Here is a 72,089-nt window from a genome sequence, read left to right on the forward strand (position 1 = left end):
AGAGAGCCAGGCATTGTTGACAAACACCTGTAATTTAAGAGGCTGAGGTAGGAGGATCACTAGTTTGAGGCTAGCCAGGGTTACACAATGAGGTAGTCTCAAAAAAAAAAAGAGAGAGAGAGAGGAAGAAATAACTTAGAGATAATCCCTTTATATTTCTTCATATATATATATGAACATTAATATAAATACATATATATTCATTCTAGTTTAAACTTGTGATACATTAAGTTTGTAACCAAAGAATAGTTATAAAGCTTCTAACTCCTACTTTAATGCTTTGGCAGTAGTACTTGAATTTCAACATTCGCTTCTATGGTATGATTGTAATGCAGTTCTTAAAATAGGAGTACAATTTCATATGTTTAGTATAGTGTAATATCTATTCAGTCAGCAAAGCCTTGAGTGACTGGAGTATGTATTGGGCTAGTTGCCATGGGAGATAAACAATAAAAGAATGATATAGTTCCTACTGAACATCTCTAGTTTACATCAGAACTTGAGTACTTCAGGGTTAAGCAGCTCTCTGGATGGAAAGAGGGACTGTTTTAAAATGATAATTCTTTATATCACTGAAGTGCCTTAATGTGGGTAGAATCCCATTGTAAAGACTATCATTAAGAATCCTCTCTCCCCGCCCACCCCCTCCCCCCCCCCCCCCCCGCCCCATACCTCTTTTGTGTATGCATATGTGTGTCAATTCTGGGCCTAGAACTCAGAGCCTTATGCTACTGCTTAGCTTTTTGCTCAAGGTTGGTGTTCTATTACTCGAGCCACACCTCCACTCCTGTCTTTCTACTGGTTAATTGTAGATACGAATCTCAGGGTTTTGTCTGGCCAGGCTGGCTTCTAACGGTGATCCTCGGATCTCAGCCTCCTAAATAGTTACAAGCTTAAGCCACCAGCTTGAGACAGGTCATAGTCCTTAGTTTGGCCTTCAAAGTATTTGTCTACTATGATTCCTTTTCCTTCATGTGTTTATCATTTCTTGCCTATGATTTCTGGCATTCCTTCCTACTGGCAAGTTCTTTCCTCTCATTTCAAAGGCAATAGAGTGTAATTGTTGAGAGTGGGCCCTGACTCTTATTTTCTGGGTTCAGATCCTACTAGGTAGCCCCTGACAAGCCCCTGACACTGAGTTCCTCAATTTGCTTGCCTGGAATAGAGGGAAAATATTAGTGCAGCCTTTAGGACGGCTGCTGAAATTTGGATGTTCATTGTCTCCCAAAGCCCCATGATAGGCGCTTAGTTCTCAAAGGGCCTTATTGGGAGGTAGTAGAACTTTTAGAAGGTGAAGCTTGGTGGGAGGACATTAGATCATTGTGGACATGCCCTTGAGGTGGACTGTAGGACCCTGGCCCCCTCCTCTTGCTTTTTAGAGTCCTGGCAATGAGGTGAGCAATTTGTTCTCACATGCAGTACTTGCCATTGTCACCTTGCATCCCCACTGGTGACATAGAAGAAATGGTTCCCCCCAATCATGGACTGGAACATTTAATGATAGAAGCCCAAACAACCCTTTTCTCTTTATAAGTTAATGATCTCAGTTGTATAGCCAACACAAATGTGCATGTTAAATAATTTATTATATACAAGCTTCAATACATTTTATTACAACTTCTGCATCTCTAGTTCTCACTCATCTTTGAACAAGCACCATCTCCCAACACTTCCTCAGAGCCCCAAGGAAGTTTTCTTTCCTTTCTCAGTGTTGTCTATTGTGTAACATTCTGTATGCTGTTTTTAAGCATCCACGTCTTTGCTATGTAATTCTGACAGTAAGTGCCCACAGCTAGAACAGATTCTACATGTTAAACTTAAGATCATTAACAGAACCTCCGCTTCAGATTCAGATACCAGCTTCAGAACATCCTCAGGCCCCTGAGTTCTGATCTATTGCTTACCAACGCAGGAGTTCCCACACTTCCATAGACTGATATAATTCACTAGACTAATCACAGATCTCAGGAAAGTGCTATACTTATGAGTATACTTTTTATGCCAAAGGAAGGCATATGGGGCCAGCTCTCAAACACAGAGCTTCAATGTCCTCTCAGCGTGAGCATTTGTTCTCTGGGCACATTATATTCACCAATAGAGACCCTCATCTGAGTTTTGGCTGTTCAGAATTATTACTGGGATTTTATTACATAGGCATGATTGGGCAAATCATTGGTTATATGACTGAATGCAATCTCTAACCTTTCCCTGAGATTGGATTGATAACATCTAATTCAAAACCTCAACTTCCAATCACATGGTTTGTCATTCCATCATCACCAGATCCTATTCTTAATCATCTCATTATCCTAAATTCAGGTCTGGTTCAAGGGCCCACCATGAACAATAAAAATACTCCTATTATCGGAAACCCATGACAATGACCTCTCTCTTTCCTTCCTTCCTTCCTTCCTTCCTTCCTTCCTTCCTTCCTTCCTTCCTTCCTTCCTTCCTTCCTTCCTTCCTTTCTTTCTTCCTTTCTTTCTTTCTTTCTTTCTTTCTTTCTTTCTTTCTTTCTTTCTTTCTTTCTTTCTTTCTTTCTTTCTTTCTTTCTTTCTTTCTGGGTCTGGCCATGGGGCCTGAATTCTGGGCCTGGGCGCTGTCCCTCAGCTCTTCAGCTCAAGGCTAGCGCTCTACCAGCTCAGCCACAGCACCACTTCCGGCTTTTTTATTTTTTCTTATGTGGTGCTGAGGAATCAAACCCAGGGCCTCATGCATGCAAGGCGAGCGCTCTACCACTGAGCCACCTTCCCAGCCCCTGACCAATTTCTTTATTGCAGTACTGAAGCCATATCTTTAAACCTTTTCTAGTGTTTACTACAATATTTACAATGCTTACAACAAATACTTAAGCTTATTTTTTCTATTTCTATTTTTATTGTAAAGGTTACAGTTGCATAAGTCAAGTAATGAGTACATTTCTTTTTAAACAATGTCACCTTTTCCCTTATTTCTCCCAGTTTTTTTCCCTCCCAACCCCTTTCCCCCCAAGTTGTATAGTTCATTTTTCAACAGTGTCCAGTGAGTATCACTGCTGAATTAGTTCATCCTTTGTTTCATGATTTCTGTGCCTCCCCTTACCCTGCCAACCAGATAAACCCACATATAAGACAAAAATACAGAAATAAAAACAGCAACAAATGGGAAAAAACATAAAAAGTAAAATAAAAAATCTCGTTTTCATTTTTGGAGTTCATTTTGGTAAGTATCATTTTATATGATCATATGCACATACCTATTGGACCTTTGTGATCTCCTACGAATATCCTTCTTTGGTCTCACAGTGTGAATATTTAGAATCCTGTACAATTTATCATGTCCAAGTATATATTTTGTCTTTTACTATCTAGTGTGTTTACTTATAAATTTATAGGCACATTCTAATTACTACAAATGAGGGAAAACATGCAACCTATGTTTCTTTGGGTCTGGCTTACTTCACACAATATAATTTTTTTCCAAGTCTTTCCATTTCCTTATGAATGGGGAACTATCATTCTTTCTGTTGGAAGCATAGACTTCCATATATATATATATATATATATATATATATATATATATATATATATATATTACATTTTCTTGATCCATTCACCCACTGAAGAGCATCTGGGTTGATATTGTATCTTGACTATTGTAAACAATGTTGCAATGAACATGGTTGTCTTGGTAGCTTTAGTGGGATCTGGTTCATGGTCAATTGGATAAATGCTCAAGAGTGGAATTGCTGGGTTACAGGGAAGCCCTATGTTTAATTTTTTGAGGAGCCTCTGTACTGCTTTCCAGAGTGGTTGAACAAGTTTTCAGGTTTATTTTTTTAAAGGTGAAAATGGACTTTAAGGAATTAATGCTAGTAATTTAAGTAGGATAAATTATAGAAACCAGTTAAAACTATTACAATAGAATGAATGTTATTTTACTGACAGTGAGAATGAAGAAATAAAAATTTTAAAAAGTTAAATTACTGGGCACTGGTGACTCTTGTCTGTAATCCTAGCTTCTCAGGAGGCTGAGATCTGAGGAGCATGGTTCAAAGCCAGCCTGGGCAGAGAAATGCCCAAGACTCTTATATCTTCAATTAAAAGCCAGAAGTGGACTGTAGCTCACATTATAGAGAGCCAGACTTGGATGAACAAAAGTCAAATGAATCTTGGCCCTAACCTCAAGTCCCAGTACCAACACAGTATTTGCGTACACACACACACACACACACACACACACACACACACACACACACACACACACCAAAAAGTTAAATTGCCCTATTGCTCTCTTTCTCCCAACTACAAAGTCCTTCAGCAATTTTCCCTATGCCAAACTTGTCCTAAAAAGCCATACACAGAGAAATTAAAGGTTATCTCAAGTGGGAAAAATTTGAGTCTTCTTATATGTTTAATTGATTACATAGCTCAGGCCTATGATTTAATAGTATCCATACTGTTATTGAGAATACTCTCCTGGAGTAGAATCCATAATATGGAGGATTTGGAAATAATTCTGGAAGTTAGTAGAAGAGGAACAAATGAAGCAAGATAGACTATGAGCTAATATTTATTGAAACTGGTGATAGGTGTTAGATTTCTTCATACTCTTGCCTAATTTTGTATAGAATATACTTACACTATGCTTGGTTTCTCTTATGGGTTTAGGCAATATTTTTCATGACTAAAAGCTTTTCAAAGTTAAAAAAATATTCTATGCCCTCTAAATCAAAGATCGCCTGCAAAATATCTTATAATAGATTGTGGGGCATTCCATCTTAATTAATGAGTCTGAAAAGCTAGTACTGTCCACGCAACCCACACATGTGTCTCTAGCATCCAGCATCCACAGGTAAGTGGTTGTACCTGGGTGCTAGGAATTGCTTTTACCCTGAGATCATCCACCTCCCTCTTCCCACAGATGCAACTCATGAAGCATAATGCAACAAATGCCTATGAGCTGAAGTGTTATGCCCAATTTTAAAACTAGAATGTTACTTTGGGCTCCCTCCTCACCCCACCTGTACTTCCCTTCCTAGCAGTAGCCACTGTTTTAAATTTTCTCTTAATCACTTCTCTGCTTTTTAATAGCTTATGAATCCTTACAATATATTGTTTTTTGATTTCTAGATGTTAGAATTTGTTCCTCTATCAGTATTTTTAAGCTTCATTCATGACATTGTAAGGAGCTGTTGTTCATTCATTTTCCACTGCTGTATTTTTGTATATTTCTCGGTGTTGTATTCATACTCCATTGTCTGAGTAGATGCAATTACCATTGACTCGAATCATCAGCTTCTATTTATGTTGTCAGATATTGCCAACCTAATGAGTGTAAAATATTTTATTGAAGTCTTAAACCTGTTTATGAGCTTGTCATTTGGTTTTCCTTTTTTGCAGTGCTGTGTTTGCTGTTGAGCTTTTTTTCTTTACACCTTTGTCATAGGTCTTTTTTCTTATTGACTGTAGGAATTCTTTATATACAAAGTAGGATGCTTTCTCATTTATCTATTTATTGCTCTGTAGCTTTTTAGATGCATAGCATGTAGAACTGGAAAGGTCTTTCAACATGTATCATCTCCCTCACATTGTCCGTGAAGGAAACAGAGGTACAGAGTGGAATGCCTACTGCATACCACTGAGCTAGTTAACCCTTAATAAAAACTATTTTCCTATTCTTCTATTATAACCTCCTTATTGCTTTGTCTTATTTTCATTTAAAGGTTTTAAGTGCCCAACTAAACATTTGTGAAATGAAGAAAATAAAAAAAAAATCAGTTTTAATCCCAACCACCAGATACAACTATAGTTTCAATTCTGTGCTCCCTTGACTTGTAATACTATAACAGATACTCATTATAGAATGCTCACTATGTGTTCATTACTATGGAGTGTTTAGTATGTGCCTGTCAGTCATTATCCAAAATACTTTACACACATTTATACTTCTAATTTTTCCCACAATTCCACAATGTAGAGTATTACCATCATCCTGAAGGTAGGCAGAGCACTAGCTTCTCAAAGATGTTCATACCCTAGTCTCAGGAACCTGTGACTATACTGTTACATGGCAAATGAGAAATAAAGTAGCAGATAGAATTAAGGTTGCAAACGAACTGACTTTAAAATAGGGAGAGGATCCTGTATTACCTAGCTGGGTTCAATATAATCACAAGGGTTCTGAAATATGCAAGAAGAAGTGATGTGAGAAAAACTCAGCCAGACATTGCCACCTTTGGAGATGGAGGGAGGAAGCCATAGGCCAAGGAATACAGTCAGCCTCTATAAACTGAAAAGGCAAGGACATAGATTTTCCTCTAGAGCTCTCAGAAAGGAATGTAACCGTGATGCTATCTAGGTGCTATTTAGCCATTATCAGGGGAGATGATCCTGTAATACCTAGGGGGTCCAGTGTAATTACAAAGACCTTCTTGTGAAGGGGTGGGGGTGTTGTCAAAGTTGGGAAGCTAGACAACAAAAGCCGAGACTGGAGTACTGTGCTTTGCAGGTTGAGGACAGGCTGAGGAACAGGAATGCAAGAGCTTGTCGTTGGAGCTTCGAGAGATAGTATGGCCGGATACCTTGATTTTGGCCCAGTGAAACCCATTTTGGACTTCTGGCCACTAGAATTTGTAAAACAAAACAAAACAAAACAAAAACACCCCAAAAAACTTGCGTTGCTTTGAGCCACTAAGTTTATAGTGATATGTTGCAACAGCAACAGAAAATGAATATACATAGTCTATCACTGACCAAAGCCACATAACTAGCTAGTGATAGACACAGGATTTAAATCCAATTCATCCTGGATTTAGAGTCCATATCCCTAACCTATGAGATAAACCTGTATGGACAGGTACATACATCAGAATAAATGCAAGCCTTCCACATTATTTTAATAGACAGCACCACTACATAAAATAGTTGTATTCTGGGGCTGGGAAGATGGCTCAGTGGTAGAGTGCTTGCCTTGCATGCATGAGACCCTGGGTTCAATTCCTCAGCACCACATAAACAGAAAAAGCCAGAAGTGGTGCTGTGGCTCAAGTGGTAGAATGCTAGCCTTGAGCTGAAGAGCTGAGGGACAGTGCCCAGGCCCAGAGTTCAGGCCCCACGACTGACCAAAAAAAAAAAAAAAAGTTGAATTCCACTAAATAAATATACCATCACCATCAATAAATTCTCTATTATTAGGTACTTGAGCTGGTTCTAATATTTCAGTACTATAAACTTGGCAGCAGTGAAAAGCTTTCTAGTGATGTATCTTTAGGAAATACTCTTAAAATGCTAGTTCAAAATAAATACGTTTTAAAAAGAGCTACACAAAAAGCAAAACAAAATACACAAATAGAGTAGGAAACGTATCTGTTCTGTAACATTTCGGGCAGGTCAGCTATTTTTCTTATCCATGATATATACTTGAAATAACTGTGTCTTTGTGTGTTTAGCTATATTATTATTTTTTTCTCCAGAACCATGAGGAGTTAGAATGAAAAGGATTTTAGAGGTCATTTCCCTCAGTTCTTTAAGCAAGATGCACATGGAGGTTGGAATCCATCACAACAGACTCACCGAGGCGCTTCTAGTGAAGTGGCTAGAGAGACTCCCCTAAGCCTGGTTCCTAGTTTTCTGCTGCAAATGTCCAGATCATTTCCCCCAGATTGGTACCATTGTAGATTATTTTCCCTTTCAAAGCATGTGAGAAATCTGTTATTATGGGGTCAGAAGACAATAAACTTTCACACTAAAATCCAGGTCTAAAGATAAACTAGTCCTTTCCTAGAACAAGCCTACTATATTCATTGTGAAATTTGGTAGGCTTGATACAGATAACTCCCCCTCCTCTATCATTTTATGTAAGAGTTCTTAGGTCATTTGCCATGGTTTCTGCCACCCAGTAACATTAAGGTTACTCGTCCTAGCATCTCGTGGACACAATAGCATGCAAACTCCTTCCCTCCCTCTGAAGCAAACAATGAAATAGGAAAGCACAGTACCATTTTCTGACTGACCTCAATCACAGAGGGTGGACCCTGCACGTTACATCAGCAAGCCGGCTCCATTACACTGCCCTGCGCTGTGCTCAAGCTACTGAAATATTGATTTTTACAGAGCCGGCGCACACACACTGAAAAATCAATATTCCAGTGCACACAACAGAAGAAGCGGCAGAGCCGGGACCAACTCTGAGGCCCACGGAGCACTAGCGGTGTCGGCCACTGAGCAAGGGGTGGAGGGGCTGGAGGAGACAATGCCTGGGGAGAGGCCCCTGCAGTCCGGGAAGGGTCAGATAAACCAGCAAGTGGAGAGGGAAGAGAAAGAGAGTGGAGAGAAAAATCCTTGAGGATAAAACAGTTGGAAGGAGCAATGGTTTATCTTTCCATAGGGGGAATTGGGGAGAAGGAAAGAGTAAATTAAGAAGAGAGGATGGGAAGAATTTTCCAGGTAAGAATCTTCCCATGAAAATGTATCTTTTGTTTGTCTGTATCATCAGCCAGACTAAAGATGGAAAAAAATTTTTTTTAATGATACAGATACTTATATGAGGGAAAAAATAACTAGGCCAGTTGTGAATAATATATATATATATAATATGTATATATGTGTGTATATATTTCAAATCAGCCCTTTCCTTTTCTTGGGGGACAAGAGGCAGAGCAGTTAGCATTTACAAACTGGGAGCTCTGCTTTTGCAATGGCCTTACTTTTCTTCTGGGGAGGGGAGAGAAACGGAAGGGAGAGAAGGAAGACGTCCTGGTCATGTGGCTACTCATTGATTTCTTCCTTTTTTTTTTTTTTCCACTTTCAAATTTACCTTCCCTGTGACTTCTTAGGGAATTTGGAGCTCCCCTGAGTCCCACTTCCTTCCAGATGTGGGCAGGAGACCCTGGTTCCACACTCCAGTGCCCAGGACCTAGCAGAGGTCAGAATGGACAATGACCTTTCAATGGGTCCTTGTGGATGCTTAAAAGGCAAAAATTGAGAACTGGATTTTTTTTGTTGTTGTTACGATTTTTAGGTAGCTTTTTGCCTATTTTCATTTGAGGATGGGGGTAGACAATTAAAAGAACTGACTTTTAACTTCTATCAATTGTTCATTTTGCTTTGTTCTAGAATTCCCCCTCCCCGCCCAGTATCTCACTATTACTTCTTTTAACTCCCAGCTGAGTGGGGGGATGGGAGGGTGAGGCTGGCATGGTGGTGGGGGGGGACGGTCTTCTCCGAGGTTTCCATTTGCCACTCTGCCCAGTCTAGGAGAAACCCGGGCTGCACAAACGAGCTTTGGTCGGGTGTCGTGGAAGGAGCTCCGGAGAGGAAGAGGGCATTCAGGGGCACCTTGCAAAACGTGGGGCTCTCTGGGCCCAGCGGGGGCGGCTGGTGAGAGCCTCGGGCCTGGCGGCCGCTGGAGCCCGAACGCGCGAGGTGGCAGCCGGGGTGGGTGGGAGGGCGGAGCAGGACCTGGAGCCAGGTGGCCACCTGGAGAGTTCCGCCCCGCCCTTCCCCTCCCGGCTCCGCCCCTCCCGGCCCCGCCCCCGCCGGCAGCCGCGCCCGCCCTCGCCCCCGCCCCCTGGCCGACCCCCGCCCCCTCTCCCGCCCCCGGCCCGGGGGCGGCCGGCCTATTTGCATAAGGAGGTGTCTACGGGACCCGCCCGGGGCGCACGTGACCCCGGGGAGGCGGAGGGAACCTGCTGACTTGACACGAGCCGCTGTGCGGCTCCCCTTGGCGCGGACTAGCTAGAGCAGCCGTGACCTCCGACCCCGCCCGCCGGCAGCCAATAAGAGCGCAGGTCGTCTCCAAACCCAAAATTTCCACGTCGGCAAAAGTCAAGATGGAAGGGAGCGGAGCGGAGCGCTGGGGGGAGCCGGCCCGGAACGCCTGGCGGCCGGCGCCGGAGGAGCAGGCTGGGCGCGCGGGGGGCCGCACGCGAGGGCGTCCCGGCCGGGGCAGGCCGGAGGACCCCCGCCGCCGCGGCCCCGGAGCCGCCCGACGCCGAGCCTTTCGCCCGCCGCCGGCGCTCCCCGGCCGGGGGACGCAGCCCGTGCGCGCCGGGCGCGGGCTCCCCGGGGGTCGCAGGGGCCGGCACCGTGGCCGGGGGGCGGCGGGAGGAAAGATGGAGAAGGCACTTTCCGGACCTGTTGCTCGGGCGCAACAGCTGTCGCGGCGGTCGGTGGGGGAGGGCTCCGTGGGCGCCGAGGGAGGGTGGCGGGAGACGGCGCGGGCCGGGCGCGGGGGTCTCTCCGCCGGGGTGGGGCGCGCGTGCCGAGGGGGTCTGCGGGGCGCCTTGCGCCGCGGGGGGGGGGATCTCCAAGGGCGAGTGGGTGGAACGGAGGGGACCGGACCGGGCTGCATACGCGCGATTTCCCGTGGCTGGGCGCAGGCTGCGGGCAGACCGGGATTCGGGTGCTGGGAACGGCTGCGGGTCGGGGAGCTCCCCCTGGCCTCCCCCCAAAGCCTGGCTTTTCAGGGCCATCCCCCCGGCGGGGCATTTCCTAGGCCTGTGTGAACTCCCAGCTCCAGGAATTCGTGCTCGTGCAGCCCCCATCCCCCACCAGCTCCCCAGATCGGAAGGTAAAAAAAAAAAAAAGTTGCCGTAAGTTGGATGGAGTGAGTTCGCTGCTTGCGAAAGTTTAAAGAACCGGACTTGAAGAGATGGGGGCTCGAGTTGGGTAGGAAGGAGGGGAGGGGAGGGGATGCCAGCCACCCGCTTGCTGTGACATTGCAACCAGAATTTGTCATGGGGGGGTGGTTCGTACACCGTTTGTATTTACTACCGCCGACTGCGGTAGTAACTTTCCATAATTAATGATCCGTTCCATTATCGGTCGCATTCTGGGCTAAATGGGCTTCTAACGAGTTATTCTTTGTCTTTGCTGGAGTTGGGGTGAACACACCTGCAGGAGGACGCTTCTGGAGGAAGAAAGCCCGTTTGGTCTTTTGAGGCAAAGTTCTGAGACACTCCGACTCTGAGTATGATAGAAGTCAGTGCACTACAGAACTTTGTCTCTAGAGGCTGCGGTCGCCGCCTCCGCAGGGGCTCCGGACGCCAGGCTGGGTGGCCCTGGTGGCCACGTCGTTGCGCCTTTCCTTTGGGGGAGGAGCGAAGCAAGAGGGGTCCAAGTGCTGGGAAATGTTAACCAACTCCTTTGAAGCCAGTAGATTAAACCACACATAGGAGAGACCCTCCCCCCATCAATCTCTTCATCTATCTTGGACTCCTGACTGCAGAGATGTCCTTTTCTTCGTATTTAAAAGAGAAAAGGGGGTTTCAAGGTTATTTTAAAAATTACCCAACAGACTGGCTTCACTTAATGTGTAAGGACAAGAGAGTTTTATCAATGGGCATGTTGATCTTTCACGCCTCACCTCACCTCACAGGAGTTTAAACCCTGAACCTTTAAAGAAGGAAATGGATTTATCCCAAAGCCATGGATAATACTCCTTTAAGCAAGTGACCTGCCCAGGTAAATGAGAGCCTGAGAGGTCGGAGTTTCTTCACAATTCAGTTTCTGATTTGGGTCCAGTTCACTTTTCTCTTTCAGGTGAGTTTTATTAATGGAGAAGAAGCACTTTTTTCAAGAAAGCATTTTGCCAGTCATCTAGCCAATGGTGTTTAAACTTTACGTGGTGCAACTGCTCTTTTGGACTAATGGAGTGTGGGGTGTGGTTGATATGTTCTTGTCAATACCCCACTCTGCAGTGGCCATTGACTGGTACCTAACTCTAGTACTGCTCCATGAACATTGCTCTATTTTGGTTTTCTAAGCTTTTGACAGGATGTTGATTGCTCCAAGGAATTACAAGAGCCTCTTACTAACAGGCACTTACTTACTGACAGGGTGCAGTGCCTGCTGGGTACCATTCTTAGGCACAGGGTAATAAGCTAATGACATCTGTTCCCAAGTTCTTGACTGGTGCAGGGAGGACCTGCTGGTATCATTGGTGACATGTGTGGAAGCATTGGGATCACCTGGTTGTGTTTCTGGAAGTAATTGTTTTAAAGCAAACGAACAAAACTCTTTTTACTTAAGGGTACTCCAGCCGCTGTATCTATGAATGAAAAGTGGTGGAGGTGGAAGGATCAGTGGGGAAAGGTATTGAACTGTTTGAGAAGATTGCCCAATGGGAAGACTTCCTGGATGCTTTTCACAGGCTGCTGTGTTGACCTTCAAGTAGCTAGTGTGGTCTTTGTGTGGTTACCATCCATTCTTCTACCTTTCCATCAGTGACAGTGGCTTCATTTCCTCAAACCTTTACCTAAAAGGTAGGTGAATCGTGCCTGTACAGTAAAATAAAGTGTTTTGAATTTAGGGATTTCTCGTGTTCACTTGGGATATAAGATATGCTTACTGGTGAGGAGGATTTACTTTCCTAATTTTTGTGTATGAATGTGTGCACAGGATGTTCTGCAGAAACTGTACTATGAAACTTAAACCAACTACACCAAAGAGAATGCATATGTCTCTTTGAGGGCACAAGATTGCAAAGGATTAGGTCAGGATTTTACTTCTGTGGAAGGGTAATGCTTAGAATCCCTGACATGGTTCCTTCTGGTTTGACTTTATGCTTAAATGATTTGTTCAGAAAACTTTTTGCTTTGACTTCTGCCTGGGGCCATGAGTGAGCTAAAAGGACTAAGCAGCCAGGAAGGCTGTGCTTTCCTCTGGTGCTATGAATGCCAGGAGTAGGATCGAGGAAAGTGGACAGTCTAGGGGTACTGCAGTGAAGCTGGCATTGTCTCAGGGACTTCAGCCATTGAACACAGTATATTTTCATTTTCTGGACATCAGCTGTTATTCTGGATGCTAAGCATGTAGTGGAAAACAGATGGGTTCAAATCCCAGTCCGGGAGGTTATTCTACTAGAGATAATCAATACAAATGTAAACCACACAGTCAGAAAAGGTAGTAAGCATGGCCTGGTGGAGAAGGGAGAGCAGAGAATTGTGTTTCCATCCACATCACGGAACTAAAACCCTCTCACTAGCAGCATACCTTTCCTGTCATTATTTTAGACATTTGGCTGGAATAAACTGACAACTGAAGCCCGACTATGTGTCACTAAGCATTGGCAATCATTTCACTTCTTTGAGAAAACATTTTTATTTTCAAATGCAAAGGTTGGGAGACGTGAGGAGGCAGGGTAGTAGGAGATCGTGGGTGAAGAGGCGGGATCTGGGCCACTATGTCATGGGGCCGCTGCTTCCTCATCTATATATAATGCCCAGCCATGGCTTCTAGCAGTACAGATCTAGGATTTTAAGACATCTTGTATTTCAAAGAATAAATGCTCTAAAGAAAACTTCAAATGCTCTAAAAGATTCTCTACGTAGTGGGGAATAGGGTGGATAGTGTGTTTCTTAGGAGCCCAGGATTCCAGTAAGTCCACATGAGATGGACTTTGTAGCACTTGTTTCCTCCTAAGCTTCTCTCTAGTTACATGAATGGAAATGTCCTTATTCATGTGGGCAGTACATACAGGAAGCTTTCACAGGATAATCACTACAGACACAGGAAACCTTACTAACACTGAGTAGGGAGAGAGAAAAGGCAGAACCAGTGGCTCATGCCTGTAATCCTAGCTATTCAGAAGGCTGAGATCTGAGGATTGCAAGCCAGCCTGGGAAGGAGGGTGCATGAGACTCTTCCCTCCAATTAACCACCAAAAAGCCAGAAGCGGAGTTGTCACTCAAGTGGTAGAGTACTGCCTTGATTGGAAAAACTCAGGAACAGCACCTAGACCTTAGGTTCAAGTCCCAGTACCAGCACAGAAAACCCAAACCCCTAGAAGTCAGCGGAGGGAAGACTGTCCTTAGCAGACCCCTGGCAATGTTACGCAATGTGAGACTTGTGATTTTGATCTGTGAATTCATTAAGTGATCCAGCAGAGACTTTATGAAAGGAAAAAAGGCATACTTAGTCCTGAGATGGCTTCTTTGCCTTGTTTTTTAGCTATGCCCTTTTCTCATGTTCATAGGGGTTGGAAGAAACTAGTAAAAACTAACTGTTTTTGCTCAGAATGTTCTAAGTATCATACATTATGACATTCTAGGAGTTTAGTACTGTGAAGATTCCTATTTTACAGGTAAGGAAACTGAGGCTCAAAGAAATTAACTTGCTTAAGGCCTTCATCAATGGCTGAAGCAACGTACAAACCAGACAGTTCAGGTCAGGGTCTTGTTTTCTGAGAAGCCATACCATGCTTTAGGTGCCTAATGATAGCAATATAAAGCCTGGAAGTCTAGGCTCAAAATCAAAAGTACTCAGTGTGCAAGGGCTTGGCTCAATACAAATCTTGTCTGTCTGTAGCATGGTAGGTTGGTGTCCAGCACTACTGGGGATTATTTGAATTGATAGGCCACTTTTGCCAGTAAGAGGAATTGAATACTAAGAAAAAGAATAGTTTCTTTAAAAAGTATCCGAACAGCTAAAATACAAGAGAAGCTATAGAAGAAGAAAAATAAGTTTTACTAATACATTCCAACACCCTAAGTTCCTACTATGTGAGATCCTAGCTACTAGTTGTTTTAGTGTGATGCTATTGGATCAACCTGGGATATCCAGGAAGGCTTCTCAGAGGAGGTGATAATGGAGCAAATCTTGAAGTCTCAATAGGAGGAACCTGAATTAAGGGAGGGAAGAGCATTCTAGTTCAAAGGAACAACAGGCAGATTCATGGAAAAAAAGCAATACTATACTTGTAATTAATAAGTGTACATGAGGCATGAAAGATGTGTATTGGATGAGCTGCAGGAAATGAAGCTCTGGAGTTGAGCGGGAGAAAACAAGGCAGGCCTTATGTGTTATATTTTTATCCTGAAAGCCATGGGAATACCACATGTGAGGAAAGGGGAGCGTCAATACTGGGCTTTGAACTTGAGACTTCATGCTTGTTACTTGGGTGCTCTTACCACTTGAACCAGCCCACAAAGGAAGGTCTTAAGTAGGGAAATTGGATAATCAGTACTGTTGTTGCAGAAAACATTCTAGCAGCAGAGGAGATAAAGTTGTCTGCAAACAGAATAACCAGTTAGTAAACTGTTAGGGAAGCACCAGGGAGACAGGATGGAACTCATAGGGGGGTTTAGAGTGGAGGGCGGGAAGACCCATTGGCATGGAGCTGTCTGTTCTGAGGCCCTTACATTTTGCTGTCAGTACTAACCCTGGAAAAAGGATTGGTGCACAGCTGTACTGTGTATCATATTTCCAAATATTAAACTTGTTCGACTACAATCCCAAGTTAGTTCCAGAAATGTAATAGCAGAAATATCTCTAACCCTTTATGAAGGATTGAAAATTAGATCTTGTTCATCTAATCTAACAGATCAGCTATTGCCAGAGTATACTCAAGCTTGTATGGCACATGGGGTTGAAAACAGTTTGGTGGAAGAAATAGTACAAAAAAGACAGAAGGGGTTAATAAGATTGACACCAAGAAGGAAGATTTGAAGCATTTTGGTGCTAGCATGCATGGGATGCTGTTACCACTGTGTCCTCTTGAGGGGAAAAGAGAAAGGCCCCAGGAGCCCAAGCTATATGGGATAGCTGCCCAAGTTCCCACAGGGAGCAGTGGCCACCCACAGCTGGGCAGGGAGGCAGCCAGGGGAGTAAATGCCTTATATCTTCTCTCCTCTGGCCCTCCACTTTCCTGCCATTGCTTGCAGGCCAGAAGCCCGCCCAGCTGCTATAGCCAAAGTCAGGGATCAAACTAGGAATAGCTAGATTTGTTGTTTTGATGACCTGTCACTCCTGTGTCTATACCAAAAGGAGACCTGTATGAGTTCATATATGAGTTAATCTCAGAATCCCCATTTCCCATGGTAGCATTTTTACCCCGATATACATCAGGACACACATTGAGGGCAAGTCCACTGTTGTCTCACATCCAAGCCTCTGATACCCCTGCAAAGTTTGACACTGGGCCCTCCTCCCCCTCCCGCCTCTTAATTGTGGTAAAATATACATACCATAAAACTTAACTGAAATGTACACATTACAGTGGCATGTAAACAGGAAATACACACTGCTTCTTGTGCAGTGATCCCTACCCTTCATCTCCAGAAATTCTCCAGAATTTGTCTAACAATAACTGCCTTTTCAGCAACAACTGACTGAGGGGGAGGGGAGGAGAGATTTGTGACCTAACCAGAAGGGGCTAACAAAAGATATGGGACTAGATGTCTTCATCGGTGGGAAGCATCAAATGATATCATGCTCCCTGGATGACATTTCATCCACGGTTGTAAGATCTGCCATAATATCAAAATATAATATCAAAAATACTCAAATGTGAGGAAAATTTGTTTCGAGTCAATGACAAGAGAAACCATTTTATAGCAAGTAGTATCACAAACAGTATTCCATTAGTGGGTTTCATGAGGGACCCAAAATCTGATCTTCATTCTCAAGAGAGATCAAGGCAGGAGCTAAGGTAACTAGAGGCCTTGAGTAGCTTTGATCATTTACTGCAAATGCCCTAAAATGTTATCACTTTCTATGTGCAATGTGATATGAAAAAGGTTAGGAAGCATAGCTCTGGCAGATCTCCATTTTTAGTCCAGCTAGTCCTCTTGGTTTATATTTAATTCAGTATCATCTGTGTGCATCAGCAGGCAGGGAACACCGATAGGAGAGCTGTGCAAAATATACTTCGCCTAACATAGCAGTAAAGCTTCCAGTTAAGAGCACAGAAGACATACTCAAGTCCTCAAGAGCCCCCTTCTGCAGTATGCTAGGAGAAAGGCAAATGGAAGTAGCTTTAGGGTATACCTGCCAGATTAAAATGTGTGCATACTCTTCAAACCAGGAATCTCATTTTTACTGCTTAGGGTACTCTTGGCTCTGACTCATATAATCCTAATATCAGATAGCTGGAAGAAAAACCAGCATTCCAAGAAACCTAGAGTTGAGAAGGCTCCAGGGTTAACCCAATCACTCAGTAGTGTATTAAGGATTGGAGCTCATTCCATCACCCCCTTTTGGTCATCCTCAGTTTTTTGCCTCTTTCTCATACTGAGATCTTCAATAGCATGATGTCCTCACAGAATGTCCTTGTGCCTCCTGTTGCTTCAAGCCCTGCAGCCTTTTTTTTTTTTTTTTTTTTTTTTTTTTTTGCTAATTCTCATTGCACAGAATTGAGTTGGATGTCCATATTTTAACCAATCACTGCCAGGGGGGAACAAGAAGATCTAGACCAATCAAGACTGGAATCTGAGTCCTAAGAAGGTGGTTGGACACTATACTAAGTAAATGCTATCTATTAGCAAAGAAGAGATGGGGCAGATTTCTCTTGTGTGGCTAGCAACTGCTTCTGCTCAACCACTCATAGGGACCAGCTTTGCAAGCCTGCAAGACTTCAGTGGTGATGGGACAATAATTGTAGTAGTATCTCATGCATGATAGGCAAGCACTCTACCACTAAGGCACATTCCTTGTCCTACAGTATTGTCTTTAAAGGTCAAAGTTTAGAACCAATCTAGATGTCTATCAGTAGCAGATCAGTTAAATAAAATTAAGAGACAGCCATACACGGAAATAAGCAGCAAGAGTGATAGAGATTCTTGAACAATCAACCTGGAAGGTGAATGAGATGTAGTTTACGGTAAAGATAAAACTAGAAAAATAATGAGATTTGATCCCTCTGTGTACAGTGATGTACTCAGGAAACAGAAGGTGTGAGTTAGGGTTTGAAGGGGATAAAGTAGGAGTAGCAGGGTAGAGAGAGGAACTTTCACTTAAAAATATATTTTTGGTTATGTTTGAAAGAAGTATGCCACACTGGCACCCGTAGCTCATGCCTGTAATTCTAGCAACATAGGTGGCTGAAATCTGAGGATCATGGTTGGAAGCCAGCCTAGGCAGGCAGGTGAGCCAGATATGGAGCTGTGGTTCAAGTGGTAGAGCATTAGCTTTGAGCATAAAAGTTCAAGGACAATACCCAGGCCCTGGATTCAAGCCCCAGGACTGATTACCCCCCCCCCCTCAAAAAAAACACTTTGTTACCTAGGTGAAAGTCAATTAGAAAATAACATTACATTTTCCACATTAAAATCATATGGATAAATAAGTCACTCAACTTTATTACTTTATTATTATCTCTTATCATCTCTTATCAAGTTGGGTGCCTTAATCTTTGTGTGTGTGTGTGTGTGTGTGATACTGTATTGAACTCAGGGCCTGGGCCCTATCTCTTAGCTTTTATCTTGAAGGGTAGCACAGAACCACAGTTTCTGCTGGTTAATTAGAGATCATAGTCTCATACATTTTTCTGTCCAGACTATCTTTGAACTCTGAACCTCAAATCTTAGCCTTCTGAGTAGCTAGGAACCACTGGCACCCAGATAGTTGCCCTACTCTTTTTTTTTTTTTTTTTTTTTTGTCATGAGGCTTGAACTCTGGGCCTGAACGCTGTCCCTCAGCTCTTCAGCTCAAGGCTAGTGCTCTACCACTGAGCCACTTTCAGTTTTCTGAGTGGTTTATTGGAGAAAAGAGTCTCACGGACTTTCCTGTCCAGGCTGGCTTTGAACCATGATCCTCAGATCTCAGCCTCCTGAGTAGCTAGGAGCCACTAGCGCCCAACCTAGATGCCTTACTCTTTAGTGGTTAACAATGTAATCTCCTAAGATGGGTTGTGTGAAATCATAGCAAATGAACCATATGTGACCTTTGAAACTGAGTTCTTTAAATGAAAATTAAAAATGCACTTCCTTTGTTGCACCATTCAATCTAGTGTTCAGTAAAGCCTGGTGTGGTGTCACTCAGCAGTGTGGGCACTTGGAAGGCTGGAGCAGAAAGATTGTTTGAGCACAGGAGTTCAAGGCCAGCACACATGGCGAATGGCCACATGTTGCACAGCATGAATTTAGAACTTTTCCAATATTACTTCTGGGTGGCACTGCTTAAAGCCAGGTAGTTTGGGTTCAAGAATAGACTTAGTATCTTGATAATTAGGCAGCTGTTTTCCTTAGCCTGCTAGTCCTAGGAGCAAAGTGATAGTATGCAGCTTCTAGAATTGTTATGCAGATTAAAATGCTTGCTTAGTGCCTTGAACATGGTAAATTGTCAATATAGTTACCTGCTATTGCATTGTTGTTAGAAGCTGCTGTGGTTTGGATATGGTTTGCACCTCCATGGTTTGAGCTCTAGAAGCTTGCTTCTCCTCAGTGTAATGGTATTTAGTGGTGACTAGATCTTTAGGAGGTAAGGCCTGGTGATAGCGATTAGGTCACTGGGCACTAGACTTCATGAATGGATTAATGTCTGTCTCCAAAGATTGGGTTAATTACCTTGAGACTGGAATAAGTCTTGAGGGAGTGAATTAGGTCCCTCAGACCTGGGTTTATTACTGTGAGAGTAGGTGGTTATAAGGCAGGCCAGCCCCAACTCTCTCTTGCACATGCATTTCTCTTGCACAAACCTTTTTCCCTTGCACTTTTCTGCCATGTCATGTAGCTCAGGCCCCTCACCAGAAGCTGGGCTGAGCCAGGGGCCATATTCTTGGACTTTCCACCTCCAGAACGGAGTCCAAATTAGCTTCTTTTGTTTATAGTCTACCTAGTCTCAGGGAGTTTGTTATAGCAATAGAAAATGGGCTCAGGCAAGACCCTATCCATCAGTATTGCATTTTAGCATTTACTAAATGCAACATATTGTCCTCATACCACCATTTTATGATTAAAACTGAGGAATGACAAGTAAAATGTCCCTGTCACATGAGAAGAGGCAAAGCAGGGAGTCAGAGCCAGGTCTGGTTCCAGTGGTTCCAAGGCTTACATTTCCTGGTGTTTAATCTGTAAATTACCTTTTTTTTTTTTTTGGCTTGGGGAAGGGATGAGTAATTAACCTTCCTTCTGGTGCTATTGCTTCCTGTCCTTCTCCTCCCCCTTTGAACAAGAGCTGACTGGTTCAAAAGAGTTGTAAGATTTCAGATTTCAGATTCTTTCTCTCTGACTTTTTGATGGTGGAGAGGATGGAGGAGAGAACAATGACATTTACTAGGATCTTTGTACCCAATTTTCTGTGGTGTGTGAAATTTCCCAGTTTGTTCTTGTGGGTTTTCTGAAAGTTGAATAGACCTTTTAAAGGAAACCACTTGTGATCAAATTAAGGAAGGGGAGCTCTTGCCAGAGGACAAAACAGGAAGAGGAGATTATTTTTGAAAAGCTGCTAATCAAAGTTAAAAGTCACCCTGTGTCTTTGCTTCAAGGTTCAGTTCATTTGCACACGCCCCAAGCTTGGGGCTGGAAAGAGATAGTACCTGGAGATACTATGAGTGTACCTTGGAGGAAGAGGTAGGAGAGTTGTGCAGGTGTCTGTCACAGACTTTTCTGGACCTCAGTTGGTCTTCACTGGTCGAAGTTGTACCTTAATTAGAGCCTCTGTAGAATCCTTTTCCTGTTTGGGCTGCAGGCTGTCAAATAGATTCACCCTGAGGACAAGGCTGTGCCACAGCACAGCACCAAAGGTGAGCTGCTGTCTATAGATAGGATCTTTCATTGTCCCTCCCTCCCTCCCTTCCTCCCTCCTTTCCTTTCCTTTCCCTTCCTTCCTTCCTTCCTTCCTTCCTTCCTTCCTTCCTTCCTTCCTTCCTTCCTTCCTTCCTTCCTTCCTTCCTTCTCTCCTTCCCTCCTTCCCTCTTTCCCTCCCCTTTTCCTTCCCTCCCTTCCTCCCTGGCTTTATGAAGATACTAGGCTTGAACTCAGGGCTTCATGCTCTTGTTTGGCTTTTTTGTTCAAGGCTAGTGTTCTAGTACCTGAACTATAGCTCTACTTCCAGAATAGAAGTAGTGATTGTGGTTAATTCAAGATGCTGTAAGAGTCTTACAGACTTTTCTTCCCTAACTAGCTTCTAACAGTGATCCTCAAATCTCTGCCCCCTGAGTAGCTAGGATTATAGATATGAGCCACCAGTGCCTGGCTTATGCTTTATTTCTGAATCTATACTTCCAGATGGCTACTGTTTTCTAATGAGTCAATATTTATATTGAAGTGACTATCATGGACTGAAGTATTATGGAAAATAAGCCTTCAGTTTTTTCAGTCTTCTGAGTGTGTGTGTGTGTGTGTGTGTGTGTGTGTGTGTGTGTGTGTGATGTTGAGGAAGAGGAAAGACAACCGATACAGCTTTCCAAAGGCCATTCAGAACTGGTTTGTTAGGTGCCGCCACCTCATAGCTGGGGATCCAAGAATAGCGCAACCGGCTTGGGCTGTGAAGCCATGATGGGAACAGCTAAGCAGGATTTAATGCACCCCCACAAAAGCTGAAAAATTGAATTCTACTTGAGTTTAAAATAATTTGAAGCACTTCACCATATAATGGATTATGAGTAATTTATCCTGCAATGTTTGTTTGACTAGAAAACCAGAATGCTGTAGGAGAATGCTGCCCCAATCCTAATCAAGAGACTTTAGTTTCAGAGGTAGAATGTATTAGAAATATACTATAGCACAATGCTTGGAACACTGGCCACATTGGCTTCAATTCTAAGCTCAAGGAGGGTGGGTCAGTCCATTTGTGGGTAATCTGTTGCTATAATCTAACACCCCAGCCAGGCATGTAGTGGCTATTAAAGGAATATTTGAATGCATGGGTCAGTTTGTGGGTCCTAATATGTGTACATATGCACATGCATGTGTGCCTGTGTGTAAGTATCTTAACTTTGAGAGTTAATTTCGATTTTTTGCAATGATATTGGCTCCTTTGATGTCTGATATGAAGTTGAGATAACCACACCCTTCCATATAGGTGCTTTCCAAAATTTTCCTCTGTGGGATTGAGTTAAAGCACGCATTTCTCTCCCAACATTTCTTTTTTAGGTTGATCCTTGTTTGGAAAGCTTCCAGCCTGCAACGACAGCAGTCAAAAGAAGAAGACTTTCCTTTGGCTTCTCCTGATGTCAGCATTCCTCTCTGTTGAAACAATAGTGTGGTGGCGTGGACTAGTGTCGTGAAGGTCAAGGTCTGAAGACTGAAGCATGCCCACATAGAAGGCAGAGGAAGACTTTGTATGGGGTTCAAATATGTTTCCTCAACTTTTCTGTCAACAGTTCTTAAAGCTAGAATTTTACATATCTATCAGGAAGAATTATATTGCATCATTTGCAGGGAAATTAAGTGAAGTAAGTCAGGGTCAGAAAGACAAAGGATGCATGTTCTCATATGTGGAAGTTCAGTCTAAATTATAAATATATATGTAAATATATACAGGACCATATGCATATATGCACAATGTATTAACTATATGCAAGGGAGAATTTCCAGTGGCGTAACTCCTTTGAACAATGAAATTACAATTTAATAAAATGAATACCAGAAAGCTGGAACTTGTGTTCAGTGGGTGAGGAGGTGGGGGCAAGTAAGGGCAGAAGGAGAGGGATAGACAAATGGAGAGAGGAAAGATGGGAAAAGAGGTCGTAATATTCAATGTAAACATGTAAAACTAAAACTAGGGAAATGAGGGATTGGATGGGGTTGGGGGAGGTGGGAGAGAATTATGAAAGAGGTGACATTGATCAATATGTATTGTGTTCATAAACTGACATGTTGAATTAAAACCTCTTTGTACAGTTAAAGACAATAAATAAAAGCCCTTAAACATAGACAACCAAATCATGATAAAAATTGGGTAGAAACTGGGAGAGAGCAAGGGAAGAGGTGACATGGCTCAAAAAGAAATGTACTCATTTCCTGACATATAGCTGTAACCTCTCTGTACATCACCTCTACAGTAACCATAAAATATATCTTACAAAATTGGGTAAGGAGCCAGGCATGGAGGCACACACCTGTAATCACAGATGCTCTGGACCTAAAAACAAAAGGATTAGAAATGTGAGGCCAGTCCAGCTCAACAAAATACAAAACAAAATGATTGGGGGAATGGCTGAAGTGATAGAGCATATGAGAAGCCCTGAGTTCAATCCCCAATACTGCAAAAAAACAAACATACAACCCCCCCAAACTCAGAACAATACCAACAACAAAAATAATACAGGAAAAGGAGTATGACTCAAAGATTTGAGGAAAAAATTGACTAAAAAATTTGTAATGGCTAAAAGCTTGTTCAGGTATGTTTAAATGGATAATTGTTGATTTCAAATTACTGTGATAGTATTACAGGATAGATATTTAGAATTTTTGTATTTTAAAATTTTAGCATTTTTATTCATCCATCATATCCTTTGAAACAAACATATGAAAAACTGTTTAATATCAACTTGTAAATGTGCTTGGAGTAAAGCTCAAAGTTATTTTTTTTTTTTTTTTTTTGGTCGGTAGTGGGACTTGAACTCTGGGCCTGGGCGCTGTCCCTCAGCTCTTCAGCTCAAGGCGAGCGCTCTACCACTTGAGCTACAGCGCCACTTCCGGTTTTCTTGTGGTTTATTGGAGATAGGAGTCTCACAGTCTCTCCTGCCCGGGCTGGCTTTGAACCGTGATCCTCAGATCTCAGCCTCCTGAGTAGCTAGGATTACAGGCGTGAGCCACCAGCGCCCGGCAAAGCTCAAAGTTATTTTATGGGAGGAAGTCAACTATATAAATATATATTTGAAGACTAAAAGACATGGTTTTTAGAAAAGTAGCTGGTAGGTGGGGGTTGTACAATAAATATGTGACAATATTGTCAGACTCCAGCTGATATTTGGCAGAATTATACCAAAGGTACTCCTGGAGAGATAGAAAAAATGTCTGAAGATCTCATGGAAAATACAGACTTAATAATCTCTGGTTTTCTGACTTTTTTTTTAGGTTGGTCGTGGGGCTTGAACTCTGGGCCTGGATGCTGTCCCTGAGCTCTTCAGCTCAAGGCTAGTGCTCTACCACTTGAGCCACAGCGCCACTTTCTCTGGTTTTCTGTAGCTAGCAATCCTTCTCCTGGCTATCCACTCAAAGGGAATGAAATCGATCTGTTAAAGAGACAGACACTAATAGAGGCAGATGTGGTGCCTTCTTCGTAGGGAGATTTAGCTCAGCTAAAGTTAGGGAGAATGTTATTCTAGGAGCAGCATGTGCATTATATACAATCCCTTAGGTCATACATCACGGAAGCCTTGTTATACTTTATGTCTGCAACAAGTATTTATTAAGTGTGCCAGGCAGTAAAGCAAAAGGACATGATTTGACCTTGGCTAGGTTCAGTGTCAGTCTGTTGGGGAGAACTAGGAGAGCTTTTGGGGAGGCAGGGAGAGATAAGAGGTAAGTAAGAAAAAAGCTTCCACTCAAGTTTATATGCCAGCACAAAGTAAATACACAGTATATTGTAAGCTATTAACTCCTGAAAAGTAATAGTGCTATTGCTTTCTAACACAGCCATTATTAACTCTAATCCTAACTACAGCTATACTATCACTACCCAGATCTCTTGTATACTATTCAAAGGCACCATTGGAAAGAGCACCAATTAGAAGACTGTATTATATACTGTATTTGCTGAATTATTGCTTTATCAAGTTTGTCACATACCTTGCCTTGTTTATTCCTCACACTAACCTAGTATTTCCTCTGTCTTATAGATGCAATAACTGAGACACAGAGAAGTAACTTTCTCAAGAACATATAGCTATGAAATGGTGGAGCCAGGGGTCAAGCCAAGGTGATCTGGTTTCGTGATACTGATTCCATTCTTAGTTATAATAAAATTAATAATGAACATTTGTGCAACACTTAATCAGGATCAGTCTTCATGCTATTTTACTTAGATTATCTCATTTAATTTTCACAATCAAGTCACTCTGGTATAGTAGCCCTCAATTTATAAAGAAATGGGGACATAAAACAGTTAAGTAATTTGCCCAGTATTGCAAAGCTAGAAAAGGGCAAAGCCAGGATGTGGATCTGGATCTCTACTACAGAATCCAGAGAAAATTATTTGTATCACTTAGTAGCCAGGCCCTAGGAGGAGAGGTAGATCTGATGGTCTTAACGTTTTAACATACCATATAAGTAACTTCAGTCTACTTACCCTAAAAATTCTAGGGATTAGGTGTGTAGCTCAATTTTAGAGCATTTGCTTATCACAATCAACGCCCAGGGTTCAATATCTAACACCAAAAATAAATAAACTATAGTGTCACTGACACTGTATGATTGGAAAACATGTGAAACTAGGTTACTGATGGGGTAGAATGTGTTGATTTTTTTTATTTATTTATTTTTGACCAGTCCTGGGGTTTGAACTCTTTCCCTGAGCTTTGATGCTCAAGGTTAGCACTCTGCCACTTGAACCATAGTGCCACTTCTGGCTTTTTCTGAGTAGTTTATTAAAGATAAGAGCTTCTGGCTTTTTCTGAGTAGTTTATTAAAGATAAGAGTCTCATGGCCTTTCCTTCCCAGGCTGGCTTCAGACAGCAATCCTCAGATCTCAGCCTCCTAAGATTACAGGCCTGAGCCACGGGCGCCAGGCTAGAATTGGAATCTTATCAGCAAATAGCGCAAATTTTGGTGAGAAGGTGTCTTCACAATGATACCTTCTAGGATAGAGTCACCATCCAGCTACACTGCAAAAAGTAAGACTTATTATTTCATCCACAGGGTCATAATTTGACCTAGCACTATTTGGTTGAAACTGGCTTCTGACCTGCTTATTTTACAAAAAGCACTTGCAAGCACATGAATATGCATTCAAATAGCTGTCTCTAGGGCCAGACTACTGGCCAAGTAGTGCATAGCCCAGTTCACAGTTGTCATTGTAGCCAGTAACATCTGCCAACTGCTACTTAAGGGCAAAGAGACAGAGGGTAGGCATGTTGATGTGCTGTGGGAGTGCCAGGTTCAGAGGCACTGGGGGAAATTTTTGTTTATATAGTAGATACTTATTGAGGACCTGTTATTTGGCAAATATAGTTAGTACTAGTTCTGCAAAGAAATAACCAGAACCCCACATAATGGATAAGTGTATAAACCCATCACTTCACCATACGGGAGCAGATGGTACACCCAAGTCTGGCTTAGCACCAAAGAAACAGTGCCCATCTAGTACCAGAAGTGAAGTGGGGTGGGGGTCAAGAAATATTTCCCAAAGGTGGATGGTCTTCAAAGGTGACAGGAGCTAGAAAAGTTCTGGGAAGGCCAGAAAGGAGCATTCCAAATAATACAGTATGCACATATATGTCTCCACACCGTGGGTTTATGGGAACGGGGAGAAGGGTTTATAGGAGATAGGAGAAAAAGAGCCAAGGGCTGTATATCATGGAGGACCTCCTATGCCTTTCCAGCACCTTTGGACTATACTACAGGCCATGGGGAACCACTGCAGAGCTCTAGGCAGGAGGAGACATGGTGAGATGAACACTTTGGGAAGTGGCTTCTGCTATGGGGAAGGGGATGATCTGGAATGGAGGGTTGGATTGGGGGGGATGAAGAGCAGTAAGACTGGAAGATGGTAGACCAGGTAGCAGGTTCCACTTAACCACTTAGTAAATAATTTGAGATTGAGGTGGGAGACTTAGTTTTGGCCTGAATTTGGGTAGTAAAAGCAAATGTTATGGATGATACATTTCTGGCTTGAAAAGTGTCTGGCTTACTACTTTTGCTGCTGCTGATGGCATAAGAGAACCCGATATAGAAGAGAACAGAATATAGAAACTCAAAGCAGAATGTTATTAATTGTCTCCTAAATCTTTAATTTTTAGTTGAGCTAAATAGCAGCTACATTTTTTTCAGGCTATTTTGCATCTATATAATTAATGTGGCTATGTTCGGGCCAATAGGATAAGAATAGAGTATCATGATAATTCTGCCCAGTCTTTAAAGACAGCTGGCATGTACCCTTCTCTCCCTCTCCTCCTCCTTTTCCTTCTCCTCCTCCTCCTCCTTCCTCCTCCTCCTCCTCCACTTCCTCCTCCTTCTCCTCCTTCTTCTTGTAATTTCTTGTTTCCTTTTCCATCCTACCACCAGGAACATGTTTGCTTCCATTTTGGATTATGAGAACCAAAGGGGAATGTTGAGATGATCAGCCTGAGCTCAAAGGAGCTGGGAATATCTAAAGAATGGCTAGAGCATAGCTTCATACCTGTCCTGCACTGCCTGCTTTCAGATTTCATATGAAAAAAGACAAAGATTTGTATTATTAATTTACTGTCAATTTCATTTTCAGACTCATAGCTGAACTTAAGGTTCACTACTTAACACATTAATTAGGAACTTTTCAGTATTATCAAAGGGATGGTTTTATGGTTATTCATTAAAAAGACTTAGATAGTGAAATTTTATTCCCATAACTTCAGTTTCCATGGCTGCCAAAATCTTAGGATATTACTGAGAAAATTCAGGGTCAGGTGAAGTAAGGGGTGTGGGGAAGTGTTTGGGTCCAATCCATGACTTCCATGGGCATATTGACTAATCAAGTCTTTTCATTCTGTATTTCTGATGCTTTGGCATCTTGGAACCTTACTGGTTTTAGAAAGTGCCCTTCCCAGAGTTAGGAAATTTAGCTGTTTCTAATTTGAGTTTACCTTTCATGTACAAACCAACCAATTAGAGGCCTTTAGCCCCAATTACCTCCTCTAATGCACTTTATTGAGCCCAATGTGACACAGTTCTGCATAATTAACACATGGCAAATACCACACACCCTGGGACCGCAGGACCCACTAGAGATTTTTAACTAGACAGCCATGACTCTTCTTACACTGCTTTGTCCCATTTTTACTGTGGAAACAACTATCAAGGTTCTTGATCATGTTTTGCCCCCTCTGCCTGCTGATCATCCCTGATGCTTTTCATGTGGCCCTGTATGTTATTCCATGCCTCTTGTTATTAAAAATTTGTAAGACATTAGAAACAAAAACCAAATGGTCATTTCCAGGTCTTCCCATACCTGAATGAAACAAATTGCAAGTACTCTTAGAACAGTATGTGTCTTAGTTTTCCAAGCTGAAAGATCAGGGGACAACTCTCTAGCGAGAAGGCTAACAAACTGGGAGTGGTGGTACAAGTCTACAATCCCAGAGTTCCAGAGACTAGGTCAAGGCCAGCCTGGACTATATAGCAACACCTTATTTAAAAAAGAAAAGGGGAAAATCCTGCTAAGTTATTTTGGAAGAGAGGAAGATACAGAGGAGAGAGAGGACCCAATACAAAGATACTCATGTATATTCATGGAGTTTGATTTACCAAAGTGATGACTCAGCATTGCCGAACCTTCATGGTATGTTTTCAGTGCATAATTAGTTATTAATAATAGAATGTTATCTAATCTTTGGAGTAGGCACAGAAACCTCTAAGTGCACATTGTTTTTTCCTCTCTGAATGTTTTGTTCTATGAATTCATGTTTATGTAGCATTTATAAACTGCAAGGGGTACTTTTGCACAGGTAAATTATATATGCTCAGTAAGAAAAAAATTATCTGTCCCTTGGAACTTGTAGTTAAGAAAACCATGTTATTTAGAATTAGTACAATACACTAGGTGATTATGACTAAGAATGCCTTTCATTTGAAGGGAGATAACCTTTTTTCTGAGTTTGAGCCCGAGTGAGTCATCCAGCCTCGCCCCTGACACAGTCCTGATCCACTGCCTTCTTGTTACTAGGTGCTGTTGCCCAAGCAGTCATCCATCAAGAACAGCAATGAATTAGCTGAAGCTAAGGAATAAGTTACTCCTGAGGCCTACTCACAGTTCAAAAGTATCAATGGTTCAAGTAAAACCAGAGTATAAAAATCCATGTTTGCACAACAGATTAAGGATAATAATTCACTTTCCAAAGGATTGACCTCAGCATGCTCAGTAAAATGACATAGTTATGTATTTAAAATATGGCTTAATTTAAAAAAAATAGTTTGAACTTGGGGGTGTCACACTTTCACTCAAGGCTGCTTGGTACTCTACCACTTGAGCCATCCTGTTTCTGGCTTTTTGCTGGTTCATTGGAGATTAGATTCTCACAAATTCCTCACTCTTGGCTGGCTTCAAACTGTTTTCCTCAGATCCCAGCTGCTTGAGTAGCTATGATTACATGAATCAACAGCACCTGGCTATAATTTTATTTATTTTTTATTTTTTATTTTTTTGGTGCTGGTCTTGGGGCTTGAACTCAGAGCCTGACCACTGCCCCTGAGTTTTGTTTTGTTTTGTTTTGTTTTTTTGGGTCCGGTCGTGGGGCCTGAACTCTGGGCCTGGGCACTGTCCCTCAGCTCTTCAGCTCAAGGCTAGTGCTCTACCACTTGAGCCACAGCGCCACTTCCGGCTTTTTTCTTTTTGCTTAATGTGGTGCTGAGGAATCGAACCCAGGGCCTCAGGCATGCAAGGCAAGCACTCTACCACTGAGCCACCTTCCCAGCCCCTGCCCCTGAGTTTTTTTTGCTAGTGTTCTATCACTTTAGATGTAGCTCTACTTCTGGCGTTTTGGTAGTAAATTGGAGACAAAAGTCTTAGACTTTCCTGCCTGGGCTGGATTGGAACTGTGATTCTCAGATCTCCACCTCCTGAGTAGCTAGGATTACAGATGTGAATCACCAGCACGTGGCTACGGTTTGATTTTTTTTTTTTTTTGGTCGGTTGTGGGGCTTGAACTTTGGGCTTGAGTGCTGTCCCTGCACTCTTCAGCTCAAGGCGAGTGCTCTACCACTTGAGCCACAGTGCCACTTCTGGTTTTCTAGTGGTTTATTGGAGATAAAAGTCTCTTGGAATTTCCTGCCCAGGCTGGCTTTGAACAGCAATCCTCAGATCTCAGCCTCCTGAGTAGCTAGGATTACAGGCGTGAGCAACCAGCGCCCAGCTTTTGTTTGATTTTTTTTGGAAACATCCCTTGTGTAGGAGTGTGTGTGTGTGTATGTGTGTGTGCGCGCACGCGTGCACACACACACGCGCAGATATTGGGGAGAGATAAGATTTAGGTTTACAGACATAAAATGTAGCAGCTTTTTTTTGTAGTTCTTATTCTCTCAACTTGTAAGCTGAAACATTCTTTAGAATGTGTCATGGTACACAGAGAAGGGGGCCTAATGGCAAGTTATTACAGGATTAACAGAATGTATAAAGTCCTGGCATTCTTTAATGTGATGTAAATGCTAACAGCCTCTGCAAGGATCTAAATAACTCTGTCTTCCATAGGGCAGTTTATAGCTTTCTGAGTGCATTATATGCATTATCTCATTTGCTCTGCAATTTGAGAGGTAGGAGGCAAGGAAATATTTTCCTCTCTGTTTTACTGAGCAGAATCCAATTCAATGTGGATCAGAAAGATGGAGCTGAGACTAACATACAAGCCTTTTTTTCTCCCTGTCTGTGGCATGGCCCGAAACACTGAGAGGAAACCATTCTAACTGAAGTTTGTTTTAAAGTGAACCAATGACCCCCAATTAATCTTTTTGATTCCTTAAATGTCATATAATATTTATCACCTCTGCTACAAACTAAATCTTTATTCTTCATTGGTGTGTTTCAATCAGCCCTAATGAGTATTTAGTGATTTCTGGATTTTATCTGTAGCTATAGGTCTGTTCAGAGGGTAATACTCAGTTTTGAAGTCCTAAGGGGGAAAATATGGGTTACATTGTATTCCTGACAAATCCAAATTAACTTACTCAAAATAGGCAGTAGAGAGGATTGAGAAGTGCATTTATTTATTTGAGTTCATACTTACATAAAATAGAAATTTTAATACTACTTGGATAGTGATCCAAATGTTTAGAAAAAGTTACATTAATCACCCCTCTTTAGTAGTTAGTACATACCTAATATTTTAGGAGTTGAAAATTCAATGCAGGTATTATAAAGCAATTGTGCACTATTAAAGCATGTTTTTAAAAGTAACCCTTGAAGACAGGCCCAATTATTGTCCAACAAACAGCTAATTTAGGATAGGCACTTCAGGAAGGTCAACTTGGCATAGAGTGAAACCATGTTTTTCACCTAAAAGTGAATTCTCACTGAGAATAGACAGGCACTGAACCCAAATGAAATGGACTCAAGTATAGGTAATAGTAGCCTTCTGTGGCTTTCATACTGATTTTTGTTGTTTTATGTATACAATAGTGTTTAACAACATGTGGAATTCTGTTTTTATAACTTTATGAGTGTCCTTGTTTTGTAGAGCAGTTTGTTGATTTCTCAGGCATGTGTAATCTAAGTGCAAAATGAGACAAGAGTAATATCTATTATGTAATAAGCTAGCATAATATCTATTATGTAATGAATTGGCAATATGCTATGGTAGGAAGACCATAGGGTCTGCACTCTCACCTGTTTCTTTCTAACTGTTATGCTGGATTGATTGCTTAGATATTTGTGTCACGTTTACCTCATATTCAACAGGAATGAACATGCTTGCTTTGCTCAACTGTAGTATTGAATCGCATATGGAGCAAAATACGGTTTTTGGCACGTAGACACCATTTAAAAGTGTCATTTTGAAAAAGTTAGATGCAAGCTTCAGCCCAGCCTAAACATGTATTCTAGCTTTTAAGCCATGCACATCTTAGTACTGACAAGGGGTAATGCTTTTATTTGCTGCATTTTCAACCTGGTTCAGCCATCACATGCAAAGCTCTATGCCATCCTGACTCACTGATCTTTAGGCCTTAGTGTTGTGTTAAGGATGCAAGAGTGTATGTAGCTTTCAGAAATAAGAGTAAGTCATTGATTAGTCATGCCTGCTGCTGAATTGGGACAAAGTAGTAGTGGCCTGGGTGCCAGAACTTTCCTTACCTAACACCAGAGAGACTTACAAATACCTGGTTCTACCACTACTGATTCTGCTATACCTTGTTGCATGTACGGTGCCCAGAGGTAACATCATTATTGGAAAAGCAGCTTGTTTAAGGAAGGGCAGAGAGGTAAAAACTTGTTCTCACTGGCTCAGTGCCTCTACCACTCCATGCTATGTACCTACTGCTTCAGCCCATGGAGACATCTCTCATTTCCTAAGATGGGCCCTGCCTCTCCCATACACACACACACACACACACACACACACACACACACACACACACACACACACACACACACACACACACACACACACACACACACACACACACACACACACACACACACACACACACACACACACACACACACACACACACACACACACACACACACACACACACGTACGTGTTGGCACAAAATCTTTCTACTTCTGAGAATGCCATTTCCTATCTTTTGTCACTTGGCTAATTCTACTCACTCTTTGAAGTTCAGCTCAACTATAGGTTATTATAATTAAAGAAGATTGGATAGATGGCACCCAGCTCATGTAGTCCATGAATATAGAAGGAGAACCGAAAGTCATAAATTTCCCTTAGAAAATAATCCAATCCAATAATGAAGGTTGAATACTTCATTGCTTCTCACTGGACTTTGCAGAACCATTGTATTTGAGCTACTTTGTATTTTGAAAAGATGCTATTCCTAATTGTTAAAGAAACAGAGTTGGGGGCTGGGAAGTTGGCTTAGTGGTACAGTGTTTGCCTTGCATGCCTGAGGCCCTGGGTTCGATTCCTCAGCACCACATAAGCAAAAAGTAAAAAGCCAGAAATGGTGCTGTGGCTCAAGTGGTAGAGCGCTAGCCTTGAGCTGAAGAGCTGAGGGACAGCGGCCAGGCCCAGAGTTCAGGCCCCATGACCGGACCCAAAAAAAAAAAGAAAAAAAAAGAAACAGAGTTGGTTTTTGGTATTTGATGTTGTTTTTCATCATGGAGCTTGAACTATTGCTTAAGGATAGCACTCTAATTCTTTAAGCCACAACTCCACTTCTGATTTTTCTGGTTGTTATTTGGAGATAAGAGTCTCATGGACTTTCCTGCCTAAGCTGGGTTTGAACTGTGATCCTCAGATCTCACCTTCCTGAATAGCTAGGATTATTGGCATGAGCCACCAACATGTAGTTACCAAGTTTTAGTATTTGAAATCATGTCTTGAATTATTATAATTGTATTCTATGTGAACTAAAATCAACAAAATTTAAACTTAAAAAATTTCTGGTAAAATACATATAAAATTAGCTTTTCTGCCAGCTGGCAGTGGCTCACATTGGTAAATTCTAGCTATTCAGGAGACTGAGATCTAAGGATCGTGGTTCATAGCCAGCCCAGTCAGATACAGTCAAGAGACTTTTTTGTCCAATTAACCAGGAAAAATATAGAGGTGGGAGTGTGAGTGAGTGCCAGACAGAACGTAAGGCCCTGAGTTCAAGACACAGTATTTGCACTCATGTGTGCACACACACATACACACACACACATACACAAATCAGCATTGCCATTTGAAGTGCACAACAGTTCTGTGGCATTATGTACATTCACATTTTTCTTTCTTTCTCTTTTTCTTTCTTTCTTTCTTTCTTTCTTTCTTTCTTTCTTTCTTTCTTTCTTTCTTTCTTTCTTTCTCTTTCTCTTTCTCTCTCTTTCTCTTTCTTTCTTTGTTTCTTTGTTTCTTTGCCATCCTAATTGATATTAGTTGGTATCTTATTGTGTGTGCATTTCTTTTTTTTCCCCTCCCACCCCCCTGCATTTCTTTAAAAATTAGTCTTTAGTCCATTGAGTTACTATAACAAAATACCATATGGAAGTGGAGCTGTGGCTCAAAGTGGTAGAGTGCTAGCCTTGAGCAAAAGAGCTTAGGGACAGACCCTGAGTTCAAGCCTCATGACTGACAAAAACAAACGAACATAAACTATGTTGCTTATAATCATCAAGTTTCTTTCTTAGATATAAAGGCTGTAAAGTTCAAATCAAGCCTATTTAGTATCTATCTGGTAAGGACCAAATTTCTTGTAGACCAAATTTCTCCTATGTCCTCACATCTCAGGCCTATTTTATAAGGGCCTTAGGAAAACTCTACTTGCGTGACCTAATCACCTCCTCCAAGACCCTACCCCCTCATATCATGACTTTGAGGATTATGGTTTCAACCTATGAGCTTGGGGCAACACAAACATCCAGACAATAGTATTTACTGATGTTAAACCTCTCTAATATTCATTGATAATTTCTATTTGTATTCTTCTTTGGGGGAAATGTCTGTTTGCCCAATATTAGTTTTTTTTTTGTTGTTGTTTTTGGTTGTCACATTGTAGGAGTTCTTTATATATTTAGAACATTAATCTCTTATTAGATCTATGATTAGCAAATACTTTCATCCTGTATATTTTTTGCAGTCTATTCACTGTACTCTTTGATGTACAAAAGTATGAAATTTAAAAATTTATCCAGTTTATCCATTGTTCTTAAATGTGTGGTTATACTCTCATATTTAAGAAATAATTGACAAATCCAACTTTGTGATGATTTCCCATTTTTTTAAAGAAGTTTTATGTTTTAACTCTCATGTAAAGGTCCCAAACTCATCTTGAGTTAATTTTTGTACATGGTATAAGATAAGGGCCTAACTTCATTTTTTCATATGCAGATATACAATTTCTCCACACAATTTATTGAAAATACTTTTACATTCTGTTAATCCATTTGTATATCCTAATACTAGCACCACACTATTTTGATTATTGGAGCTTTGTAGTGAAGTTTTGAAATCAGGATGTGTGGGTCCTCTAACTTTGTTTCTTTGTTGATGTTGCTTAAGATCATTTTGGCTCTTCAATGTCCTTTGCGACAGCATGTATGTTTTTGCTGGATTTTTCTATAAATGAAAAAAAAATTGGGATTTTATTTTGATATGGACTTTGTGGATTGTCAAAATCCTAACCACATTAAATTTTCTATTCCATAGACATGGAATGTCCTTCTATTTACTGGTGTTTTTAATGTTCTTTTTTTTTTTTTTTTTTTGGGTCCGGTCATGGGGCCTGGACTCTGGGCCTGGGCGCTGTCCCTCAGCTCTTCAGCTCAAGGCTAGCGCTCTACCACTTGAGCCACAGCGCCACTTCTGGCTTTTTTCTTTTTGCTTATGTGGTGCTGAGGAATCGAACCCAGGGCCTCATGCATGCAAGGCAAACACTCTACCCCTGAGCCACCTTCCCAGCCCTGTGGTGTTTTTAATTTTCTTTAGCAAAGTTTTATGGTTTTAAAAGTCTTTTGCCTCCTTAGCTAAGTTCATACCAAGTACTTTTGATGCTATCACAAAGGGATTATCCTCTTAATTTCTTCCTCAGATTGTTTATTGTTAGTGCGCATAGAAATAGAACAAATTTGTGTTGATCTTGTATCCAGAAATTTTATTGAATCTGTTTTCTAGTTCTAATGTTATTTTGGGGGATCTTTAGTTTTCTATAAATCAGATTATCTCCTCTGAGCCAAGATAATCTTCCTCTCTCTTTTCCAATTTAAAGGCCTTCTATATTTCTCTTTTTGCCTAATTTCTCTGACTAAGATTTCCACAACTGTATAGAATAAAAGTAGCAGTAAGGGCATCCTTGTCTTCTTTTTTGATTTTAGAAAAAACCTTCAGTCTTTCACTATTGAGTCTGATTTTAGCTGTGGGGTTTTCATATGTGGCCTTTATTGTGTTGAGGAAATCTTATTTATAATTTATTGACTTTTTGCCACGAGAAGTTTTTGAATATTGCTAAATGCTTTTTTCCATGGCAATTGTGTAAGCATGTAATTTTTTTTTGCTCCATTCTGTTAATATGGTATTACATTAACTGATTCTTCTATATTGAGCCATCTTTACATTAGAAACCACAGGGAAATGATAGTGGTACTATCCTTTACAACTTGTTGCCCCAAAATGCCTTGTCTTGGAAAAGAGTGATCATGCATGACATACTGTCAGGATCTTTGATCCACCTCAAACAGGTGGATCTTCTAAGTTCTTGATCTACCTGCTGCACATGTACAACAATCACTTTTATTTAAAGTGGGAAAAGAACATTTTATCCATTCCAACCAGGCATTTGTTATCACCAAACCCAGTATCCACAGCTATGACCTGTCTTAAATCTTTTACCCCTTTTACAATTACCTCAGAAATGATTGCCTTGAGGCCGAGGAGGCAATGTTGGAACTTGGACATCAGAAGGCTTAATTCTACACAGAATTTTCCAATCGGATCAGGAATGCCAGGATGAGAAATTCTTAGCCCATAACACCTAAACACAGAGGGATCCTCAGTCAAAGAGTGGGAATCTATAACCATGACCAGGGGTATATTGCTTCTCAAGAGTCTATATTTATTCCTATTACACCACTGATTACTGTTAGTTGACCATCCCATATCACTCTAAGCTTCACATAGTGGATAACTGTCCTCTTGGATGCATACACTCATACGTAATCTAATCTTGGAGAGAATGCTGTTTTAAATCTCTCTCTCCCCCAGTTATAACAAAGAACAGTACTATAAGCATTGTGTTGGGCAGGACAGTTATAGGGGAGATCTTGGGAATGCTAATGGTCATAAGGCAGTTTTCCTGGTGGAAGAGAAATAGAGACCACCACGTCCATTTTTAAAAAGTCATTTGGCATCTTCAGGATGGGATGATGCAGTCCACTGCCTTCCCTTGGGCGCTGACTTTACCCAATTTCATCAAGTCCTTTCTGTAGTGTGCTTTGCCCTTTCAGTAGTGAGCAGCACTTGCTAAGGTCGCTTTTAGATAAGCTCAAGTTTCTTTTCCTTCTATGTCCTGATCAGGATATAATCTCCAATCTTGTATTGGTATGCTGGGAACATAAAGGGTGGGGTCTGGGCCAGCAGTCCTTGTGTCCTTGAGGGATGATAGCTCTGAGGAGACACTAAACACACAATTTTGGAGGGACTGATCTTCAGTTTTATAAAAGGGGACCCAGCCGGGCGCTGGTGGCTCACGCCTGTAATCCTAGCTACTCAGGAGGCTGAGATCTGAGGACCGCAGTTCAAAGCCAGCCCGGGCAGGAGAGACCAAGAGACTCCTATCTCCAATAAACCACCAGAAAACCGGAAGTGGTGCTGTAGCTCAAGTGGTAGAGCGCTCGCCTTGATCTGAAGAGCTGAGGGACAGCTCCCAGGACCATAGTTCAAGCCCCATGACTGACAAAAAAAAAAGGGGGGACCCATTAGGCAAGTCCAGATAAGGGAGCCCATCAATTTGAATGATTTGGAAAGGCCTTAAGCCTGGGTTTTCCCCTCCTTGAGATGGTCCCCTCTAAGGCTGCTTATTACCCTTTTTGCAGGTTAAACCTCTCTCTTCCACCTGTTTTGCAAGAGTATAAATCCCTAGGCATGCATATTTTCTGAGACTATTATCATGCATAGCTTGTGCTCTCCAGTGACTCCCTGATGGAGGTTTAGAACTATTTCCCGCATGAGGATAGCCATTTTCCTTCTTGATTCTTGGAGAAGCCCATTTCCTCAAGTGGATCCTCTTCCTGAGAGGTGAAGACAAGTAGGAGGGGAAGGGATTGTACAAGGATAAGATGTAGCACTTGCACCTCTAGATAAAGTGCCACCTTCTTAATGGCTTCATCAGCCAAATTATTTTCCCCGACTTCAAGAGCATTCCCTCAGTGATGTCCTGGAATATGAACTATTGCAATTTCCTCAGAAGTATAAATTTTTTAAAAGATAGATAATTAGTTTTTATGCACTAAATCTTGCCCCTTTGCTATTAATCCTTTCTTAGTCCATATTTCCCAAAGATATACATCAGATTTAATGCGTATTTAGTATCCATGTACATTGTTTCCTCCTTTCCTTTCTTTGAAGTCTGGCTGAGTACAAGCAACTCACAGGTTTGCTCAGAACAGTTAATAGAACGCTCCCTGGTTCAACAATTTAACCCCATCCACTACAGAATATCCGTGATGCCTCTTTCCTTGTATAATTTAAGTCATTCCTGGAAGGGAATTTCTCTGAGATCTTAGCCTTGTCAGACCAAGGTCTGATAAAATTGTCTCACCTTTTAGTATCATAGAATCTGTCAGCCATATTCCCATCTCACCTAGACTGTTGTAACTTGATGAGGTGTGCTAATTACTAGGAACCTGCCAAGGTTAACTTGTATCTCTCCTCAGCCAACAGAGCAGTGGTGACCACTTTCTGAATGTTGATTGTCCATCCCCAGGTGATGGAGGAGTTTGAACAAATCAGCCACAAGCTACTTTCCCACTGCATCCTTGAGTGAGAAGTTTCCTTTCTCCACATTGCCAAGTAAATGAGAAGGCTTCTCCAAAGAGAGCAAGGCAAATGCAGGGGTTATGGCTAAAGATTGCTTTAAGTCTTCTATCGTCTGGACATACTCTGATGCCTAATGTAACGGGTTGGGTTTTTCCATTAAAAGCTTATTTTAAGAATTTTAGTCCTGGGGGAGGGAGGAATTAGGGAGGTGGGAAGGGAAGGGATGGGAAGGGGGAAAACAAAAGCGAGGGTAACAATGCTTGATAGGAAATGTACTCATTACCTTACTCATGTAACTGTAACCCCTCTATACAGTATCTTTACAATAAAATATGTATTAAAAAACAAAGAATTTTAGTCCTAAAGAATCTTAGAGATCCAGACTCTACAATACTCAATCAGCCCTAGAAATTTGTGAAGGCCCCTCTTAGTTCTAGGTAAAGGCATACTTGAAATTCCTTTTATTGTCTCAGGGCTTAATCGGGTTCAATCAGTTTTCCTTTGCTAACCATACCTCTTTCTCAACAAATTATAACTTTGATCTAGAGACTCTCAATCCTTGCTTCTCCCTGCCCCCCCCCAAAAAAAAATAATTTAGAAGATTAATGGTTGTACCAGTCACTTCTTTTTCAGGCAGTCCAGACAAAAGAAGGTCATGCACATATTGTAATAAGTTCACCTGGAGAGGGAGGTCACATTTTTCTAACCCCTGTTCTCCCTTTTATTTAACCCATTTTCCCCCTTCCCCTGGCTGTCAGGAACAATCTATAATATAATAACCATAATCAAGTAGATCTGTGTTTTAGCCATTAGTTGCTTACCATCTTTCCTAGGAGGCCAGCTGACAAGATGGCCCAGACCTTGTGTCTGTTGTCCTAGTACCACCATTACAAAGATGGCCTCTGGAGTCAGCACAATGGCCGTGTCAGGAAGCAGCATCCTGTCTCTTCCACTAGTTCATGGACTTCTGGGTGGAATATAGAAGCCATATAACACACCACACCAAGACACAGAACATAGAACACAGACAACTTGGAAATTTCTATATTTCTGTCTGGGCCCTAAGGATGGAACCAAGACACGGTAATCTCTCAAACTAGGAGATCCAGCTCCTTGAAGATTAAGACTGACCTTTCTAGACTTCAACAAGCACCACAATAAGCCCCACTCAGAGTAGAGTTCATCCAGAGAGTTAGGGCCTGGGCAGAATGGAACAGAAAAGTGCTATGCATCACCCAGACTTCTGTCCTGAACAATCCAGACATACAACAACAAACAGAAACTCTACTAAGAACATAATATTAAGAAAGATAGCCTCAGTAGAAAACTCAACTTTACATGAGCATGCTGAATTTAACATTGTCCTCGACAGCCTACCAAGGAATGTCCAAGGGAGCTTACTTAGCTCTGCTTTTCTTTATTTCCCTAGGCCTACATTTCGTATTTGCATTTTTTGCAGGTTTTGATGACTTTGTGAACCCCTGGTGAACTCAACCTCACCCCCACCCTTACTGTAGATTTTTCTGACACCTGAGATGGCTTCCTCCACCTTCCATGTTTAGGTCTTACCTAGCAGGATTCTGCTCCCACCTCATGTCTAGAACATATCTAAGACACACACATACACATACTCTTAAGCTTTTCTGTAAACTCAATACCTCCCACTCCCTCCCTCCCCCTGGAGATTTTTTTTTTTTTTGGTCGGTCGTGGGGCTTGAACTCTGGGCCTGGGCGCTGTCCCTGAACTCTTCAGCTCAAGGCAAGCACTCTACCGCTTGACCCACAGTACCACTTCTGGTTTTCTGGTGGTTTATTGGAGATAAGAGTCTCACGGACTTTCCTGCCTGGGCTGGCTTTGAACCGCGATCCTCAGATCTCAGCCTCCTGAGTAGCTAGGATTACAGGTGTGAGCCACTGGCGCCCGGCTATCCCTGGAGATTTCTTGTATGCCCCTGTACTCAATTTTCCTTATTGAGTACACAACCTTATTTCCTTATGTAACCTGAGATTGCTTCCTCTTTCTTCAGTGTTCTAGTCTTCCCTAGTGGGAGTATGATCCAGACTGTTCTCATCCTGTGTCTAGGACACATCTTAGTCATACACATATACAACCCCCCCCCAAAATACCTGACCACTAACACAGTACTTATAAGCCTGATTTTTCCTTTTATAGTCCAGGCACAAAGTTACATGGTTGTTACAGTTTTAGTCTGGGCCCATTTGTCCTGGCCTCTTAATAAAGGGCCTATGAATCTATACCAGAGAATGGTGGTATAAGTGGCAGCAGGAAGTGCCTTCTACTAAGGATGAGCTTGGGTGATGTGAAAGATCCGAGAAGAGCCCCTGTGTTGTTAGTTATGCTCAGGATGTTGAGGTGTCACAAGGGAATAAGAACACCAACTCAACTTGGCAAGGCAAAGTTTACTTCTGCACAGAAGAGTGCAGTATGCCACTTGCCCAAATTCTGGCAAGCACACAAGGCAGGTGAGCTGCTTCTTTATTTATCCCTAACCCAGCAGGCCCTGCCCCTCTGCTTGAATTGGCCAACCTCAGGTTTACAATCTGTTCACAATTGGCTAGTTTGAAGAGGGTAGGATGTGTTCATTACTCATACCTTCTTCTGCTACTTTCTTCACTTACTGATATTGTTTTAGCAGAATAAGCAACAAGAGCTAAGCCACCAAGGCAAAGCAGGAACTTTAAGCAACCCATTTGATTAAAAAATAAAAAGCTGGCTTTTCTCACATTTATCATCATGTACACTTCCAATTTTTATCAATGTCTTCCAGACTATCTGCTTTAGAATCATCTGAGTAGTTTCTTCCAAAAAAGAATTCCCTGGCTCCTCACCAAAGCTTCCCACTCACGGACTCTAAGAATGAGGTTTAGTTGTCTACATTTCTAACATGCTCCCTAGGTAACTCCCATTTTCTCTCAAGCTTCAGAGATGTCTGAAAGATGAGTGTAGGTAGATGAGAATGGTCTGGGCTGTTCTCCAAGCGAATATTTCTCTTCTCTTTGTTTTTTGTTTTGTTTTGTTTGTTTGTTTGTTTCAAGCCCTGTCTTAGGGCTTGAACTCAGGGTCTGGCTGCTGTCCCTGGGCTGTGGTGCTCAAGGCTCATGCCCTACCACTTGATCCACAGCTCCACTTCCAGGATTTTGGTAATTAGTTGAAATAAGAGTGTCATGGACTTTCCTGCCCAGACTGGTTTTGAACTGCAATTTTCAGATGTCATTATCCCGAGTAGCTAGGATTACAGGTGTAAGCCCCTAGTGCCCAGATTCCAAGTGGATCTTTATGATGAATAAGTCCTAAGTGGTGGTGGGGTAGGTAGTTGTCATTTTCTTTTTTTTTTTTTTTTTTTTTTTTTTTTGGTCGGCCATGGGGCTTGAACTCTGGGCCTGGGCACTGTCCTTCAGCTCTTCAGCTCAAGGCGAGCGCTCTACCACTTGAGCTACAGCGCCACTTCTGGTAGTTGTCATTTTCTACAAGAAATGCAGCACTAGTGTCTGGTCAACTAAAGACCCTTGGTGATACCTGCTATGCCCAACAGTGAGGCAGAGAAACTGTTCTGTGAGTCATAGCAGTACAGGCTAGGAGTAGCCCTGCTCTACCCTGGCTCATTGGCTCTCAGGATGAGGCTACAACCTAGTGAATGAAGGTGGATTGGGCTTTAGCAAATATGTGTTTATTGGCGCTTTCCAGAAATATCTATGGACACCAGGGAGGATATAAGATCCTGCAACTTGAGCCACAGCTCCACTTTTGGCTCTTTTGGTAGTTTATTGGAAATAAGAATCTCATGGACTTTCCTGCCCAGGCTGGCTTTGAATCACAATCCTCAGGTCTAAATCTCCTGAATAGCTGGGTTTACAGTCATGAGCCACTAGCACCTGGCTACATCTGTAGTTTTAATGTACACATTTGGAGCCATATCTCTCTGGTAGATGTGTGTAGAGACATTCTTATTTTCCTAATTCTGTCCAGATCTGTGTGTCTCACTATTAACTTACCCACTCATTAACTTGAGGGCTCAAGTTGGCAACGTAGTTGGGATTTCCTTAAGTGGGAGTGTCCTGGTGTTTGCTGTCACCTAGAAAATTCTGGGATGTAGAATGGGGATCTGAGCTAGCGCCCTCTCCCATGGACAATGTGGGCATCAACTCTCTGTTACTCTACTGCAGCTTTGCAGAATGGAAGAAATATATGTTTGGGGGAGACCCGGAAGACCTAGCAAGCTTTGGGGACAGCACAAAGCTTCCAGCATTCCCCAGAGAGTCCAAGATCTGAGTTGTTCCTTGGAGAGTGGAGCAATGAAAGACCAGACTGACAGCATCCTTTCCACATGTGGAAAGAGATCTCCTGTCCAGCAAATTTCAGACTCCATCTTTAAGTACCCCCTGCTGTTTCTTCCATGTGAGGAGCCTTTAAAATCAGCTTCAGTACCATCGAGTAAACCAGAGTACTGGGGCTGCAAACTGCTAGAAAGTGGAGACTGCTGGGAGCTCAAGTCCCCAGATGGAGTATGTGTAAAAGGAAGGCAGTTGTAAGGCAGAGGGTACCATATGCCTTGCAATCCTCATGGCCAACAGCAGGCCTTCCTCCTTGAAATCTCTGTCTCTGATCTAGACAACTCATCTCTCTCTGGATGCTCACATTAATTATGGCCTTTGACAACATGGATTGTTCAATATATAATTCCTCACTATCTTTTTTTTTTTTTCACCTTACCGGTGAATAACACTTTTCATTGCCTTAAAATTCAAGTGTTTTCAGAACAGTTGAGTTTCTTTTAGATGTGAAAAAAGAAAAGAAAAGGAAACAGTATACCAGAAAATCTGTTATCACACAGGGTAAAACAATATGTGTTCATTTTCCTTAGCGTGAGGAAGCCCATTTCAATAACTGAAGGAGTGGAGAATGTTTAATGTTCTGAGTATATGCTAAGCTGAATTTAAGTGAAAGATGATCCCTGGTCCTTTCCTTCTTGCTTTAAAAATAAACTACATAATTAAATGGCTATAGATACTTTTTCTGTGGGGAGGAAGGCAGAAGTCAGATTCTTTGCAATCATGCCAACAGGGCAGAAGGTTTCTTAACCCTTTGGCAAAATAGAGAATCAATACCAATCAGAAAAAAATGCTAACAAAAGGGGAAATCTCATGGGAGCCAGAGGCGATAAAAGATTTAAAATGTGAATAAAACATCACAGGTCAGCATTAAAATAGATGATACATTTCCCTGCCAAGGCAAAGCATCCAGCCTCTAATCAGATGAACAAAAACAGACCTAAATGTGTGGAGGAGGTGAAGAAAAGTCCCAGCCTAGAAACTTCATTCCTTCCATGGAAAGGAGTCTCATGTCCCAGGAAGATATTCATACTAGGAGCAGCAGGGAGAGTCAGACATTTCACCTTGCTTGAACATAAAACTCTCTGAAAACAATCTCACCAATGCATCATTTCATAGATTAGTACACTGTATTTGGAAGTTTAGAACAAAAAGAATTGATTTGATTTCAAGAAAGGAAAGATGATTATCTGTTGTTTCATTTCAAGATCTCTTGAAATACATCCTGGAGAAATGATAAGAGTCCCTTACAGACAGATTAAATTGTGACTGAATGGTAGATACCATCTCCACTCAGGAAGGTTTTGTGGACATGGTGAGAAGGACTTGTGGGGTGTTAATTATCTAGTCAAGAGTCATTAGTTCTTGCCAAGAGATCTGTCATCAGAAGGATTTCCATGTTCCAAAGCCAAATCTGTGTGTGTGTGTGGCACTTTACTATTCGAGCCACAGCTTGATGTTCAACATTTATAGTGGTTAATTGGAGATTAGAGTTTCATGGGCTTTCCTGCTCTGTCTAGCTTTGAACCTTGATCCTCAGATCTCAGCCTCCTGAGCAGCTAGGATTTATAGGCGTGAGCAACCAACAACCAGCTCAAATCCTTATTTAAAAAAAAAACACCTCAGAAAACAGTATTTTGGTCTTCAGCCATGAACAAAGTAATGCACTTTACATGTACAATTTTTTTTTACCTGATCATGGAGAGTGGATCTGTAGTTTCACCATTTGTAGGAATTCAGTCAGCATCCACTCAGTGTATCCAGGGTGGCTCAGGCAACCTGATCATAATGATGATCACCTAAGCATCTGAGTTTGGCAGTAAGTCCTGCCATGATACATTAAATACTGATTTTTGAAAAAATGAGACTCTCTATTGGAAACATATTTCAAAAGACTTTGCATTTAGAATTGGGAGTATTTAGGAAATGGTTCCTAGGACTTGATTTATGTTCTTGTGCAAGAATATCACAGTTGCTTATGTGACAATATCTAGCTCAGGCTCCTATTTCTCAACTGGCCATTTGCTTTTCTTCGTCTTTTGAAATTCATTTAATAAGAGCTAATACTTAATGGGAATGTACAAATGTGCAAGGCACTGTGTAAAACTTCTAGTTTACCTTAGCTTTTGCATTTAATTCAAATAACATTTCAATGAGGTAGTCACTATTATTTCATTCATCTTAGAGATAAGGAAACTGAGGCTTGGAGAAGTTAGGCAAGGCTACCCAGCTCTACCATAGCCAGATGCCAGGCTAGGCTCTTAACAGATACTTTCTCTCACTTTCCACTGATCAGGTGATCATAAACTTGCATTCATATTCACATGCATCTGCCTTATTATTCAGCTACCATCCTGCCCTGGGACTGCAAATAGTTTTATTTCTAATCAATTTCATCCAATTTTCCTCCTTTCAGTCTTGCCTTACTCATTTGTTTCCCATTTCTAGAACTGTTTGTTTTGCATGATATGCAGTTATCTGGAAACACTTGTTTTCTCAGTGTTAAATGAAACTCATAACAGTGCTTGATTTATTGCCCTTACTGTTCTAGCTTTCCTAGCTTTTGCAGTATAGTTTTACTTCCATTGAGAGGCAGCCAACAGAGGAAATGGCTTTTACATCTGTTATTTACATACTGATGTGAGATCTATAAATGATTACAGAGATAATACAGTACTGCTACTTCAGACACTGTGCCCCATCCCTATTCTTTCTGAAATAGCAATGAAAACCTTTCTCGCCTGACTTGACTTCATTGAAACAATGTGGAATTTACAGAAAGATCTAAAATGCAGGATTTCGTGTGTGTGTGTGTGTGTGTGTGTGTGTGTGTGTGTGTGTGTGTGTGTGTGTTGACTGCTCCTCCTTGAAGTATACAACTGGTTTTCAACTTAGAACATTCAAATTATGGAACAAAATCCAAGTACCACAGAAGAAAGAAGAGGAGGAAGAGGAGGAGGAGGAGGAGGAGGAGGAGGAGGAGGAGGAGGAGGAGGAGGAGGAGGAGGAGGAGGAGGAGGAGGAGGAAGAGATAGGAGAAGGATAAGACATAAAAAGAAACATAAGAGATATCTCCTGGTGGCTCATCCCTATAATCCTAGCTAGTCAGGAGGCTGAGTTCTGAGGATCATGGCTCAAAGCTTGAGCAGAAAATTCCATGAAACTAACATCTCCAGTTAACCAGCAAAAAACTGGCAGTGGAGGTGTGGCTCAAGTGCCAGCCTTCAGCAAAAAAAAAAAGGTTGAGTGAGAGGCCCTACGTTCATTTCCCAGTGTTTGAAGAAAAAAAAAAAGGGAAGGAGGAGGAGGAGGAGGAGGAGGAGGAGGAGAAGGGGAAGGAAAAAAAAAGAAAGACAAAGAAAAACAAAACAAAAAAAACATAGCAAAGGAGATGGTAACTCAGTAGAGTTTTTACCACAACGCCTTCAGTGTCCACGAACTAACAAGCAAGCCAACACCACAGTTAAAATCATGAAACAAACCAATGCTTCGCCAATAGCTCAAATGTTCCAAGGTCTCCATGTGTCTGAAGAACAGCATGCCTGTAGCGGTGTGTGGTCCAAATGTGCTGCGTATGTGGCGGGTGGCACCTAGATTCAACCATTGGAGGAACAAGTGGCTGTGAAAAGATTTCTTCAGCCTGGTTCATTATCTATTTTAAATGATCAGGGCTCCATCTGGTCAGGCCAACAGGAAGCCTGCTTTTGATTTAACAGTGTTTTGAACAAGCCCCTTCCATGGCTTTCCAAGAATTAATTACAGAGCTTAGTGAAGGCGCCTGCTGCTAAGTCCTATGGATGGCTTCAAGAGAAATTCCAGCAGCCATGATGCCAGCAGCAGCAGAATGTCCTCTGCACACTGTTCCAGAGGGGCACTGGCATGCAGAGAATAAGCGCATGGTAGTTATCTGTCTACACTTGCTAAGGAATTTGAAGTCAAGGAGCAAGAAGAGAGTGGTTCAGCATCATACATGTGTGTGGTTGGACACCCAGACACCTGGGTTTCTGGGGGGGGGAGAAAAAGAGGAAGGGGAGGGAAAACAGGAGAGAGGGAGGAAAGGAAGAAATGGAGGAAAAAAGTGGAGAGAGGGAAAGAGATGAGGAGGAGAGAGAATTAGGAAGGCAGAAAGGGAGAAAAGGATAGAGAAAGTGGTAGAGGGAGGAAGGGAAAGGGAGAGAAGGAGAGAGGAGGAAGGAGGGAGGGGAGAAGCATGGAGAGAAGGAGGAAGGGAAGGAGAAGGAGAAAGGAAAAGAGAAGAGAGGGAGGAAGAGAAGAAGGGGAGGGAGAAGTGGAGGGAGGCAAAGAGGGAGAAGAAGAGAGAGGGAGAGGAGGAAGGCAGAAATGGAGAGAATGAGGTAGAGGGAAGGAACGAGAGAGGAAGAAAGGGAGGAAGAGAAGAAGGGAAACAGAGAGGAGCATAGGATGGGAAGGAGAAGAAAGGGAGAGAGAAGGGAAGGACTCCAAGGGGGTGAAAGAGAATTTAGATGTATAGCAATTGGGGCAGCAATTGGGAACAGAGTAGAAGATGCTGGGGCTGGAACTGCATAGCCATGCTGAAAAATTCCTCCAACAACAGGACTCATAGATTAAAGGGGTGAAGCATCATCAGTAACTGCTTACTGACTGCAGCAACTGAATGAGTTCTTGAACAAACCAACTTATTTTACTAGAACAAACCAACTCCTGTTGGATTCCTTGCCCAAGACTTCCAGTTGGCTATGAGGCAGAATGGAGGAACAAGAGGCAGAGGAAGGTGGTTCCTCTGCTTAGCATGTCTGCAGGCGTCTCCCCTGGAAACGGACACTAGCTGTCTCCAGGTGAGAAGACAACTTCCTCTGTTAAATGTGTAGGGAACTGCCTTGGCCTTCCACAGCTATGTACAATGCAATCTTGCAATCCACTCATCTTTACTGTTCTGTGATTGGAGTAGTGGAAGGGCTTCCTCCTTCTTTTTGTGATGGTAAGAATGGTAGATCCCTAAAGGGTAGACATTCTAACCGAAATAATGCTAGTGTAATCACACTCACTCAGGAATTAGCTAGAGGTCCTCTTCTCTAAGGGTCCTCCAGGTCCCCCTTTGTCTTGTGTCCCAGGGCTGTTGGATATTGGACCAGCCCTGCAAACATACATTCTAGTCTCCTACTGGGAGTCCTCAGGACTTTGCATTGCTTTCTGGTTAGGTCTGCATGCATGTGTTCACCCAACAAGAAAATTCCATGCTTGCTGTCCGTGCAAACGTTTCTAAGTTCTGAGACTGTGTGTGGCTTTGGGCCAACTGCTATTGCCATACTGAGGAAACTAAAAAAATTGAAATGGAATTTATTTGCCTGTTTTTAAAAATAAATTCCAGGGCTTTGGGGGAGGAGGGAAAGGAATTATCAAATGTTTTTACTCTTTTCTTCCTTTTTGCATATCTTTGGGAAAAAATTAGACTCTCTAGGCTCACATCTTAATTGTGGCTCAGACCCCAATCATGAATGATTACTTAGACACCTTAAATCCAGCCCCTGAGATCCTGAATCACCACTGAGCTATAACTACATTTCTCTCATCTTAAAAAGTCAGCTCCAGGGCTGGGAAGTTGGCTCAGTGGTAGAGCACTTGCCTTGCATGCCTGAGGCCCTGGGTTTGATTCCTCAGCACCACATAAGCAAAAAGAAAAAAGCCGGAAGTGGCACTGTGGCTCAGGTGGTAGAGCACTAGCCTTGAGCTGAAGAGCTGAGGGACAGTGCTCAGGCCCAGAGTTCAGGCCCCACGACCGGAAAAAAAAAAAAAAGTCAGCTCCAGCCATTAGCTTACGCCTGAAATCTTAGCTACTCAGTAGGCTGAGATCTGAGGATTGCCAGGAAGCCAGAATGGGCAGAAAAGCCCTTGAGACTTCTCTCTAATTAACCACCAAAAGTGAAAAGTGGAGCTATAACTCAAGTGGTAGAACACCAGCCTTGAACAAAAAGAGCTAAGAAAACGGTGTCCAGGCCTTGAATTCAAGTTCTGGTACCAGCAAACACACACACACACACACACACACACACACACACCAGCAAACACACACACACACACACACACACACACACACACACACACACACACACACACAGAGTTAATTCCAGCATCTATTCGGCTAAGAGCTTTGGCATCATCCAAGATTTTCTCTTTTGTTCAATACTACCTTCCCTGGTCTCCATTCACCATCCAATCTCTCAGGAACTTGCATTATACATAATCTCATAGTCCAACTTTTCCTCCCAGCTTTTCTGATAATACCTAGGTTTGGGCTACTGATGTCTTAGACCTGGATTAGTTCTGTTAGATACTTTAGCAACTCCTGATTAGTCTTTTGGACTTTATGTGGGACTCCTGTAGTATATTTTCAACACAGCAGCCAGAGTAATTGTGTGCATGTGCGTGTGTGTGTGTGTGTGTGTGTGTGTGTGTGTGTGTGTGTGTGTGTGTGTGTGTGTGTATGCTAGTACTGAAGCTTGAATTCAGTACCTGGATGCTGTCCCTTAGCTTTTTCACTCAAGTCTGGCACTCTACCACTTGTGCCACACCTCCACTTCTGGGCTTTTTGCTGGTTAATTGGAATAAGAGTCTTATGGACTTTCTTGCCTGGGCTGCCTTCAAACCTTAATCCTCAAATTTCAGCCTCTTAATTGGCTAGGTTACAAGTATGAACCCATCGGTCCCTAGCAGAGCAATCTTTTAAGTCTCACCCATCATATTTTTCCTCAGTCCATGACTGTTGAGAGGCCCTCCATTCCACTTAGAGAAAAGTCCGAGTCCTTCTGGCAGATTCCAAAGCCCTACATCAAGGTCCTAACAATGATACATCCCCTTCCCCTTCCAGTTGCTTCTGACCCCCATTTTCTCTCTTGCTCCCTCTGCTTCAGTGACTCTGGCCCCCCTTAGGGCTCCTTCTTAGGGCCTTGCACTGGCTGTCCCGCTGCTGGAATGTTCAGCTGGATATCTGAAGGCTAAGTAACCATCTGTCTTCCAGGTATGCTTGAATATTCTCAGTGAGGCCAGGTCTGATCATGCTAACTAAAATGCTTCTCTTCCCCTCTGAGCCCTGCCCTTTGTTTTTCCCTCACCCATATCATCTTCTAAAATAATAGAATCCACTTGTTCATGATAGTTATTGTTGATTTACTCTCCCAATTAGAATATGAGCTTCACCAGGGCAGATTATTTTATGATTTGTCTAGCCAAATCTATAGAACCAATCTGCCTAGGAACTTCCCTTCCAACTGCTTAGTGTTGACAGGGACCAATCAGACCAGTTTGGCACTGACACACAGCAGGCAGATGTTCCAAAGTGCTGGATGAATACACAGGAGACGTTTACCATCCATATAGGCTGCTACTCTAGGTCACTGTAATGACTTTAAAAAAATGTTTTTTGTGCCAGTCCTGGTGCTTCTACTCAAGGCCTGGGTTCTGTCCCTGAGATCTTGTGCTCAAAACTAGCACTCTACCACTTAAACAACTCTACCTCTGGGGTTTTTGATAGCTTACTGGAGATAAGAGCTTCACAGATGATCCTGCCTAGGCTGACTTTGAACTGCAATCCTCAGATCTTAGCCTTCTGAGTTGTTTGGCTTACAGGAATAAGCCAGTGGTATCTGGCTTTAAGATTTTTTTTATTTTGCTTATATTTTTTTTAATTTGAAAAATATATTTAAAAGCCCAACAATTTTTCAATATAAATGATGACTCTCAAACCCGTTCCTACCACTTTGTTGTTAAAGTGATGCTAGCATACACATAAGAGAAGGTAGCTCAAGGCAAGAGAGCACCAAAGAGAAGACTGTGTCCAAAGAACAGGTATTAGGATGAGGCTGGAGGTCTGGAGTCCCCCACCTTTCTACCCTATCTTGTTACCCCTTTAGATCTCAGTCTACTGCACTCCTTAGGGCGGCAAGGTAGGCTGTTTTTAGAACACCTAGATTGATGAAACAGAGCAAATTGGTCACAGTAAATTGATGACCAGTCTTTAAAATCTGCAGGAAGTACATTGGAACTGGAAACATGGTAGAACCTCAGCCACTGTAGGTGGGGACAGACTGGACAGACGGTGGAATCAGCAGAATGACTATTAGTTCCTACAATCCTGACCCCACTACCATAAAACAGGCTTCCTATACCAGAGCTAATGATGCCAGATTTCTTGTCTTAGAGCAGGCAGGAACTCTTCTGTCTTATTCTGCCTAATTACCCTTAAAGAAAGGGCCAGAACAAAAAACAAAAATGAACAAACAAAAGAAAAACACCTGAGAAAACTGAAAATGCCTGAAGACCCTGCTCTCCTACATTGCTCTCCCTTCTATCTAAAGCACTGTCTAGCCAGGTGAGAGTGGGACATGGTCTTCAGACAAAACTCCCTGAGTCTTATTTGTGCCTGGTTCTAGGACTAGGGAACAAAAATAGAACTTGGGAAAGACAACTAAGGTATGCCTGCCGCTTTTACCTCCCCTTTCTCCAATGCCAACACACCCTAGGCATGTCTCCACACTGCCTCTCTTCCACTGAGCAAGAAAAGAAGCATAGCGCATGTCCACCAGAGAAACTTGAACTCCTGCAAGCACAAGCAACACACTGAATTAAGATTATGAGCAGCTCTTTGGAGCATATTCTATAAGGGGGCCTGGGTCATCCATGGGTCAAGCTGAACATGAGTGAAATCACTTAAGAGAAACATCTGTAGAGCTGTGGTTCTCAACTGTAAGTGATTTTTATCTTAGGAGGCATTGGGCAAGTTCTGGAGATATTTTTCATTGTCTTAACTGAGATGGGCCAGGGATGCCACTAAATAGCTTATAAAATAGAGCTCTTCATTACAAGAATGTCTATGTTGAAGTCTTGTGCTAGCACCTCCCCGTGATCACATGCTATGAGGATCTTAGTCATCATCTCTGATGACTGTTTCCCACCTACTTATCTCACTGTCCCTAAGGATGAAGTTCATTTCAAGACCACACCTAGTTTTCCTATAATCTGTGGCTTTCTATCTACCCCCTCTTCCTCCTCCTATCTGGGCCAATAGGGAGGTTGACAGAGGATATGCTAGGTCCCTCCAAGACTTAAATGGAATGTCATCTGGCTAAGAGCCACCTCATACCTCTCATTTAATGAAGTTCCTAATAGGGAGGAGGTTAAGGACAGAGGTAGTAGCAGGATAGGGTTAATTGAAAAAAAACTCAAATTAAAACTATTTTTTTAAGGGAACATTGTTGGGATGCTAGTAATGCTATAGAAACATAGGGGTAGAGGCCTAACTAGAGAAAAACCCTGATACTGGGACAGTGAAACTGAGGAGCTTAAGATCTGAAATCTGAAGAGAAAGAGTGGACTAGGCAATGGTCCCCTTTCCAGCCCCTTGATATCTGCTGTAGCTCATTCCAGAAGGAAAGAGGTGTACAGGGAAGTAGGGGGCTTCTCAGCAAAGCTAACTTTTGCTTTGGTAATCTCATCTTCCTGCTCCATTTAAGGAACTCCAGATAAGAAGTTTAAAATAGTTGGTACCCAGACCATCATTCAGGAGAGGCGAATTCATTCCAGGTTTCCACAGAACTCCTAGATCAGATCTAGGGTACCCAGGGCTTCCACTGAACTCCTCTAGCCAATGGGTAATCACTTGGTCAGCCCTGCTGCCTTAACTCCATCTCCAGGAGGTGCAATAGCCAGAGGAAGTAGAGGGAGTCCAGCCCCCATGCCTTTTGAGGCAGTGTTAGGCTGGTAGGAAAGAGGGGCCCTTGGGTCACTGGTTCTAGAAGGATCTGGTAGGGGGCAGCATTTCTTCTGGGCTGGACACAGAGTGGAACATCAAGATACCAAAGTCATTCCCATGGGAGTTACAAGCCCCTAGAATTGCTCCATGGCCTGTGTCGATTTCCTTTGGATTTCATCTGCTCCAGAACTGCAACCTGTCATGGTAAGTCCATCTCTAGCCACCATTTCCCCAGAGCCGATGTGAGTCGAGTGGACAAAATTCATTGGTTCCCCAATCATGGTCCAGTCAATCTGTCTTCTCTTCTTGTTCAGCTGGGGTTCCTTTACCACACAACAGCCCAACTTATGCCAAAATTCACTCATATTCCCTGATGGTTCCAGCTTCATTCCTCGGCTGGAGGCCCCAAACGGCACTCTGCTCTGGTGCCTTGGCCACCCACGCCTCGCTTTTGTCACGTTAAGGCACCCTGGGTTCACTCAGCTGGATGGGTGTGGAGAGGGTGAACGCCTCGGGCTAAGCAATGAAGGTCAGGGTCTCAGAGTCCAGAAGACAAACAGGGCCAGACAGAAAGGTGGGCGGGCAGGAGCAAGGCTGTCCTCCTCAGATTTAGAATCTTCCTTATTTCAAGGGTCCATTTTCCTATAATTTTTTGTCCTGTATATTTAATTTCTACACTCCAGTTACATCTTCCTTTTTAAGCTATAATTTTTTTTCTACCAGTTACTTGTGGAATCTCTACTCCTATAATCTCTCTAACCTCTACTTCCCTAGATTCCTGGTTTAAAATTTTTAATACTAAAAAATAAAATTGACTAATATAAGTTTTGGAGTTTTTTTGGGTAAGTTGTGGGGCTTGAACTCTGGTCCTGTCCCTCAGCTCTTCATCTCAAGGCTAGCCCTCTACCACTTGAGCCACAGCACCACTTCCAGTTTTCTGGCGGTTCATTGGAGATAAGAGTCTCATGAACTTTCCTTGCTCAGGCTGGCTTTGAACTATGATCCTCAGATCTCAGCCCCCTCAGTAGCTAGGATTACAGGCATGAGCCACTAAGTTATTTTTTTAACGTTTTGGTTGCTGTGGTAGAAAGACTCTACCTAAGAATTGGAAAGCCTGGGGTGCTGGATTGAGCCCCCACATACTGCACCATGTTACCATGTGAAACCCATTTCACTTTTCTGAGCAAGTGTTTTCTTCCCTAAAAAAAAGCACACTCAGCCCAATGCTGGTGCCCCATGCCTATTATCCTATATAACAGGAAGCTGAGATCTGAGAATCTCAGTTCAAAGATAGTCCTCACAGGAAATTCCACGAGACTCTAATATCCAACTAACTAGCAAAAAGCCAGAAGTGAAGGTGTGACTCAAGTTGTAGAGGGCCAGCCTTGAGCAAAAGGGCTATGAAAGAGCATGAGGCCCAGTACTAGCACAAACAAAAAAACAAAACAAATAACTGAAATTAAAAGACTTCCTTCCACTAACTGACCTTGTAGAAGTGGCAAAGGGCAAACTTTTCCTTCCTCCCTTCCTTCCTTCCTTCCTTCCTTTACTTTTTTTTTTCTCTCAGTCGTGGGGCTTGAACTCTGGGCCTGGGTGCTGTCTCTTAGCTCTTCATCTCAAGGCTAGTGCTCTACCACTTAAGCCACAGCGCCACTTCTGGTTTTCTGGTGGTTAATTGGAGCTAAGAGTCTCATGGACTTTCTTTGCCCTGGCTGGCTTTGAACTATGATCCTCAGATCTCAGCCTCCTGAGTAGCTAGGATTACAGCCGTGAGCCACTGGTGCCCTGCTCACTCACTTTTTATTCTTTCTTCCTTTCATTCTGTCTTTCTTTCTGTCTGTTCTTTTTCTTTCTTTCTTTCTTTTTTCCATCTTTCTCTCTCTCTCCCTCCCTCCCTCCCTTCCCTTCCTCTTTCTTTCTTTCCTTCCTTCCTTCCTTCCTTCTTTCCTTCCTTCCTTTCTTTTTTGGTCAGTTATACACAGTTTCTCAAACTCACTTGTTTTAGGGCACACATAAAAAAATAATCAAAGGGTATCATGACTACACTTCTAAAACAGAACAACAAAAAAAGACAAAGATCATTCTCTTAGAATTGGATCTGCCTTTTTTTCCTTATTACTCTACTCAGCAATTATGGAGACAAATAGGGCCTCTTGATAGCAGATAGATATATTTGACCAAATTTTCTCTTTTCTGCTCTAAAGAACAAAATGTCCACCTTTGTTAGAAAGTAAGTGGCTACCCCTTTAGACTCTGGTCTGGGCTCAGTATAATAGAAAGCTATGATTTTCTAAATTAAAGTAAAAAGAAAAAAAATCAGAGTGTTTTTTCTCCAATGCATAATTTGTGAACAAAACTGGATGATGGCCTTATGAATGGATCATTTATGATATCTGACAGTCTCTCTTCTTTATATAGGCCATGATTAGCCTCCTCTGTAAGATCTGAGTCTTGCTTGTGTTTAATTAGATATAATTTTTGGAAATGAAGGAGAAATGATGGAAATATCTGGACTCCAGAAAAAACAAAGGATCTTATTTCAGCCATTCATCAGGCCTTGACACCTAGGGTATTACATGCTATAACTCAAATGAAATTATTTCACTTAAAAGTACAATGCCTCTGTCCATGATATCATTAAAGGAAATCATTAAGCATTTATGTAATACTTTGTGCTGGAAAAAGTGCTTTATAGTTATTTTTATTGCTCACCAAAACCCTCTGAGGCAGGCCCCTTCTCTATATCTAAAAACCAAAGCAGAGAGAAAAGATTAAATGACTTGGGTTTTAGAGTGAATAAATGACTAGATCAGGATGAGTCCGTTGATAACAAAGTCAGCTGTTTTAATCTCTTGAACCATTAGGTTAGAAATTTCTTCTCTGTATGAAGTATTATCTGATGTGGGAGTGATTTTTTTTAAGTGAGATCATTGAGACATTCCCTATAAACGACTGTTTTTTGGTTTGAATATGGTTTGTCCTCTCAGAAACTCAAGCTGAAATTGCCCTGGTATGGGGATTTCTCCGTCGGTGAGATTAACAGTTCAGTGGGAGATGAGAATAGGTCTGTCAGGAAGGGCACTTTGGCTTTTTCTCTCATACTTTTTGCCTTGTGATCCTTTTACCCACTCAGGACGCTGCCAGCAAGAAGGTTCCACGGACCAGAGCCATACACCAAAATAAACTTCTTCCCTTCATAATTTACCTAAGCTGTAGTATTGTGTTATTAATGATAGAATAATATAACTGAATTATTTACCAAAAATGTACTTTCTTTCATCATCAGTAACTCTGAAAAGCAAGAAGTTCCTCAAGAAATGTAATTTAAAAGAAAGGCTTTATTATACTAGGATATGTTACATTTTCCAGCAGAACTGAAATCCCTGTTGCCTAGCTGCACACCAACCACCATCTTGCATTCTAGATGTGTGTGTGTGGGGGGGATATCTCTCCTCCCTGTGGTGACCCAAGGATCTATGCTCCTCCCAATTCAATGTGTGGTTCTCAGGATCAATGAAGCAGGAAGTGAACAAGGGTAGGGGACCAATCTCTATATCTAACTACTATGGACTAAAATGCTGCCCAGTCCATCAGTCTCCTTCCAGAGTTGTAACTAGGGTGAGGCCACTTCCCCACCCCAGCCAGATGGGGCTGGAAATGTCAACAAGCTCCTGGTCCACTTGGAGATCTTCTTCACCCTGAGGTTTTTAATTCCTACTATTGGATTTTGAATTTAAACTGTTAATGATAGCTTTTAGCCAAGTTTTGCCTGAAACAGATATATTTCCCTGTATAATATTTCTTCTACAGTCTTGCAATTTCTTATTAGTTTATTTCAAATGCCCTTTTGTGGTTCATTGCATCCATGGAAGGAGAATTTCTGATGGTCAAAGGGCCTATTGTCCTCCTTCTTCTCCTCCTCCCTCTTCCTTCTTTTCTTTCTCCTCTTCCTTCCTCTTCCTCCTCTACAATCTCTTTCTCCTCATCCATAACCTCTTCTTTCTCCTCCTCTTTTCCTTTATCCTAAAGATTCAACCCAGGGCCTGATACATGCTAGGAAAGTGTTCTGATACTTGAAACCCAGGCCCTTCCTTCTATTTATATATTACTTTTAAGATAGGGTTCACTAACTTTGCACAGGCTAGCCTCAAGCTTCCCATTCCTGACGGTAGCTCTAGCTCTCAGATTACAGGCCTGAATTACCTTGCTTATCTTGTCTTTTCCTTTCATTTGCTCATGCTCAGCAGCTCTGGTACTTGTGATGCAAGATCTATCACCAAAGGAGGCTATATACTGATAGTTCAATCCTTGGATCTCTTCTTTTTGCAAATCAGTAGTGATGTTTTTTCATCACTGGAATTAAATCATAGTAAACTGCTACCTCATCTCAAGTTCCCTAGTAGCAATGTCTGTGATGGGCTGGGCTTTGTCTTATATTTGTGGATGTTGCGAAGACAGAAGGATGAAGAAAGGTGGGTGGATGGAGCTCACAGGACTGAGTCCAGGAGCCATCCACTATTCTTCAAAGTTCAGGGAACCCATTGCTGGAAGCTGTTTGTAGACTTACTTAGGTGCTAGTATTTTTTTTTCAGTCACTATAAGATGATATTAAAGTCAAAATGAAGTACAGATGGGAGTGAAATGGGGTGGGTGAGTCCTGGACAGTTCTGGTCTGTGCAATCATTTCCTTTGGGTGGTGAGCACAAGCTTAGATTTCAGCGTTTTGCCCTCCTGTACATTCTGAAGACATGATTGACAATGGGGCAGATAAATCCCAGGGAATGGTTTCTGAAGGGGCAATATAATAGGCCAAAGTCTAGCCTATTACTCTAGAATTTGTCTAGATCGGCCAAGCGCTCTGACTTTAGTCCTAAATCCTCAGTGACTGCTGACAACTTTGACCTAATTCTATTTGGCTGGGTTGTTGAGCACTTTCTCAGAACCTCTTCTCAGGACAGTTGCCAAATATTCTTTTGGTAACTGTATTGTAGTCTGTGTGGAGTCTGTCTCTGAGGGCCTGGTGCCCTAATTACAGACATGCATGTTAAATCTTCATGTTCCATTCGAGGTGAAACAAGGCACCATCTCCTTGTCCCACAGTTCCCCCAAAGAGCTCCCCCAAAAAATGAAAAGTAAAGGATTTTACCTCTCAATTGTAGTAGTTCCTTAGTCTGGCACAATACTTTCCAACACTCCTAAAATCAGTGTTCCTTTTCATAAGCCACAAGAGATCTCATGCCTAATGTGTTGGAAAGGCTGCTGTGACCCCCTTACTTGCTATAACATCCTTTAATGGGCATAATTTGAATGGGTTTCTAATTTCTTTTTTGTTTGTTTGTTTGTTTGTTTTTGGGTCCAGTCGTGGGGCCTGAACTCTGGGCCTGGGCGCTGTCCCTCAGCTCTTCAGCTCAAGGCTAGCATTCTACCACTTGAGCCACAGCGCCACTTCCGGCTTTTTTCTTATGTGGTGCTGAGGAATTGAACCCAGGGCCTCGAGCATGCAAGGCAAGTGCTCTACCACTGAGCCATCTTCCCAGCCCCGAGTTTCTAATTTCTTACAATCACTCATGACCTAACTAAACCTCTGGAAATTGGGACAAACCTGGAGGTGTCACTGAAACACAATCACATTTTACCTGTCTACAACGTAAATATGATTCTGTTTCCCGCCTAACTTTAATGTTAATTTCATTGGGAATCATAGTGATTACTCACAAAGGCAGTCTCTTACTCAGATATTAACAGTGACATCTAATCAAAAAGGAAACACACACTCACACACACACACACATACACACACACACACACAGAGCTATTGAGAAGAGCAGGATGAGGGGGGGACAAAAAGGAAGAAAGAACAAAAGTATCCAAGTTAGCCTTCCTTTGCCAGTGGGTTGTGAGCTATTCTTAATCATGACAACACAACAGATTGTCCCCAGAAGAAATGCAGCTAGAGGCACTGGCCTGCCCTTCATCACCCTCATACTGATAGTGACAATGTCTAGAAAAAGTTTCCCCAGTGGGACTTACTGGGAAGATGACTCCAAGGCCTTTGGTAAAGTTGTCAACCTCAAGGGCAAGTTAGTTTATGGATAAGAAAATACACAGCTTCCCAGGAAAAGGAGGCATTCCTCAAAGAGTTCAGGCTTGGATGGGAAAGCAGCCGCACGCTGGAAACAGTTTGAAATCTTACAAAGCAGTGGGAATCCAGTGCAAGGGAATGAGTCCACGGGTAAGAATTCTTTGAAGTGGAGTTTTCATTCTAGGAAGTCAGGGAAGACTTCAGAAGAAGACAGATCCTGGGAAAAGCAGAGGAAATATAGCTGTAGATGGTTAGAGAGGAAACAAGAAAGACTAGGGACAGGGCGTCACATGTTGGGATGGCAGGAATGGAGGGACCTCATTGGAGGGAGGTCTTTGTACTGGATAGTGACACTCAAAATGGAAAATGTTCCGTCAGGTGTTGATGGCTCATGCCTATAATCCTAGCTTCTTAGTAAGCTGAGGTCTGAGGACTGGGGTTCAAAGCCAGCCCAGATAGACAAATCCATGACTTTTAACTCCAATTAACCAACAAAAAGCCAGAAGTGGGTGTGACTCAAGTGGTAGAATGACAGCCATAACTGGGAAAGGCTGAAGAAGAGCCCAAGGCCCTGAAGTCAGTCCCTAGTGCCAGTACCAGTACCAGTACCAGCATGCACACACACACACACACACACACACACACACACACACACACACACACACACAAATTGGAATGTTTTCACCCAAATACCAATTACATTCAACTATGCTTTCCTATGAAAGAAAGTTAACCTCTCAGTCTAGTTGTATAGTCCAAGACAACATTCAACTTTATTTCACACATGAAAGCTAGATGCACTCACCTGCATCTAGCAGTTACTGAATAATTACTGGATAATTTATTTTGATGAACTTAAAGATGTGAGAAAATGGGCAAATTTTTCTTAATTCCCAGTCCCAATGTTTCTTCAACACCTGTAGCAATGGGTAGGCATCGTGCAGTAATATAAAAGGCCATTTACATTGACAAAGCATTTGTACATTTATTATTCCATTTGGGCAGGTGATACTGTTTCTGTTTTTATTTATGCTGCTAAGAGTTTTCCACAGTCAAGGTGGCACATGACAGGAGAGACCTAATTCAGGCTAAGGAGCCTGATTCCCAGCAAAGCCCTGCTTCAATAGCACAGGCGCATATTGTGTAGCCAGAGGCAAAAGCAGCAGCCCTGGTGTAGCCAGGCCCAGAGCAAGCAGGCAGCTCACTCGTCATGGTGGATGAGGCTCTGAGAAGCAGTCTTTGGAGAAAGCAATTTGGCAAAATGTATTAAGAATGCTTCATACTATTCCTGCTCTTTGACCCAGTAATTCCACTTCTAGGAATCTTTCCTGAGTAATTGAGATACATGGCCAAAGATTTAAGTAGAAACATGTTTACTGGAATGCTATTCATAATATCCAACAATAGATTAGTTGAGAACATTGTGGTATATTCCAACAAAGGAATATTATTAAAATCATTTTTAAAAAATCTGTTCTGAGCCAGCCACTCACTGGTGGTTCACATGTGTAATTGTAGCTATGCAGGAGGCTGAGATCTAGAGAAGCAAGGTTCAAAGTCAACTGGGAGTCAGAAAGGTTCATAAGACTGTCTCTAAAATAAGTGGCAAAAATCTGGGCTGAAGGCATGGCTCAAGTGGTAGAGCACCATGAACAAGCAAAGCAAGCAAGCAAACAACGAGGCCCTGAGTTCAAATCTCAGTACCAGCCAAAAAAATCTGTTTTGAGAATTATGCATTGGTGATAATTAATTATGAAAAATAATTAGCATCTAGAAAGTACAACTAGTAAGAAAAAGATAAATACATCAAAACATTAATAATGCTTAAATATAGGTGATTATGATTACAAATAAATTGTTTAAAGATGTTTGTGCCAGTGGCTTACTCCTCTAATCCTAGCTACTTAGGAGACTGAGGTTTGAGGGTTGCAGTTTGAAGCCAGCCCAGGAAGGAAAGTTTGTGAGACTCTTATCTCCAACAAACAATAAAATGCCAGAAGTAGAGCTGTGGATCCATTGATAGAGTACTAGCCTGGAGCAAAAGAAACTAATGGACAGTATCCAGATCTTCAGTTCAAGCCCCAGGACTGGCACAAGAAAAAAAAATTACCAATGGAGACTTGATTCAAGTAGTAGAACTCCAGCCTTGAGGAAAAAATAAATAAATAAATAAATGACAGTGCCAAGCCCCAGTATTGGCATGCGAGCCAGTGGGCACACACACACACACACACACACACACACACACACACACACACACACACACACACACACACACACAATTTACACCCATCTGAATATTTCCTATTTATAACCAGAAAAAGTTACATTTTAAAATTTAAAAACAAGGAAAGCAGCAGCCAGAAAGAGTCAACACTAAAAATAATGAGAGATTGGGGGTTTTAAATGGTCATATTTAGCTAAACTGATCTATACACTATATGGCTTGTGTTTAGGAAACACTGACAAATAAATGGAATATGAATATATTACATATCTAAGGAGAAAATTCAAGGTTTATGACTTAAAGACGAAACTATAACTCCATTACAACCTGAGCAAATATTTAAAGCTAGAGAAGTTTGGCTCTAAATTGTTGAGTCTCTTCCATGATCTGAGTCTACTAAATGTGAACTATTGGACTCCAAGAAGTCCCCATTCGAGAAGGTCCTGAATGTTCAGGGCACCAGTGGCTCACACCTGTAATCTTAGCTACTCAGGAGGCTGAGATCTGAGGATCATGGTTCAAAGCCAGCCTGGGCAGGAAAGTCTGTGAGACTCTTTTCTCCAATAAACCACTAGAAAACCGGAAGTGGTGCTGTGGCTCAAGTGGTAGAGAGCTAACCTTGAGCTGAAGAGCACAGGGACAGTGCTCAGGCCCAGAGTTCAAGCCCCACGAAAGACAAAAAAAAAAAAAAAAAAGAAGTCCCTGAATGTTCCCTGTTCCCCAGGTCTTTTAGTTTCTTCTTTGTCTTTTTTATTTATGTCTTTGTCAGTTGTTGTGCTTGAACTCAGGGCCTAGGCATAGTGCCTGAGCCTCTTTGTGCTCAAGGCTAGCACTCTACCACTTAAGCCACAGTGCCACTCCCAGTTTTCTGGTGGTTTATTGGAGATAAGAGTCTCCTTGAGACTTTTCTGCCCAGGCTGGCTTCAAACCACGATCCTCAGATCTCTTGAGTAGCTAGGTTACAGGAGTAAGCCACCCGTCCCCGGATTCTTCTCTGTCCTTTGCCCTGGCTTGTTCTGCATGACACAGAAACAGTATTTGAGGGCAGCGATGGCAGACAAGAGCCCAGAGACATTTTGGAACTTTCTAGATTGAGAGGAAGAGGGGCAGAACCAGTTGCAACAGCAGCTGACCGGATCAGGGTTAACACTTTGCTTTTTGAGACTTCAGTCCTTGGAGGGCTTCTAGTCTGAATTTGGAGAATTCATCAACACGAAAACAAATAGCTGGCGAGCTCTGTATTTACTTTGTCATTCTCAAGGTTACAACATAATTTTCCCAACTTGGAAAGCATGAAGGCTGAGGAGACTGTGTGTGTGTGTGTGTATGTGTGTGTGTGTGTGTGTGTGTGAGAGAGAGAGAGAGAGAGAGAGAGAGAGAGAGAGAGAGAGAGAGAGAGAGAGAGAGAGAGAGAGAGAGAGAAAGTGTGTGTTCAGGGTTTCTCCTGAAGGCTGTTGAAACTACGTGTCTCCCCAAGCTTGGGAAACACATGGGACCCAGCCCCCAGGTACTGTAGAAGACAGGAAACAGTACTCTTACTGTTGAACTCTCCTAGGACAAGCTAGGGGAGCAAGGCTGGAAAACCTGACTTCTCTAAATGAGAACAGCAAGGCTGCTTTGGAAAAGAAAATTTTTTGACTTCTGCCAAAGGAGCCAAAACCTTGAGAAATTTTCCCTGGTGAGTTTACTGCAGACTGGCTAGGCTGAATACCCAATGGTATTTTACTGGTATTCAAATTATAATACGACTTGATCAATTCTAAATGCAACCTTTCATACCATCCCTGAGATATTTGCGTTCTCATCTCCAATATTTTCAATTAGCAGAGAAAGGTTAGAAACCACTACATATAATCTAGAAAAAAAAAAAACTGCCAATAGAACATTATAAAAATTGAATATATGTCAGCAGGGAATTTAGATTTTTCGGGTTAATATTATTTTAGCAATTAGGTAATGAACTGACCTCAGTTTACTTGCACTATGTGATTAGGTTAATTTACTCCTGAATAATTTTACATTTTCTTAAACTAAAAATGACAGCTGAGGCCAGATGCTGGTGGTTCATACCTGTAATCCTAGTCAATGAGGAGTCTGAGATTTGCAGTTCAAAATCAGTCAGGGCAGGAAAATCCATGAGACTTTTGTATCCAAGTAATCACTAAAAAGCCAGAAGTGGCAATATGGCTGGTGTGGTGAAGCACTACTAGCCCTAGCAAAAAAGTTAAGGGAAAGCACCCAGAAAGCACCCCGAGTACAGACACACACACACACACACACACACACACACACACACACACACACACACACACACACACACACCACACACACACACACACACCACACACACACACACACGCAGATAAAATGGTAGCCATATCTTCTCTTTATCAATCAAAGTAGCAACAGCACTAGAGAAACACTGCCGTCTTGTACTCAATGGTGCTTCGCTAGGACATGGAATAAGCCCTAAAGGTGGCAAGTCATGGAAGTACAGCTGGGGCTCAAAGTGGTAGAGAGATAGCTTTGAGCAAAAAAAAGCCCAGGAAGGGCTGGGAAGGTGGCTCAGTGGTAGAGCGCTTGCCTTGCATGCCTGAGGCCCTGGGTTCGATTCCTCAGTACCACATAAGCAAAAAGAAAGAAGCCAGAAGTGGCGCTGTGGCTCAAGTGGTAGAGCGCTAACCTTGAGCTGAAGAGCTGAGGGACAGCGCCCAGGCCCAGAGTTCAGGCCCCACGACCAGACCCCCCCCAAAAAAAGCTCAGGAACAGTGCCCAGGCCTTGAGTTCAAGCCCCATGGCCAACAACAACAACAACAAAAACAAGTCACCATGTCCCTTAGATCTTCATGTTTAAGTACCCACAAATAACTTGATTTATGAATGGTTAAACTTTTACTTTCCCTATAAAGCAAGATAAACCCTGTCATAAATGGAAATCTGCAAATAATACTAAGATTAAGTTTAAATCTCATATAGAATAATGCCACAGTACATAGAAAAGAAAATAGGCTTAACGAAATAAGGCTAAACAAGTTTACCCTTATGGTTTTTAACCTTCCCAAATACGTGCTTCTCCTTATGGCTTCATAAATTGTTGGAATTCTTTAATGATGCAAACTGCTGACAGTATCCCCACACTTGCTGGAACAATGGTTCTGTTAATACACTGAAGATTACTTTAATTAACCTTATTTTATTTTGTAGTATAATGGTGAAACACTTTTCTATTTTTAAAATATGCATTCATTTGTTTCATCATTAACCTTGGATTGTGGCCTTAGAAATATAGTACTTTATAATGCCAGGTTGCAGTGCATTAGGACAATACATTCTGTGGGTCCTGCTGATTTTAGTGGCTAGGATTGTTTAGCTTATAGGGGCTAGAAACTCAAGTTGGAAAACTGGAAGGAGAGGTAGCAAGATTCAGCACCAAATTCCTAGGGATGGATTTTAGTTGACCAATAACATTGGTGGGGAGGGGGGTAATGATATTGTTCAGGGGTATAATTTTAAATCTCTATTTCTCTCCTTTCTCTCACTCAGCCAAATACTACCACCACATGAAATTGAGTCCTGGATTTTTACATCTGCATCCGTGTATGTGTGTGTGTGTGTGTGTGTGTGTGTGTGTGTGTGTGTGCTAGCACTGGGGCTTGAACTCAGGGCCTGTCCATTATATCCTTTAGTTGTTGTTTGTTTGTTTGTTTTCATTCAAGGCTGACATCCTGTCACTTAGGCTACAGCTCCTCTTTAAGCTTTTTGGTGGTTAATTGGAAATAATTCTCACACTCAGCCTGGCTGCCCAGGCTGGCTTCAAAACGTGATCCTCAGATCTCAGCCTCCTGAGTAGCTAGGATTACAGGGGTAAGCCATCAGCGTTTGGCTACATCTACATTCTTAACTTGCTATAACTCTCAAAAATCCAGGTCTCAACCTTTACTATTTTTTTCCAGAATCCTCACAGAAACTTACTCATGGTCTCCTGCCTTGGGCTCTGTGAAGGCCATGGGCACAGAATACCAGCCCCAGGGAATTTGTGGCCAGCAAAATCAAAGAAGCAGGGACAGAGTCACTGAACACACAGCACACAGCTGCCCCTCTGCTAGAGCACTACAAACCAGGAAAGGGCAAAAATCACTTCAGCCTGGCAGATCCAGCTGAAATCTCAAAAGCTGCATGCAGCATAGTCCTTACTAATTTACCCAGGAATCCAGGTCATTAAAATCTTCAATTCTGCTTTTCTTAATATGGACATTCGCTTCATTTTGAATATGTCATTTCCAGTGACACAAATGTTACCACACCAATCACTGGGGATGTATTTTTTATCTACAGGTTTTAAAAAAATGATATATTTTGAGGAGTCAGTGCTTTCAAAGACCTTAATTCCTATTTATTCATCTGGTGCTCACCACTTCTCAAGGTCTTGATTTCCACTCAGCCTAAGCCTTGGTGAAAGAAGTTTTTGTTCTTACACTGACCACTAGGGGGCAGGAGTGGGGTTAGGGAGATCATGACAAGCCAGGGCATGGCCCTTGGAAAGGTCACACAATACATTCATCTCACCTTTTGCTGCCACAGTTGAAGGGATTTTTCTGCTCATTGCTGTTCAGAAGAGTAGAGAAAAGGTATCATGTGAAATCGAAAATTCGGATGGGTAACAGTTCAGACTTACATCCTCAGTTCAGACAACTTTTACATGGGTCAGGACCCATATAAAATGAGCTGCAGGCCAGAGAGGATAATGGGTTAGAGAGGGACACAAGATAAAAGGCTTTTCTCGGGCCAAGGAGCTTTGGTGATTCCTTACTGCCATGCTTCTTCTCCTGATGCTCAGGAAGCTTGTGCCAAGTTCACAGTCACAGACCTGGGCAAGTCTCCTTGGCCTCAGTGGGCAAATGGAAGCCGGTTGGATTACTTACCTATTACTTAGCTATTTCACAAACAAGCTAGAATCATAATGGCTTCACCCAACAGAGGTTACATGTTGCTGTGGTACCCTTCAGTGGCCAAGTTTGGTAGGTACCTCCTATATAATGACTCACGAAACCAAGCATCTTTCTGTGTCTCCACCATCCCCAAGAGCCTCAAAGTTGGCTGCTTCATCTCCACACCTGACCGAAACTGGTTAAAAAAAAAGAGAGAGTATGAAGGATCAGGCAGGTGATGGGTACTCCTGGAGGCGGGGTGTCCCCACTTCCGCTCATCTTCCAATGACTGTAAGCCAATATGGAGTCCAAAGCACACTGCAAAGGAGACTGGGAAATGTAGTTCAGCTGTGTTTCCAGGCAGAACATGAAACTGGCTACATTTTGGGGCTACACCTTTACCCACTCAAATGTTGCAGTCCATAGACAATGGTTCATTTTAGTCTTTGGATTCTTTGTTTGGGAGAATGATATTGAAAGCAGACACATGGTCTAGAGGCTAGACAGACTTTGGATTTGGATTCTTGAGTGACTCTGAGCAGAGAAGTAACCTCTTTAAGTTTTAGTCTGCTCCACTGGGAAACAGGAATATCATACAGGGCCATTATGAATGTATGAAATCATGCATGTGAAGTGCCTATGTTCTATAAGTCTATGTAAAATGCATATACTCTTCTTGAACTTGTTTATAGAAAATATAAGGAAACAGACCATCTCATTTATGTGGCAGCCTTACCCAGCAGGACACAGCTGGGTCCAGAGGTACAAGTAACCTAAGATGCCCACCAGTGGCACTTTCTTAAATTTTAAGGTAATTCATTTTGATGAATAGGATGTTTTCAAAGAAGAAATCAGATCCACAAAACATACACAACTTCATCTGGTTCAACTGATCAATAAAAGTTCAGTCATAACTAGGAATTAGCATGAAGTTCTAGCCAGAATTTTCCTCTTCCTGGGACAGTTTTATCTAAAACAGCCATTTTGAAAAGCTGTACTTCTACAGAACAGTGAAAAGAGAAAAATGACCTAAAAGGAAAAATTAATTTTCACTTGGGCATTTTTTTTTCTTCTCAAAGGGTGAAGAGAATTGCATTCGCACCTGCCTGGAGTGGGCTGTGGCTCAGGTGTGTGGTACATAAAGAGCCTGACAAAGGTGCTGGCACATAGGCTTGCAACAAATATTTGCTGGTCACATTAATAGATGAATAAAAATTATTATTCAGGTAATGATAAAGATGAGCCAGGCACTGGAGTCTCACACTTGTAGTCCTAGCTACTGAGGAGGCTGAGATCTGAAGATCCAGGTTCAAAGCCAGCCCAGGCAGACAAATCCAAGAGATTCTTATCTCCAATCAACTAGCAAAATGCCAACATGGAGATGTAGTTCAATTGGTAAAGCACCAGCTTTGAGTAGAAAGGCTAAGCAAGAGCACTGGGCCCTGAGTTCAAGTCCAGTACCAGCACAAATAAATTTAATTAAATAAAAATGAAAACAAAAATAATTCTTAAAAGATAAAGACAATCTTTCTATCTTTTCTCTAAGGGTGAGTGTTGGGCAAGGAGACCTTCATTTCAGATTTTGAACCTCTAAATGGTTTCTTCATTTGCATTTGCTAACAATAACACACATTCTCTCTCTCCCTCTCCCTCTCTCCCCCCCCCTTCAGAAAGGTAAAATGAGAGGAAGCCAAACTGCATCTCTCTTTTGAGCGCGTTGTCCTTTGAAATAACCTTCTAAGCCTGACCAGTTAAGCTTGGTGGCGATAAGATATTGAAAGCAATAAATAAGATGACGTCTGGGGCTCAGAAGGTTAACAGTTTTTCAAGAAATTCTGTAGAAATCCATAGATAAAATGGCGTCTAAAAATCACAAAACATGGTCCTGTAGTGACCCCTGGTGTCCTATCTGTGGAATTACAACGTCTATAATTGTGGCCTGCCCTAGTCGTTAGCATAGTCTTGTTTTATTTATGAGCCTGGGACTTTGGGGGCCAGGCTTGCGCGAAGAGGGGGGCTGGGGCGGCGGAGGAAGCTGGGACTCTTTTCTTACCAGCCCTTACCATACCATAGTATCAACGCAGTTTGTGTGTTTAACCCAAATGTAAGATTTAAAAAGCAAAACTATGTATTACCTGGAAAGAAAATCCTTTCACTTCAAAAAGATTTTTTTTTTTTTACTTTTTTAAAACATTATTTTTCAGAAGACAGGTTATTAAGCAGTTTCTTTTGCCTATTAAGATTCTTCTTTGTAAATCAGTTGGACAGAGGACAGTTTTTAATTTAAGAGATTAATTATCACGTGTAATAATTGGGCCATTCTTTTTTTTTTCTTGACATCCCTTCATTTAAATAAAAGATACATAAAACCTGTCTCCAAAATGAGGACTGTGAATAAAATCACAATACTCCAAAAGAGAATATTTCCTTATTTTTTTAAAAAAAGTTGTTGAAATTCATATCAATAAGTATATTCAGTTCCTAGGATAGGGAAAGTACATTGCACATGCCGAGCAGGTAGAAATGGTGGAAGATACTTATGGAGAATTTCAGATTGTTGGTGTTTACCAAATCTCACTTGCCTCTAAACATTGTGGTCAAATTGTATAATGTTATTTAAAAAAGGGGGGTTCTTTTCTCATCCTACCCACTGCAAAGGTACAAGTGATTTAATTAGGTTTGCAAGTGTTTAAAAAATGCCAGGCATCCAGCTATTCAGAAGACTGAGATCTGAGGGTCAAGGTTCAAAGCCAGCTTTGGCGGGAAAGTCCATGTGATTCTCACCTCCAATTAACCACCAAAAAATAAGCCAGAAGTGGGGTTGTGACTCAAATGGTAGAGTGCCAGCCAGTGAAATGGCTGAGTTCCCCGACCCTGAATTCAAACCCCAGTAATGGCACACACACACACACACACACACACACACACACACACACACACACACACACACACACACACACACACACACACACACACCGCAAACCACTTTAAAATTTAAATTTTAAGTGCCAGGTATTGCAGAGACATGACTTTGAGGTGCTCTAGGTGAGGAGAGGACACATGGAGCTGCGTCCTCTCCTCTCCTCCCTTAGGGCAATTGTCAGACATGGCCTTGAAGACAGAGTAAGGAGCCAGAGCCGCTTTCTTTCCATCAAGGGAGTGTGGCGAGGAGGAGCTGAACACCTACAGAATCCCTAGTGCCCAGTCCACCCTGGGGGCCTGGGGTAATCTCCTCAAAGGGTTCAGGTAGGAGAGAGGGGTTCAGACAGCTCACCCTCCGTGCTCCAGATTATCATGAAAAGTGGGTGCAGAGTCTGGCACTGTCTCCTGGCTTTTTAAGAACAGCAGCGAGCTCCTGGCCTGAGGAAGGGTGGTGTTCCACAAAGCAGGGATGGGGGAATGGACGCATCTTTGATGAAGATGCGTTGTACAGAGGAGACACAGGAGGCTGGAGGACTGGAGCTTGAGGGAGGGTTAGCCTCCCTTGGCCCTGCCAGCCTCCGCCAGGTCTCTACCATTAAAATGGGGTTTGATAGCACCTCCTTTCCAGGACAGGAGAAGCCCTAAGCCTGGCCAGAGACGGTGTTCAGAGTCAGCATTTTTCTTAAAGATTCGTATTGTTAAAGCTCCAGATCAAACAAGGGTCCAGCATGCCAAAACCATTTCCAAGGGCCTATGTGGCTATGCATTTTCCCCCCTTTCCTTCTTTCCTTCCTTCCTTCCTTCCTTCCTTCCTTCCTTCCTTCCTTCCTTCCTTCCTTCCTTCCTTCCTTCCTTCCTTCCTTCCTTCTGTTTGTTCTTGCTTTCATTCTTTCTTTCTTTCTTGGTCCAGGGGCTTGAACTCAGGGCCTGGGCACTGTTCCTGAGCTGCTTTGGCCCAAGGTTAGTGCTCTACCAATTGAGCCATAGAGCCACTTCAGGCTTTTTCTGTTTATGTGGTGCTAAGGAATCGAACCCAGGGCTTCATGCATGCAAGGCAAGTACTCTAACACTGAGCCACACTCCCAGCCCCTGCATTTTATCTTCCTTCCTTCCTTCCTTCTTTCCTCCCTCTTTCTTTCTCTCTCTATCCCTTTCTTCTTTCTTTCTTCCTTTCTTTTTCTTTCTTTCTTTCTTTCTTTCTTTCTTTCTTTCTTTCTTTCTTTCTTTCTTTCTTTCTTTCTTTCTTTCCTTTCTTTCTTTCTTCTTCCTTCCTGCCTTCCTGCCCTTCTTTTCTTCTCTCATCTTTTCTCTCTCTTTCTTCTTCTTTATTTCTTTTTTGATGCCAGTACTGAGGTTAAACTCTTTAACTTTTTTTGCTGAAGACTGACACTCTACCAACTTGAGCCACCGCTCCACTTCCAGCTTTTTGGTGATTGAGTTTTACAGACTTTCCTGTCCTGATTGCTTTGAACAGCGATCCTCAGCTTTCTGAGTAGCTAGGATTACAGGCGTGAGCTACTGTGCCCTCCCTAGCTATGTGTTTTTGATGTGTTTCATCATGAATGTCTGCTCCTTTTGGCCTAGAAGGCCCTGCAGGCAGGGACTTCACCGACTGAGTCATCACCACTCACCAGCACGCTGGTATCGCCATCAAGGGAAGGACAGGATTCTAGGGGCAGCTCTGAGCACATCCTGCTTTGAGGATGATAAAAACTGAATCCTGTATCTCCAGCCATCTTTCCCCACAACTCTGTGATTCCAAGGCTATCCCGGAAACTGCAGTTGAATTAGAAGCACTAGTGCCCACGTGGAGCCACGTGGGAGGACAAGGGAGAGGTTGTGAGATCTGGCTTTGGAGCTACACTCTCCTCAGCCACCCTGTCCACCTGCAAAAACACCAATAGGGTCCCATGGTCGCAGAATCCCTTTGAGGATTAAATGATATGTTAAAAAATCCATACTGCACCCTGGATGCTTGAATTCAGATACTGTTATTGATTATTAATTTGCAGACAGAAAAGGCTTTTCAGTCTTTAATTTCCTGTTCTGTAAGGCAGGAAAGCTAATTAACAGCTAGCTAGTTCAGCTTAAAAAAAAAAAAAAAGTCTTAAACTGGATGCCAGGGCTCATGCCTGTAATCTTAGCTACTCAAGAGGCTGAGATCTGAGGATTGAGGTTCAAAGCCAGCCCTGGCAGGAAAGTCCATGAGACTCTTACCTCCAATTAACCACCAGAAAACCAGAAGTGGTGCTGTGGCTCACCCAGGCCCAGAGTTCAAGCCCCACAACCGACAAAAACAAAGTCATAAAAACAAGTTCTTGCTGGGCACTGGTGGCTCATACTTGTAATCCTAGCTACTCAAGAGGCTGAGATCTGGGAATTATGTTCAAAGCCGCCCCTGGGCAGGAAAGTCCATGACATGTATCTCCAATAAACTACTCAGAAAACTCAGGAAGTGGCTCTGTAGCTCAAGTAGTAGAATTCTAACCTTGAGCAAAAGAAACTTAAAGACAGTGCTCAGGCCCTGAGTTCAAACACCAGGACAGACAGACAGACAGACAGACAGACAGACAGACACACACACACACACACACACACACACACACCACAAACAATACACACACATACAGAGGAATTCGTATAATGCATTATTAAATTCACACCCAAAATTACCAATGTATAGACAGGAAGGTATATTGCTGTAATTACTCATTTAGGGCACCCCCCCCCATGACATAAGCATCAACCATGAGGCCCTCCTTTCCTCGGGTTCCACTATCTTCCACCAGTACCACCCTGGAAAACCAAGCATTTAACATACAGACTACTAGGGACACTGACCCAAACCAAATCATAGCATTCCACAAGAGCAGTTTCTCTGGTCTTTTATTATTTCCATGTTTGTATAAATAAACACACACACACACACACACACACACACATACACACACACACGAGAATTTGGCATACTTCTTTTTATTTTATGAAAGCACACGTACACATACACATACAATATATGTCAAGCCATGCTTTGTGCAACCTGAGAGCGGCATAAATGGTCCAGGCAGAGGTCTTTGGAGGGCTGTGGATAGCAACTCTATGGCATGTGTTGGGATTTGGGCTGATACTTTGAGTGATCACAGAAATAGAGTGGCAATGGAACTCATCGGTACACAGAGGACAGTGTTGCTGGAGAACCCACAGGGTGTGGGTGTGTGACATACACAGCAAGACCATCCAGGCAGGATGTCAAGGCTCTACCAGACATTCAGGATGGGGGACCATCCTCCACATACCTATACCTCATTCCTGAGCCTGTTGCATCCTCCATAGACACATATGCCTCATTCCTGACCCCCCTCCATATATATATACCTCATTCCTGAGCCTGTTGCCAAATGCAACAGAAAAGTTTCACCATTCTTGCCTTCAACTGTCATCACTTTGAAATTGTAACCATGCCAATCAAACAGAGAGTCCTCATTCACCGCATTTAGACTTTTTCTAAGCATTTCTCTCCCACAAGTGACATGCTATTTGTGGTATTTGTTTTTTGTTTGTTTGCTTGCTTGTGAAGGTCCTGGGGCTTGAACACAAAATCTAGACACTGTCCCCAAGCTTTTTTTTTTTTCCCCCAAAGCTCACGTTCTGCCTCCTGAGCCACAGCTCCTCTTGTGGCTTTTTGGTGTTTTAAATTTGAGGTAATTGTCTCCTGGACTTTCCTTCCTGAGCTGACTTCAAAACACAATCCTCAGATCTCAATCTCCTGAGTAGCTAGGATTACAGGTATGAGCCACTGGTGCCTGGCTTGCTTGTCGTACTTGAGTCTGACATAGCATGCTCTGAGCTAGCGCACATCTTTGTGTTGTGCCATATATATGGATAGT

The 72,089-nt window shown here is 42.3% G+C and overlaps 1 long non-coding RNA gene and 1 pseudogene across 1 annotated transcript; one reads left to right on the forward strand and one right to left on the reverse strand.

Moving 5' to 3' along the window:
* Nucleotides 1-11,007: 11,007 nt before the first annotated feature.
* On the forward strand, nt 11,008-38,168 carry LOC138809493 (uncharacterized). Its single transcript, XR_011366873.1, has 5 exons — nt 11,008-12,244; nt 21,794-21,981; nt 23,723-23,781; nt 24,487-24,566; nt 37,914-38,168. It is a non-coding gene; the product is annotated as an uncharacterized lncRNA (long non-coding RNA).
* A 13,999-nt stretch (nt 38,169-52,167) lies between these two features.
* Nucleotides 52,168-52,408, reverse strand: LOC138810044 (CDC42 small effector protein 1 pseudogene; annotated as a pseudogene).
* Between the last annotated feature and the right edge of the window lie 19,681 nt (nt 52,409-72,089).

This window comes from Dipodomys merriami, unplaced genomic scaffold (assembly GCF_024711535.1).
Source record: "Dipodomys merriami isolate MVZ:Mamm:240054 unplaced genomic scaffold, mDipMer1.0.p SCAF_5, whole genome shotgun sequence".
Lineage (NCBI taxonomy): Eukaryota > Metazoa > Chordata > Mammalia > Rodentia > Heteromyidae > Dipodomys > Dipodomys merriami.